The following is a 72,089-nucleotide window of genomic DNA, read 5'->3' as shown; positions in this document are numbered from 1 at the left end:
GCCGTCACTGTTGTCATCAGCGTTACGGTCTGCGATGTCAGCAATTTGTCCTCATTGGGAATGTGAGGCGAATCCAGTAAAGGGTCTGCAGATGGCTTTGAGACTTCAGAGATTTCAGGAACAATGGTGACCACCTCTGGAAAGTGTCACTTCAGATTTTCAGGGACATCATTACTGATAGCCACTCCCACCTTCCCATCTCTTGCAGTTGAGAATGAAAACCATTGTGATTTCGTGAAACTTCGGGAGATGCTGATCCGCGTGAACATGGAAGATTTGCGAGAGCAGACTCACACCCGCCATTATGAGTTGTATCGGCGCTGTAAGCTCGAGGAGATGGGCTTCAAGGACACTGACCCTGACAGCAAGCCTTTCAGGTAGGAGGCCACCTAGCAGCCAGCTGTTCCCCAGATAGTGGCTCGAGTGGTGTGTTGGTACATCATGGAAATGCTTAGCGCATTGGGGCGCATGGGTGGCTCAGTTAGTTACGCACCCAACTCTTGCTTTGGGCTCAGGTCATGATCTCAGGGTTGTGAGATCGAGCTCTACGTGGGGCCCTGTGCTCAGTGGGGAGTCTGCTTCAGGATTCTCTCTCACCCTCTGTCCTTCCCCCGGCATGGGCACATGCACACAGTCTAAGAAATACTTGTTGGATGAAGATGTCGGTGACAGAGGGACCTGGTGGGGACAGTTAGTAGCGTAGTCGCTAGGCATCGTGACTACTTTATTGGCATTGTCTCAACTAACCAATGCGGTTGATGTCATTATCCTCCTCATTTTACAGGTCAGGATGCAAAGGCACTGAAAGTGTGAACAACTTACCCAGGGTCCTATAGTAGGAAGTGAAGCCCTGCTCTGAGCCGCTCTCCTCACAGAGGCACAGAGCCCAGCCCAGGCATTTACGGAGCTGTGACCGCTCATGCCAGCGCACTGCGCTCCTGGCTGCCAGCCGGGTCTCCTTTCCCAAGGCTCTTAAAGCTCTCGGGGCTCAGGATAATGCTAGCTACTAATGAGGAGGAAAGGGAATAACTTGTAGAAAAGTTCTTGTGTATTTTCTCACATCATCAATGGATAGAGATGAAGAGGCACAACGTGAAGGGGAGACTATCAAAATTAATGTAGAATTAGTGGCCTAGCAAAGCCCAGTTGCTGTCAGAACCTGGTGGTGGGGGAGGGTCGGCAGGGGCTGAGTGCCTTGGCCATGGACTGGGGATATGAGGTGGGGCTCCCAGGCCACATTTGCCACCTCTGGGCTCAGGAGAGGGTTGCTCTGTCCCTCCTGGGCCCACACGGCATCTTGAGGGAGATTTCAGGTGAGGTGATGTGAGGTGTGTCTGGGCACGCATTAGGGGTCACGGTTGTTTGAAAAAGACTGTTTCCTCTTCTGCTGTCTGTTTTTGGCATTTAAAGCCCTTCCTGCAAGCCCAAGGTAAGTGCCCAGCAGGAGGCGGTATTGCTGGGCCGGTCTGGTGGGGCTTCTGCAAGGCCTGGCAGAGCAGGGTCCAGCTGACTGCTCTGGCCTCCCTGACTTCCGGGACTTTGGGAAGGTGGCAGATGTCATCCAGGCCTTCTGACTTGTAGACAATATGCTTTATTCACACATCTTCCACTCCCCATTTCATTCCCTTTCTTCTGGCCTAAGGTTTCCTTTTTTTGTTTTGTTTTGTTTTTACATCTCACTGTAACCTCACTATAATCTCACTACATTTATTTTTTTATTGAGATATAATTAACATACAGTATTATATTAGTTTCGGATGTACAACATAGTGATTCAGTGATTCTATACAGTACTCAGTGCTCCCCGTGATAGGTGTAGTCACCACACAACATTAGTACAGGACCATTGCCTGTATTCCCTGGGCTGTACTTTTCGTCTCCGTGACTGATTGATTTTATAACTGGTACAAACTTGATCTGTTTCTGTTTTCCTTTATTTATATCCATCTTCCTTGTTCTTTGTATTTAAGAGTCTGGTTTTTGTTTGTTACTTTGTTCGTTTTTGTTTTTTAAAGATTTATTCACCTGAGAGAGAGAGCTGGGGGAGGGGCAAGGGAGGGGAGAGAGAATCTCAAGCAGACTCTGTACTGAGCGCAGAGCCTGACTCGGAACCCAATCCTGCAAACTTGGATCACGACCCGAGCCAAAACCAAGAGTCGGATGCTTAACCAACTAAGCCACCCAGGCGCCCCTATTCATCTGTTTTGTTTTTTAGATTCCACTTGTAAGTGAGATCATATGGTATTTGTCTTTCTCTGCCTGACTTACTTCACTTAGCATAACATCCTGTAGGTCCATCCCTCTTGTCACAAACAGCAAGATCTCATTCTTTTTTTACAGCTGGATTAATACTCCATTGTGGACATATGCCACATTCTCTTTGTCCATCCACTTTTTTTTTTTTTTAAAGATTTTATTTATTTATTCGACAGAGATAGAGACAGCCAGCGAGAGAAGGAACACAAGCAGGGGGAGTGGGAGAGGAAGAAGCAGGCTCTTAGCAGAAGAGCCTGACGTGGGGCTCGATCCCATATCACCGGGATCACGCCCTGAGCCGAAGGCAGACGCTTAACCGCTGTGCCACCCAGGCGCCCCTGTCCATCCACTTCTTGATGGACGCTAGGTTGTTGTAACTAATGGCTGTTGTAACTAATGTTCAATAAACGTAAGGTGCATATATCTTTTCAAATTAATATTTTTATTTTCTTTGGGCAAATATCCAGTAGTAGAATTGTTAGATTATATGGTATTTCTATTTTTAATTTTTTGAGGAACCTCCACACTTTTCCAGAGTGGCTGCATCAGTTTGCATTCCCAGCAACAGTGTGGGAGGGTTCCCTTTTCTCCACGTCCCCGCCAACACCTGTTATTTCTTGTCTTTTCGATACTAGCCATTTGGAAAGGTGTGAGGTGATATCTCATTGTGGTTTTGATTTGCATTTCCTGAGGATGAGTGATGTTGAGCATCTTTTCATGTGTCTGTTGGCCGTCTGTATGTCTTCTTTGGAAAAATGTTCAAATCCTCTGTCCATTTTTTAATTGGATTTTTGGGGTGTTCAGTTGTGTAAATTCTTTATATAATTTGGATATTAACCCCTTACTAGCTACTTCGTTTGCAAATATCTTCTGCCACTCAATAGGTTGCCTTTAATTTTGTTAATGGTTTCCTTGGCTTTGCAAAAGCTTTTTATTTTGATGTAGTCCCAGTAGTTTATTTTTGCTTTGGCTTCCCGTGCCTGAGGAGACATATCCAGAAAGAAAAACAAAGCTGAAGGTATCACAATCCCAGATTTCAAGATATACCGCAAAGCTGTAGTAATTGAAGCAGTGTGATACTGGCATGAAAACAGACATATGGATCCAGTGGAACAGGATAGAGAGCCCAGAAATAAACTCACACTTAACATGGTCAGTCACTTTACAACAAAGGAGGCAGGAATACGCGATGGGAAAAGAGAGTCTCTTCACCAAATGGCGCTGGGAAAACTGGACAGCCACATGCAAAAGAATGAAACTGGACCGCTTTCTTACACCATACACAAAAATAAACTCAAAATGGATTAGAGGCCTAAATATGAAACCTGAAACCATGAACTCCTAGAAGAGACCACAGGCAGTTTCTCTGACATTGGCCACAGCAACATTTTGTAGATATGTCTCCTCAGGCAAGGGAAACAAAAGCAAAAATAAAGTATTAGGGGACTGAGGTTTCCTTTTTGATAATGAAAAGGGGGGTATATATTATAAATATACATCCAAAGCCTTTACTCTTTTCCCTGTATGAAAAAATAAGTAGAGAAACGTAGACCTTCTGAAATACTTGCTATCATCTGAGTTACTGGGGACACTGGGAATGGTCTGTCCTCTTAGAAATCCACTCATTTAAACTCAGGGTGTCTGTCAGGTGCAAGCAACATCAGCTGGAGCGTCTAACCTGGCTTCGAATCAACTGTCTTGGCAAATAGGAAGGTGAAATAAGCATGGTTTTCCATTTCTTGAGAACCACTACTTTAAAAAGGGCTCAGACTTCACTTCTGAGGCATTTCCAGCATCCCCAGCACTTCCTACGAGCCTGGGACCACCCTGAAGGCAGGGGGGTGGGGTGCAGTGAGGGGACCCTGCATGAAAGATGACACAATTAAAGAAAAGCAAAAGCTGCAGCTGATTTGAGTGGCTTCCCAGAATTTCATCTTCAAAGTCCTCATTGCTGGATGCTCTTAGATTTTTTTCCATGTGGATTTTGGGTGAGCCGGGAGGGGTATAAGTATATTTTCAAAGCAGAGGATTTCTGTGTGGGTGTACAATGAATTCCATCCTTCCCTTTGAGCACCCTGTGTCTACTTTTGTCCTCCAAGCTCCTCTTGTGTTTATAAAGCAGACAGTGGCCTCCACAGCCAAGGCTAGTAAGGGGCAGCCATCCCCCAAATACATTGTACAGTGTGAAACAAAAAGCAGGAGCTGAGTGAGCACAGTAACAGGCTGTGTTAAGGCCTTGGAATACATCGGAGGCTGTGAAGCTGAGGCCATCCGTGGTGGTGTCCTTGAACCTGCCTCAATTCAGAATTGTCCTGTGGCAGAATCTTTGTGTCTGTCTGCGTACATACCTACCCAGATGTCAGCTTGCTTTCTCCTGTGCACATCTTTCCCACTGCTGCACTACAGCCTTCAACCCAACCAGAGCAGCATGCTTTCTCTGGACCCCGGTCTCCCCTCCCCAGACTCAGCCGCTTCTCTGGACCCCGGTCTCCCCTCCCCAGACTCAGCCGCTTCTCTGGACCCCGGTCTCCCCTCCCCAGACTCATCGGCTTCGTGGCTGGTGTTTGGAGATGAGGGGAGGGGCTGTAGGACCCAAGTAGGGCCTGGACCGATCTTGTTCCTGCTGCTTTCTTCCTGAGACACCATTGCCCTTTTCCCAACGGTCCCTGTCCAAACTGCGCATTCCTTATCCTAGAATACCACCTTCTCCTGACTCTGTCAGGTCACAAAAAGGGCTTAGTAACCACCGTTCTCTCAAGAGAGCACAAAGTTTTCAGGTCCATGAGACCCATTTGTTTGGGGGGAACACGTAGACCTCAGTTCACCAGCTGTGCAGTGCAGTGGGTAGAACTGTCTGAGCTTCTTCATGGTCTGACCTAGACAGGTGATTAAACACTAGTGTCCACGTTTCTTCATCTATGAAATGGGAGGTAGACAGTAACACCCACCTTACTGGGGTATCGTGCGGATTGATGTATTCTCGTGTGTACATTGCTTCATAAATACTGGTGACGTGTTATTCTCTGGCATGCCCTTCACCAGGTAGTTCTTGGGGAGAGAATTATGCTGTGTAAATTACCAGAATAAAGTATGAACTGAAGTACCTCTGCTCACTTCTCCTTCCCCTTGACTTCCACAAGTGAAACCTACCTGTGCCCAGGGCTGTTAAGAAAACAAGAGGGGCGCCTGGCTGGCTCAGTCGGAGGAGCGTGCAACTCCTAATCTCAGGGTTGTGAGTTCAAGCCCCACATTGGGTGTCAAGATTACTTAAAAATAAAATCTGAATTAAAAATGTGACAAAATGAGAAGATAGAATCTGTGCTTTCAATCCAGCTTAAAACCTCATGAAAAAATTGCCTATTTCTCACTGAGAAAAGGGTGTTAATAACTACAATTAAAAATTAAGTTGAAGGGAGCTAAAAATTGCCAAAGACGTCATCCTGTTAGGTATTTGTGAGTGGATGACATAGAACCAGTTCCTCTTCAACTGGTTTTTCCCGACCGGAAGCATTAATGAGGGTTTTTGGTGTTTCCCATTTACAACTCAACTGGCAGAGGCTTCTGGGGACTATGACCCCGTGAATGTGTGGTTGTTCGAAGTCATTTCTCAGTATCTCACTGTAGGTGTGACTCCTTGGAGTAGGGTCTTAGGATTTCCTAAATGTTGCTTATCATTTCCAGTGTCAGAGTCAAAGCCTGGTTCATATCCTAGGACGCAGTGATGGCACGAGTAGCATTTGTCGAGCCCACTTTCCTGTTCTAGCCCAGATGTCAAGGCTGTGGCTGCGTCTCCTGGCCGAGGCCACCTGGCCAGTCGCAGTGTTGCTTGATAGCCTTTTTCTAGGACGTGGGCTTTCTGACTTTGGGTGAAAACCTTCGCTATAAAATGTGTGCTCTGCATCATGACCCAGTATACAAACTTTGAAGTACACATGCTCTTACTGTTTGCCGTGCACTCGGGCATTTTCTTTCCTATTCTGTTAAACTTTTTCATTTAACGTATTGGTTAAGACGCTCGCTTGGGTCATGACCCATAGTTTGAAAATCTATCTCCAGAAACTGGAGCATAAGCTAGGTTGTGGCTGGAACTAGATAAGGCAGAGTCATCATGGGGGTTCTCACATTAGAGGTAGCATTACCTAAAGTACATTGTCTCTGTGGGTTACTTTAAAAAGTTTCCATAATTAAACAAATTTGGGGAGCTCTAAGTTAATAAACAGGTTCTTGTACGTGAGGACTTTAGAGCATTTAAGACAAGCAGTGGTTGGCAGATGAGTTACGCCAAAGTGGGGGTTCTCACATTCTAGGTAGCATTACCTAAAGTACATCGTCTCTGTGGGTTACTTTAAAAAGTTTCCATAATTAAACAAATTTGGGGAGCTCTAAGTTAATAAACAGGTTCTTGTACGTAAGGACTTTAGAGCATTTAAGACAAGCAGTGGTTGGCAGATGAGTTACGTCAAATCACCCGGAAGCATTTTAAAAATGCAGATTATTTTGTCTTCGCCTGACATCCTGAATCAGCCCCTTTAAGAGTGGGGTTAGGAAACTGTTTAGAAAAGTCCACTGAGGGGCACCTGGGTGGCTCAGTTGTTAAGCATCTGCCTTTGGCTCAGGGCGTGATCCCAGCATTCTGGGATCGAGCCCCACATCAGACTCCTCTGCTGGGAGCCTGCTTCTTCCTCTCCCACTCCCCCTGCCTGTGTTCCCTCTCTCCCTCACTGGCTGTCTCTCTCGCCATCAAATAAATAAATAAAATCTAAAAAAAAAAAGGAAAAGTCCACTGAAACGCGCCCAGGTGATCCTGACATGCTGCCGGGCTGGGAGCCACTGTGCATGGTGACTCTCTGACTCTCGAACAGGAGACCTCGCAGGGCAGTCTGCCTGTACTCTCTTGCCTTGGGAACCCCTCTTTTGAAGATCTCGTGAAACCAGTGATCTCAGGAACATAGGTTGGGTAGTGTTTCTGTAAAAGGTGTTCCACTCCTTGTTAGAAAGAAGTGGGTGGTTATATTCATTATCATAAAATAAAGAAGTTTCCCTCAACATTTTGTACCAGGGACAGGTCATCTTCTGCCTTTGGCAGTTCTGATCTAAGTGAAGGTGATGAAGAGGTCATTAGAAACAAGCAAAATCAAATTCATGAATTAGTTCTGACAGTACATCTCTGTATCTCTCTGGCTATATATCTTACATTTGAAGTCCAAATACTGCTATTAATTAATATTACTGTCAACATCGGCCAGAATTGTTTTTGTTTCAAAAGATAGTATGAAAGTCTGGAAACTCAAAGTACTTGATTGCTCATTAACAGGTAGTGTTGACACTCTCGAGGGCAGAGTGCACAGGAGCGCGGTGGGGGGAGGGGGTGCAGAGCCAGAGGGAGAGAATCTTAAGCAGCCTCCACGCCCAGCGCAGAACCTGACACGGGGCTCGATGACCTGAGCCAAAGTCAAGAGTCCAGACACCCAATTGATTGAGCCACCCAGGCGCCCCCGGAGAACTTATTTTTAATCAACCAATGAAAGTGTTGATCACAGAATTATAAGCAAGCCTAATGAATACACTTTCTAATTGTTTATCTACATGCATTTGTGGTCGCACCGCCTCATGTCCTTTTTCTCCTTCTAAAATGACAAGTGTGGACGCAGGGAGTGGCTCTGTGCAGTGGCTGGGTCATCCACGGTGGTGTCCAGTTTGGAGTCAGTGCTGTGGGTGAATTCAGTCCAGGGTGAAGGTGGATAATCCTGCAGGCCCGTGTTACCGTAACAAGTCTTCTTCTAGGGAAACTGCAGGGGGGATATAGAAATAGCACCGTATCCAATGTCTGCACGTTTCTCTCTTTGTGTAGGTGTGGGTGTGGGGGTGTATTTTCTTAAGTTGTGATACCAAAAGCAATTTTTCTGTCAGTGTATTTGTTCTGACTTAGAGATAAAGCCGAGTCTGGCATTTAATTTAAAATACTGGGCTCAAAGTTCCGTAAAGAGTCAGGAGAAGGATGGGGTTTAAGATAAAAATAAAGCTCCTGCCTGCTGTATTTACAGTTGGTAATATAACTTGAAAAGCAGCCGTTTTCTATAATATCTTTAGGTATACTATTGTCTCTTTCGATGGTTCACTGAATCCGTTTTCTGAATTGGGGGCTGGAGGGAGGTAAGTGGGTATGTCGAATGCTTTCCTCCCTTTGCCCCCACGTAACTCCCAGCATCCTATCCCAGAAGGCAAGTGCTGTTGCAGCCACATCCTAGACAGAGAACACTGAGGCTTAGGGACTGTGCCCTTCCCAAGATCAGTCAGTAAGTTGCTGCGGCCAGAATCCAGACCCTGGTCTGTGTGGCTGTGGTGCCCTTGCATTCTCTCCCTACGCTGTGCTGCCTTCATTTCCTCAAACTCTCTTACTTGGTGTCTGCCTTGTTTGCTGATCTGTAAGATACGGGCCAGCCCAATGCATGCTCTCCCTGTGTGAAGACAGGCGGGATCAAGGTGGCCAGTGGAGACATGCCTGTAGTGCTATGTCGTGCTTGTTGACTCATCTCCAGTTCTCGATGTGCTTGTCTTTCTGATCACTGCATAACCAAAGAGGAGATGGTGGTGCCACTGTATGTGTCCTTTAATATAGTAAGTGGCAGCCTCGTCTATTTTTTTGGCAGCAATGAGTAGAAATTATATGAGCTGAAATTTCCTGTTCAACCTGACAACACTGTCCTTGGTTTGTGGCTTTTGAATAGTCTTCAGGAGACCTACGAAGCGAAAAGAAATGAATTTCTGGGAGAACTTCAGAAGAAAGAAGAAGAAATGAGGCAAATGTTTGTGATGAGAGTGAAGGAGAAAGAAGCTGAACTTAAGGAGGCGGAGAAAGAGGTAAGCCGTCTGTCTTCCTTCAGGGCAGAGACAGAGAAGCCGGCTGTGTCATTAATCCGCCATATTGATGGACCTTCGTGCTCTCCTACGTACTTTCTACGTACGGCTTATTACGTGAGCAGCATACCAACGTGGTGAGGAAAGCAGGTCAGGTATGCTTATCTCCATTTTACAGATGATAAACCTGAGAGGCCTAGAGGTTAATTGATTTCTGTAGTCACATACCTAGTAAGCAGCAGAGCGGAAACTAAAACTAGACCTTAGGTCTCCAGCTGTGGCCCTATGTTCTCTGTAGCTCCATATTTCCTCAATTTACAAGGCTTGCAACATAAGATTTGGGATTCTGGGACCCTTATTATTATTTTAATCAGTCAGCCAACTCGGTGAGCTAAACAGTGGAGGGGCCCTTCGGCACCACGTGGTTCGTGAGGGTCTCCACGCGCCGTGTCTGTAGGCGTGCTTCTTCCTTTGTGGACATGTACTCGCTGCTCCGGGATCCTTGTGACTCCACGTCATTGCCCGTGACCAGGCCAAATTAACTGCTTCCTAGAAGTTCACATGGATTTCTGCAATAGCACTCATCCCATTTAGACAGAGGGAGGGAGAGAGAATGATCTATTTGTCTCTGATGGTAGATAATGAGTATCTCAAGTGCTTGACCTCTAGCTGTGTACATTGCCAAATTGTCTACATAATTTCCTCATCATTCCCTTTTAATTTGTCTTTATAAAGACTACTGAAATGTAGTGGTTATTTAAATAGCTAAGCACTCAATATAGTTTTGCTGCAGAGAAAGGAAAGTTGAGCCTTATTTGTTGTTGGCTCTAAGTACAAAGTGGATGCTGGATAGAAATCTAAAATTATCTAGTAAGAGTTCTTTTCTTAATTCTTTCTGTCCTTCCTCCCTCTCTCCCTGCTTTTGTTTCTGCCTCGTGATAATTTTCTAACTTCAATTTGTCAAGAAATTTGCCAGAAATCTCCCAACAGATTCTTATTATTTGAATAGCCTATACTCTCTGTAGTCACTGTGTATGTCTGTAGGTAATTGTATATTATACATTTTGAAAAAGGACCAGAAATAAAGAACTACTCTTACTACTCAGGTAAATTGCTAATTAGGAGCATGGATAATTTTTTTCTTCTTTATGCTTCTGACAATGAATATGTATTTTATTATCAGTAAGAATGAACAGGATTCCCTTTGGCGCCAAGGCGTCCAAGTCTCAAAGGCACGTAGTAGGGCTCCAAGGGATGCTCTTTGCCAGCTCGGCCTGGCTCCCCTGGCAGCGCCAGACGGTGCATCCCTCACAGGACTAACACAGGTGCAGCAACATCATGGAGCATGTTTTGTTTTTGAGCAGATCCACATGACCTTCCGCAGTAACTTTCCACTCCTTTCACCAAGCTTGCCTCCTCTTCTCCTCCCAGCTCCACGAGAAGTTTGACCTCCTGAAGCGGACACACCAAGAAGAGAAGAAGAAAGTGGAAGACAAGAAGAAGGAGCTGGAGGAGGAGGTGAACAATTTCCAGAAGAAGAAAGCAGCCGCTCAGCTGCTACAGTCCCAGGCACAGCAGTCTGGGGCCCAGCAAACCAAGAAAGACAAGGATAAGAAAAAGTAAGCGGGTGTCCCCCCATGCTTCGGGGCCCTCTAACAATTTATTCCTCTTGCATGTTTCTACTTTTCCCATTTACAGACTGGAAACTGGTCTGTTACCAGAAAGATAAAAGCAAGTCTTTTCTCTACAGTGCAGGGAAGATGATACAGGTTTTTAAAGTATTTGTAAAGGGTACACAAACATTAAGTTCTAAAACTTGACCACACGACCAAGCAATCAGGGCTGGAGGAACCTGCCGTCTCCAGTGGCGTCTTCTGCACCAACACTAGGACTCTGGAGAAGACAGTCTGTTTCTCTTCACTACTCTCTGGAGACAATCCTCACGACTCTTGATGAAGGGCATCCTAAAATGATGATTGTTAAAATTTTTCTCTTCTGTGTTGCGAGGCTTGATAAGCCAGTCACGGAAAGTCTTGTTTCCAAAATGGAAGATTGGGACAAACTGCTAGAGTCCCCTAGTTTTCCCCTAAATTCAACAAGATGGTGAATCGTTTCATTGTGGAAATGGGATCAAAGGACCCTTCCCATTAAGACACCCCCACCCATCCTCAAAGCACACAAAAGAATATTCTAAGATACGGCCTTGATTTAATGTGCCAAAGGGTCAGATTCTGCTCTTAACTTGGTCACTTCCTATAATAACTGCAGAAGCGGCCGCCGGGCCAGCCTTGACCTTCTCTCATGATTTCAAGTTCTGCATCAGATCACCTTAATGACTAGAGAATGCAGGTCTAGGACAATCGCTGCTGGGTTAACGGGAAGCACAGTGGTCAGTACGATAGCTTCTAGGAACAGCCTTGTGGCGGCCGGAGGGCAGACCCGCAGGCGCTCCCCTCCCGCGTCTGGTCAGCGCGCAGGGCTCTCGGGGCAGCGAGACGGCAGCTCAGAGCGCGCTGCGGGACTCTTACTCTTTACCCTTAGGTGCCAGGGTTCTAGGGGAAAAGCTGACAGTTCAGTAAACGGTAAAGCTGTTGACAGTCGAATAGGCAAAGAACTCAGTCTTGCAAAGGAGAGAGATAGGAGTGGATCTGCACGGCCGCTGAGACCCGGCGCGGGGCGTGAGCACAGCGGCGGGTTCTCTGGTTCTCCGTGAGCGCGCGCTCGCCCCTCCCCGGTCTCCTTACGTTGCCTGTGGCAGGAATCACAAGGACTACTGCAGTGACGCACGAGAGTTTCACATTATACAGACTTTGACTTTCCAAGCTCTGAGGCAGCAGAAAACGTGTCAAGAGAGCAACGAAGTAAGCCCATTTTCGGAGCAACGGCAAGTGGTTGGTGTAGGTGTGGTGTGATTTTAATGGGGCTGGTACAGACCCGAGGGATCAAGGACTCCCAGGGCTGAAACTTCGGTTATGCCGGATTAAGTCTGAGCGTAACCATTGCCTGGATTATAATCCAGTTCAAGTCTGAGCGTAACAGTTGCCTGGATTATAATCCAGTTCCAGAAAGCGCTCTGTGCTGTGCATGTGGGGACAGCAGCAGTCACTCACGGGGACATTCCCCTGCGGAGATTCGGAGGTTAGTCACTCTTCAGTGAAGACGAAAGGGCAGTCATTTGGCATCACACCCTCATTGATCCTAACTAACCCAAGATAAAATGTGTGTGTGTGTGTGTGTGTGCGTGCGTGTGTGGGTCCACATCCATAGGTATGGATGAAACAGAAAAAGCTGCTGACTCACAGCTTGGGAAACCCAAAGTCAAGTTTTTCTTACCCTGAAGCACTAATGTGCATCAAGGTACATGTTTCAGAACTAAGGATGTTTATAAGAGACCAGCAACGTTCCAGGGGTGTTTCCCGTGCACTGAATGTGCCTTTAAGCAACAAGTCCCGCGAGCTCACCCGCACGGTGCCTCCGTTCCACAGAGTCTGTGTAGTGACAGACGTCCCCGTGTGGGGAGGCTTCTCCTTGCCCTTCCGGTCATTTTAGGTTATTTTCGTGCCAACCTTGGGCCGTAGTGGTGTAGAGTGCTTCTCACATTTACAAGCAGTATGTGTGAATTCTGTTGTAGCCTTATTTATACCTTCTCGTGGTACCGATAGAATTAGAGTTCATCTGGTACCCGGTAAAGACCAGCTTTTGTACCCGACAGTGGCACGGATCTTTTTGGTAGGTTCTTAACCTTTTCTACAGCGCTCCCATTTGAACCCTGAAAGCAACCGCCAGTCAGAGGCCTGGAGTGTCACAGTTAAGCCCCCCATCCCCTTAGAGTTTCGGTTAGAGAGGACCACAGAAAGACAGTCACCAGAGCCGCACTTGGAAAACGAATGGGAGACTGACGCGTGCGTCCTCCCGTGGCCGGAGGGGGTGCCAAGTCACCGTATGTGCCGCCTCGGAGCTGCCATTGTTTCACAGAGAAGATTCTTCTAAAAAGAGATGCTTATTTATTCACTTGCTATGCTTCCACCTCGAAAATTAACAGTGTTTCTGATAGTTTTAAGTTCTGTTTTTCTATGCTAATGATGCGCTCCCTTTTCAACATAGGTAAGGCTTTATGGTTCTTGACCATAGTGGCATGAGAGCCCATAACATTTCCTAAGGTGACAGGCAGAGTAGAGCCGACCTGGCACTGCTGTTAGCCGGACCCTACCTCTTGCCCTCCCTGGTTGGAGGGGCGCGGGCCTTGTTCGCGGCCGCACCACGGTGCTGGCACTGCCCGGGGTAAGTTGCTCGGTGGACAGTGTTCTCCTTTCTGAAAACTCTGCACTGTTGCCAGGAGGCATGGGTGGTGATGTTTCATCCATCCCCAAAGAAGGTTTTAAAATCCATCATTTTAAAACTGTACCCAGCATCCGATAAGTACGGTTTATACAGTCATCTGCTCATCTTTTAAAAAGAAAGCTTTTATTTTTGATCCTCGCTAAGGAATGAGGTTGCATGTTTCGGACTCGCCCGAAGTGAGGCCTGTGGATCTTGGGTTGGGTGTCGCCTTGTACCTGAACGAGGGGGACGCTCCCGGCGCTGCTGCGGCCGGAACCACGGAACGACTGTCCTGCTTCCCCTTCCCAAGTAGATTAATAGCATGTCCTCCACCCACTGTACTCCAGTCCCAAGTTACTTGTTCAAAGACACTGTTGTAGGTTTATTCTCTGACTCCAGCCACTCAGAAATGGAAAGATGCGCTCCTCTTCAGCACCGACGTGGTGACCAAATTATCTGATAACATAATGTTGTATGGTTATTTGAGAAAATGAAAATCAAATAGTAAATCCTTCCACTATCACATGTAGTGGTTTCAAGAAGTCACTCATGAAGTCTAAATTACATGCAAATGGAAACTAACCATGTGTTCTTTAATTCAATATTAAAATTTTGCTTTTGCTTGTCATGTAGAATAGCTTACTCAGATTCGTGGTTTTAATTTCTGTCAATTCCATAATCATTGCATGAGCATTCACCATCACCGAATGCTGGTGCTGGCGCTCCTAATTTTCCTTTCTTTTTTATTTATTATTATTTCTAACTTTTTTGTTTTGTTTTTTAACTTGCAGTGCAAGCTTCACATAAAGCCTGGCAAGCCAAGGATGGTCCCGCATTCACCTGCTTTTGCAGTAATATTGTATCTCTGCCATCTGTGTCCTTTTGTTTTATTTTATTTTATTTTTTTACCCTTCCCCAGACACCAATAACTATTAACTCATTTTGCTGAATGTTGTTGGGTAGTGGAAAATGATAGAACGAGAGAGTAACACCAAAAGCTATGTGCAGCTGGACTTTGTTTCTGGAAAGTAAATGATTTGCCTTTTATGCCTGTTCAGAGGGGCAGCAGGAAGCATGCCTGTTGCTTGTATGTTGCTTTGGACCGAGGGACGGAGAGCCACTGGCTCCATGTACGTCTGTCAGGAGAACTTCTCACCGCCTCAGCAGCCGAACTATCACCCCGAATACCCATGACAACAGTTTGCTTTTCTTGATTTCTCATCTCCATGGTGGCAGAAGCCCTGACCTCACTCTGCCTCTTCTCCATACCAGCCCCAAAGTAAGGTAGCTTCCTACATAGGCAGAATGGTGGGTCAGCTTTTTAGGACTTTCACAGGTGCATGGGTTTTTCATTATTATAATAGCATTATTTGGCCTGTACCATGGGTCTCTTCAGACCATCCCCTCTCATGGCTTTAAAAATGTGTCTAAATCCCCCTCCCCCCAATCCTGGCCAAGTTGGACCGTAATGAGAAAGCTGATTATGTTCCCTTTTATCAGCACAACCTTGACCCTGTCCTAGTCAGCGATCTGCTGGGTCAGGTCATGTGACATGGCCTCGTAGCAACATCCTGTGCTAATGACGACGGGCTTTCCACAGCCTCCCTACTGCTTACAGTAAGCGCTCTCTCATACTCTCTGTGGGCAATGGCTGATTCTAGCACAGCAGTACTTCTAACCGTACTTTTCAATAATCGGGAGGAGAAAATTCCAAATAGAAAATTTCTTATCAACTGCATATCATCTGCAGACCAATTCCGAGGGGACCGCGTCAGTTTCAGGTAGGAATGGGGAGGAACGTGACACAAACCCACGAGTGGGGAAGGTAGAAATTCAGCTGCGCATCCAGCTGGCCTGCATAGTCTCCTTCTCACATTGGGCAATAAAGGCAAGAGGAAATAGAGCAGCTGGTCCTTCAAATCCAGTTGTCCTGAAGGACGCTCCTCACCGTTTTCCTCACCACGACTAGTGCCACCTGCTCTTTGGGTCCGAGCCCGTCGCCCTGTCCACAAGGATTAGGGCCAACCCATAGGTCATGACACAGACTCCGTACCACATTTGTGTGGGAGGGGGCATATTTAATCTCTTTTCTGTACTATTCCTTTGTGAGGCTTATCCTTTCATCTTCTTGATTTTTCTCCCCTCTACTAACAAGAGCCTCCCGGCTTCTAACTCTGTAGTCTCCCGTTTCTTACTTGAAAGAATAATATTTCTCCTGAACTGCACCTGTCGCTTCCTCCTGGCCTTCACTACTCATACATGAGGTGAATGGGACAGAATACATTGTATCTCCCGGACAAACACACACACACACACACACACACACACACACACACACACACACACCTTTTCTTGTTGTTGTTGTTTTAAATAAGTCTCTAGTTGATTCCAATGAAGTTTTTTTTCCCCTTCTCTTCATCCTCAACCATACTTTTAGGGGAAAAAAGTTATGGTCTTCCATGAACTGATGGAGACCTAATTAGGCGAAGTAAAGATTCAGTTTCACTGAAGGCCAAACCAGGCTGGGCTAGGAACTGCAAGCTAGAAGCAGCAGTGGTGGTACAAAGACAGCCTTAGGACCTGGACCAACGTTTTTGTTTTGTTTTTTAGTGATTCTGGCCCAGAGCCAGCTGTGGAGCGTGCATACTAGATGGCATGCCGGTTCGAACCGTGGCTGCGTTTGCTCATACGCTGTGCACCAGACAGAAGCTTGAATACTTGTGTTGTATGCTTGTTCCAACCGCTGCTTGTGTGAGCATTTTTGTGCCTTGTAACAGAAAATATACTTCTAAGTTCCAAAAATGGTCACCTTAAAATGATCATTTTTAATGCATCACTAAAGCCTTTTCGAAAGTGAGCCTAGCTGTGAAAGGCATGCAGCTGACTTTTTGATTCCAAGATTGTTGATTGAGTTTTTTTTTCTCCCCATGAAAATTTTCACAACAAAATAAACCATATGGAGAGTCAGGGAATAAAAAGTCAAGAGAAAGTCCTAGAAGCTCTCTCTCTTTTTTTAATATGTTGCTTCTGAACTCCTTTTCGGCCCCCGCTCCTTGGCCCTGTTTGGTTTGTTGTTGCTGCCCTTCTCTTCTTTCTGTATCTGTGCCTTTTTTCACAGTAGTCCTTGGCTCTGCACGGAATAAATGATACCCTCAAATCTAATTGGATGTGCTTTCGCCTTTGCATGTAAGTACAGAAGTAAGAAAACTTTGAGATCTTTCTGACTTTTTAAAATTAGAGAAACAAATGGGATAGATGGATTTTCCCCCCCCTTTTTTGGAGGAAGGTAGGGAGGTAATGGTTTGAGTAGCCTTTGTTTATTAAGAAAAAAAGAAAACACTAAATATATTTAAAATAGCCACATTTGTACCTTTCCCACAATCAATATAAATTCAGCTTTTCCTTGATACCAATATGGAAGTCAGAAATGTTTGTTCCCAGGCGTGTTCTGCACAGCCTTGTGGGCGTGTTACAGATGGTCCTTGGTTCTGACCATGGAGTAAAGCTAGAATAAGAAACTACCACCTTCCTTTGGAGAAAACCAAGAGGGAAGTATTTTTTATGTTACGTTGCCTTTATGACTGCTTAATTTTTTGATGATCTTGGTTTAATGGTCTTTCCCTCCTGCTAACTGCTGGCAGTGAACATACCTTTTTTTTTTTTTTTTTTTTGCCAGACTGCTCTAGCTGGCCTCTCCCCATATCTTCTCTTCAACCATAGTGACCATTGCTTCTGGATTTTAGGTCCCTATAACGGTTGTATGTGCAGTAGAATGATGGAACAGCATTTATGAGAATTTATTGGCACTTAGAGACTATGTTTTCCCAGCTTAGGCTCCTTATTAATTGATCAAAATTTTGTCCAGAAAGGGCATCTCAACCAGGGGAACATTGAATGTCACACTGGGCACAGGTTACTTGTTCTCTTCCTTCTCTGCTCTGTAATCTCACCAGCAATAACACCTATTCTTCATATCTTGTGCACCTCAAACTATGGACTGGGTTTCTTCACTTTCTTGACATATCCATAAGTGTTTCACATACAGACTGTTGAATCTGGGTTTCAGCTGTTACCAACCCATGTCATACTGTGTCTGTGTGGTCCTTCCAAACCGTCCTTTCAGATCCCCTGCTTTGCCATTTTCAAGTGTCTGAAATTGTCAAGTCTCAGCTTCCAGAAGTCTTGGTTCCACTGACAGGATACATATGTGATGACTCTTTAGTGGAAATTATGACCTACAAAGTCTAGATTGTACGTAGGTATGAAGGGAATTTTTTAAATAAATGAAAAGCTGTGAACAGCATTAGAACTTTGTCTATTTCTTAATTTTAAAATATGCTGATATGCCTTAAACTGTAGTTGTAGATCATTGTCATTTTGCTGTTTGAAAATAACCAATGTGTTTCTAAAAGTGTTGTGTAATCTACTTTTGGTGTTAATGCAGAATTGTCATGTATGTAAGCTGCATGTTAGACACTTGTCTTTTTTAAAAACTAAAGTAATTGTATTGATATGAAGTATATCATTTTTTCAAGTAAGCAAGTAATCACTTAGCAACCACGCTCAGTAATTTGGTGTCTGTGAAGGTAGGAGAGTGGTGGACAGGTAATCTATGCATATATCACTAGTGCCAAGACACAAAGTGGGGGAAAATATATTTTTACCCAAACGATGTGTGCCCTTTTGTGAGTTCTTTTTAGTCAGTGTTTGGTATGAATATGTACACATGATGCTTGTATTGGATAAAAGAAATAGGAATGAAAGAGTCTCATGCTTTCCTGCCTTGTCTGATGGATTGCCAGCGCTCCCATCCGGCAGCAGCACCTTCTCCGAGATACTCGCTGTGTGGTGTCCTGTACTTCACATGTGGTCTCTGCCTCCCTTTCTTCCCCGTTCCATCCCCTTCTGCCCAGACTGTTGTCCCTGGTGCCCCGCTGCCCCTGGGCCCAGCAGAGGTAGCCTCTTCTTGCCCGGCCTCTGGGGTCAGCGCTGCTGGGGCTGCTCAGCCCCGGCTGTGCTCACGGAGGTCAGCCCTCGAACTGACACACTGCTGTTCTTTCCCAGTTGTTGTAGAAAAGCTCCTTTTTTTTTTTTTAAGCTTTAAGAATCAAATTTGAATCTGAATCTTTCTTTTTTCTCTTCTGTAGCTTCTTCTTTATGTAACCATCCTGTTGACAAGCCCTACTCTCTCCTAATGGACATAGAGCATTAGAAGAGCAGGAGCTGTCTGTACACACGTGTTGGGGAAGAGTTACCTCATTTCCACCATCGCCTCCTATTCTTTTAAAGTCCGGGTCAAATATTGCGTTGCTGTTTGTATTTGTCAATGTCTGTTTACAAACCACTGCCCATAGTGGTTACTAAAGTGACTTTTCACTACCAAAAACAGTAATACTTAATAATGCTTAAAAGGAAATTGAGTGAAAGACAGAACTTGGGCCAAGACCCAAGGTAGCCATGTGTTGGGATCCTCTTGCTTAGCTGTCATGTTCCTGAAGCTGCTGGTCCGCGAACTCACAGACTGAAGACAGCACGTACCATGCCCTGAGGTGGTCAGCACCTGCAGGGCCACAAACTCGATCTCATGGTAACTCCAGACCTCCCTGTCCCATGAGCGACATTCTGAACAGCCCCGCCAGGACCCTCAGCCATCAATCAGGTCATAAGATCTGGGCAACATTCTCCTTCCTTTTGTTAGTTTTATGGGTTGTTTTGGAGTTGGGGGTTGTTTTTGTTTTTTTAACTTTTGATACTGCATGAACAGAGATGGCTGCAGTTTTTTATTTGGAGTGTTCTATTGATGCAATGTTCTTATTTTTCAGCTGACCATCTGCCTCTTGAGAGAAAGAAGTGGGCATCCTTCCTTTACATTCAGGAACCACTGTTTTATTTCACTCTTTTTCTGTGACCTGCATCCCTTATATAAGTTGTTTTGGGTTTGGGATTCTGTTTTGGAAAAAAAAATTTTTTTTCCAGTTAGCTGGTTCTGTTTTATGTATTGGTTATTCAAACTTAGTTTGATATCAAAATTATGCCAGTTTTAAGTTCAAGGGGATATTTAAGTGAAATTTAAGTCACAGAATTGTTTAAGAATCTCTCATCTCAGATACAACCAAAAAAACCCCCCAAAAATCCCTCTGCTGTCACTGGGGTTTTGACCTACAAGTCTTAATCATGTTTAAAATGTGTCAGTGTTGGGTAGAGGACCTTTCTGCCTCAAGACTCAATTTATACTTAAAGGTACCTTAAAATAACTTTCTGGCCCATCCCTGCCTTTTTATTTATTTATTGGGAAGCTGTGCTTTACCTTGATCCGGACCATGGGGACGAACCCCAGGGAAGTATAGAGCCTGTCCGACAGGAGCATCATTACAGTGGTTCTGGTCCATGCTGTCCTCTCAGTCACCCAGGTGGCCTTCTCGACCATGTCTGTGAAAAAAAATCTGCTGGAATTTACTTAAAATACACCCAACACACACACACACACACTCTCTCTCTCTCTCTCTCTCTCTCTGGCAGTTGAGGCTGTGGTTTCTAATGCCAACCTGTCTGTGAGGTGCTGGATAGACACAGGGCTGTTACTTGAGGCTGTGGTTTCTAATGCCAACCTGTCTGTGAGGTGCTGGATAGACACAGGGCTGTTACTTTATTAGCAGTCCCCTCTCAGGGGCAGTGTTCGTAACCAAGGGACGACTTTCAAATCAATTCTATTTTAGAGCATGAACATGCATTTTAAGTTACCTTATAATTTCATTACTTGTCGATAGTCTTTGCTTATTGCCATCATTTTTCAGCCCCATATTAGGAAGGCCGTAAAAATACTATTGGTGGCATGGGTTGTGTTTGGTGAAGACCCTCTGGAGTGTTCCCCTCTATTTGAGAATGGTGACATAGGCTTCTGCTGAAAGGTGAAATGACACAGCTACAGTCCCTGCCTCTTGAGTCGCTTGCTTCTTAGAAAGAGGTCATTTAGAGCAACTGGGTGAGCATGCTGGCAAGAGGATTTCTTAGAAGGATACTGTAATCAAATGCAATAAAGTCAGGTTCCTCTGAGACACAAAATGCTCAAAATAGAAGCGTCAAGAGCCATCCCCTCCATATTACATTATAATCGATAAAGGTAGAAATCTGCTAGTGATGTCACAGTGGCTTGGGGGCGGATGGGTGGGTACCAACTCCTTAACTGATGCCAGAGCATGACGTGTCATTTTTGTTAAGTCAAACAGAAACACCCTTTTGTGTGAAACCACTGTAAGCACTAAGTACAATAATTGGATTTTTAGTATTTTAATATGAACTTAACCCCATCACTCATTTTAAAAGCAAATTCTGCATCAGGTTGTAAAGACATGTTTTGAGCAATACTTAAAAATCAAATCAGGCACCTTTTTTTCTATAAGTAGAGAAATGTGTAGTCTAGTGTTGCTATTCCCTTTTACTCTCCCATTTTGGCCAGGTTAGAGGAAGTGTGGGGGAACAGGTTACTCTAAGTAGGTTGGCCTCTGTTCAACTACCGAGGGAAAGCTGATCACGGACACCACTGGTCAAGTGCACCATCCTCCCCGTTGATTTGGCATTTTACTTAGAGTGGTTCCTTTTCTCGGGTGTTGATAAAACTGATCGGTTCTCAAGTTCTGGCTAACCAACCAAGAGCTGCAAAACCATCCCAGTGCTAATTATCATCAATAATAATGATTTGCTTATCCCAAGCTAGATTGTGGAAAAGCAAAGCAAGAACTGAGTCATCTGAACCATTTTCCATGGGTAATGGGCTTTTTATTTTTCATTCAGTCTTTCTTTTATAAAGTATGACTTGATTTCAGGTATATACTGCCTTATTGCTTGTGACAAGTGTAGTCTAGACGGTCTGCTTGAGATGGGCACAGCATGTATGTAAAGGACAGATCTTCTGAATCAGCATCTGCTGAGCTGGTGGAGCAGAAAAAAATCAGGTCATCTTCCCAATATGCTAGGCCAAGCTTCCCCCCATCAACTGTATCTAAACATGAAACTCCCCTCTTAGTTAATGATGGATTTTGCCTATTGGCCCAGCTTATAAGTAAACAGTTCTGGATATCTGAAAAACTCAGTACATAATTTTCACTGTATTTAAATGGTGTTTCTACACAAAACCTTTTGCTTTGCAGAGGACTGTCATCTTCCCACCCTGGAGACTGACAGTGGATGTCAGTGTGGATCACTTTGAAGATCCTTGTACTTGAGTTCTTAGGACCATGGCATTTAGTCCTTGGGATGGATACCATCTGGCTTTCAGAACGGTTTCTAACAAGTAGCTGAAACTCCCCTGGCTGGTGAAGGGATTTAATGTGTTAATTTGAAAAGACTAATTGTGAGCCTATGTATCCACTCACCTCCCTTTCCAGTCTTCCCATTCTGAGAAGTAGCTGTACACAACATCTTCCGGTGGTCAGTGGAGCACTGTATGAAGCACAAACGAAGATCTCACATCTGCCCCCAGTCAGTTACCTCTAGTGCTGAGTTGAATGGCATTTTGGCCCACTGTGGAAACTCCTTCAGAACTACAGCACTTAGATCAGAGGTAGCAGAGGCTATTATAATGAGGTTGGTCCCTGCCCTCCCCACGATCCACACACATACACAAGCAGACACATGAAATGTGCATGGGGAAGGGAGTGCAGAATAACATGCTAGAGTTTGGCTCACCCGAGCATTCTCTGTACAACGCTTTCCGAACTGTGAGGATGCCATTCCAGCTCTCCTCGCCTTTACATCCATCCATCCACCCTCCCCACTCCCTTCCTCTCTCCCTTTCCAAGTACTTCATTCTCTGTACTGTACCAGGCCTACATTAGATGCTGATGATGTAGCCAAACATTGGAATTGCACTTCATGAACATAGCAAATTTTTGGAGCAAAAGAAAAGGTAAGCCCTTTCTATGCTAAATTGCTAGACAGATTGTATTCTGAAAAGCAAAAGCCCTCTCCTCCCACCTTGCCCAAATTGCTTTTCAGTGGTTGCTTGCTTACGGTTGCCCTTCATTCTAGAGTGTCCTCTTGCCTAAGAAAACAAGCAGTTTCTGAGAAATGAGAACCAGTTCACTTGGCCTATACTTTTCTACTGCCCTACTGTTGTGTAACACAGTAAGATCAGTTCTGGCATTTGATACACTATGAAGACTGTACTTTATAGTCAAGAGAAAGGGAGAGGTTTTTCCCATTTTATCCTTAACTCAGAAGCTCCTGGAAACTAAAAATGAGATGTGAGCTTTTCCCAAATTTCTCTGGTAAGACATTCTTGGTTACCTCTTACTATGCCTTTTCAATAACCCAGAGATGGCGAGAGGGAGTCTTAGGCATAATAGTATATCGTTAAGAACAACTCCTCATTATGGTGGGTGAAAGCTTTTAATTTTTGATACAACCTATGCTGTTTAAGCCTGTACTTCATCTTTTCTGTCTTGATGAATTTGGACAAATCCAACTCAAACTGAAAGCAACAAGGTTTGGGGACTTGGAAACAAATCTTCTCAATTGCATTTCTAGGTTATTTTGCAGGACTAGGTAACTCAGAAAAATTAGGATTCATTTTGTAAAACTGCTTCTGTTTTTGTTTTTGATATGAGACCTACCTGGACACAATCCGCCCCCTACTATGACAGATCGTGCTCATTTTCCGAGTCCCAGATACACAGGCCCCCTGTACCTAAAATGATGTGAATTTGTAACTGCAAATGATGTTAACATTTGGCAACAAGAAACAAGTGTTCAACTGCTCATTCTCATGCAGTAAGCCTAAGTAACTGAATTTTCCCCCAAACTTAAAAAGATGCTTTATTTTCCTAGAAGCACCACCTAGTGGCCAAAGCTCAAAACAACACCGGGCATAGATAGGAGACCTCCTATTAACAATTTTTAAAGGCTAATTTCTAGAATTTTGAAGGCTTCAGAAGTAACAATTGTTAGACAAAACTTCATGTTAGCAAATATAAGGGGTAAAGGTTGGAGTTAGAAATGGAACCTTGTTAAAAAGTCTTAGCTATGTGGCATTAGACAATTCTCTGACCCTCGACTTGCTAATGCAGACCCGGGATGCAATCTTTCAGGATGGTTGTGAGAACAGTTGGCACAATATCTTCCCTTTCCAGTTGAAAATGTACAAACTGAGGATGAAGATAAGTTCCTCACCACATCGGCCAAGAGTCAGCAGCGTAATCGCATTCAGTGAAAGGCCACTGTGCCGCTCTGGGCAGCAGTGCTCAAGCATGACTGACTTTATTTCAGGAACCCCAGAATGAGTCCATTAGGAAGCTTGAAAATCCAGGTATGGAGAGCACAGAGGACGCACACACATGTTGTTTCTAACATAGGAGAAAAGAAATGCTGCTTCTTAGGGGGCAGACACCAATGTCTTAATTCCCTCAACGGTGGAAATGTTAAGCTCCGTCTCGTCAGCTGGGCCGAGTGAATAGCTAAGCTCTAGCTAGCTTCCTTCTAGCCAAAGGCTGTGTCAGGAACATTGCCAACAAATCGGTTTTATCTTTTTATTGGCATTGGGGAGCACTCCCCCTTCTCAGTCCCCCCCAACTAATAACTCATTTGTAGAAAAGATACTCAGTTCTCCACAGATAAGTTTATACCGTCTTGCAAACTGAATGAAAATTACTTAGCTGCTTCACTGTAGTCTGATCTTTGAGTCGGGGGATGCACTTTTTCTGTTAAATTGAAGATTAGAGAGTAATTTATGCCCGACCATAAAGTTTATTCCCTTGCCTTTGTGGAGGCTTCATGGAATGACAGGCTTTCTAAGCGTCAGGAGACACCAGACAACTACCCATAAAGCACAAGTTTCCAAATCTTGGAATAGTCGGTGATGCGATGCCAAGACTGGCCTGCTCTCACCTCACAGTGTTCCCATCAGATGAAAATTTACTATCTGGAAGGTGAGAGAGGACACAAAAGAAAAATTCTTACGTCAAAACCTACATCCCTCAGTCACACTTAAATCCCCTTTTTATGTTCTTTTCTGTGAGCATGTATTTGGGATTTTTATCATTGCTGTAGTTGCAACAGCAGTGTCTGGCAATCAGGAACTTGTACCACTCTGCAAGCAGAAAAAAGTTAAAGATACAAAGGTTAAGGACAACTTTTATTGCTACCAGAGGCTTTTCTCATCAGTACACGGTTCTGACTGCAATACCTTCTCCAGACTGCACAGTGAGCTCAGCATCCGGAAGTCACGGAGAGAAATACAGGTAGGGTGAATAACTCCCATCAAGAAAATACTAATAGCTTAACGTAAATCTTGGGTACTGAATTCAGTTATTACATGTTACAGACCCCAATCATAGAGCTGCCCCAACATCTAGACAGTCTCTCCTACTGATTATAGTGAGTGAAAACCGATCAGTTACCAAAAAAAAAAAAAAAAAAAAAAAACCATAAAAACAAAAAAACCAAAGCCTTAGTTGTTACATGTTTCTTTGGTGAGCACCTGGATATATTAACTTTATCACAAAGTCTTTTATACAAATGTCAAAAATGCTTTCAACAAATCTAAGAGTGTCCTAATTACATGCCACTTTTAAGCTCCAATTTAAGATAAACAAAAATGAAAACAGTAATTTTGTTTCCAAACTCCAGGAATTGAAATGAGACAAATACAGAATCAATGTGGTAATGCCAGTCCTTTTTCTATTACCACCTCTCATTCATATGGGGTAATTCTGAAGTACCCTTTTCAGAGTCATTTGAATCATGGATTAAACATGGCTGTCACTGAAATAATTTATTCACTAAATTGCTAAAAAATGATTTTAAGGGTTTCGTAATCAGTGGCAGTCAGGCTATAGATCCACATGCATAAAGTTCATTACGTACTCAATAAAGCAGCAAGCAAAAACGAGGAGAATTAAATCAGGATGCTGCAGACAGGGTGTGCCAGCTATGGATTTTGGAACTTGAAAAAAACAACAAATATGAATTTTTGAGATGGGTCAATCTCCATTACATTTTAGCAGAGAAAAGGATGGAACTGACAAAGACTACTAAAGTTTTTTTTTACTTTAAAAAAATTTGGATCTTTTGAATTTTACACTCTTTTTGGTCTTTAAATGGTTAGATAATGTTGATTATAATTTGCCACACAAGTAAATGGGGTATTTTTCTGGCTCACTTCAAATCGGCCTGATAGGGTAATACACCTTTATCGAGCCCTTCCCGGTTTTCCCATGTTCCCATTCCCAGAGTAGTCTACCTCAGTTTGCACTTAAAGGTAACACTTGAAGCTACATGACAGAAACTGGCTGCAAAGGTGGACAAGGGGATGCATGTCCCTCTTGCCTTGATAAATCAGTGCCACATACAGAACCCACATTTTCGGAAGCATTATCTTCATTATAGAGCCGTTTGATTCCATCATAGAAGTCATCCACTTCCATTTCCTCTACTTTGCGTTTAGCAGAGGTATGCTTGCACCCACTGGCAGCGGGGAGATGGTGGTAGAAGGCCGCTCCACCCCTGACTGGCACTTCTGGTTTGCTGTTGTCCTTGGAGAAATCTAATTCTGGGCCTGGGACAGAGGAGGGATGTAATCTGAACACTCCTTTGTCACAGGTCACCAGGGTGTGCTTGAGGGGACGGTAGACGTAAACGGAATTGAGAGGCAGGGAAGACTGCAGAGAAGAAAGGTGATGCGCCACCAGCTCCCGGCAGTGGATCAGCTGGGAACTATCCATCTGGGTCAGGAGGGGAGAAAAACCACAAAGTTGATCATGTAATTATTAATGTAGACTCCTCTGTCATTTTGCTGGCCACTTCCCCTCTCTGTGCCCTCTGTCTTCCGCAGCTTTCTTTTCTCTCCCCATACCTTCTACCTGCACCTCATCTATCCCTCCGGCCTACGCATCATCTTAGGAAATGTGTCCAAATCTGTACTTCTAATGTCAGACTCTTTGGAGCTTAAGTTCTGTATGTGCAATTATATGCTGAACATCTTCATGAAAACAAACTATTCTCTTTTGTTCATTGTATATATCCAACATCTACGTTTGTTCAGTCTATTCCCTCTATCTAGAAGACCTTTCACCTCACCCTCTTTGCCTCTTCTAATCTCTTCATGAAGACAAAGGAACAGATAAACACAAAATTCGTTAACAATTTAGGGAAAAATCTAGAGGCATGAAAAAATTGAAGGGATGGGGAAGATCATCTGGCTAAAAATTTAAAACAATTTATTTTGTTTTTAAAACAGCAAATCGGAACTTTTGATAAATTATATTTTTGTGGAAAATAGCACGCTTGAGCAATGTTAACAAATGTTTTTAATTTGGAGGTTTCACTAATTCCTTCTTATCCTTCAGGGTAGTTCAGGTATCCCATCTGAAGCTACTCTTGATTCCCCCTGGCCCCTACACCCAAGTTCCAGGGTCATCTGTTTCTATTTCAACCTGTCATCATACACCACATTGTATTAAAATAATCTAACTTAACCATTTAGATTTTCCTTTATAGACTATAAGCTCCCAAAAGGCAGGCATTATATCGTATTCATCTTTATTCCCCAAGTTTCTTTTCTCGCACAATGACTACGTAAGGAAGGCTTTCAAAATCTTACCTGTGGTAAAGAGTACAATTACTCCTTAGTCTCTGTCTCTCCTACTTGCCCTATAATTATAGCTCTAAAGTCATCTTCCTCTAGCAACATACATTTCTCCCCCATTCAAATATTTCAGTGGCACCCCGAAGCCTACCAGAAATAAGCTAACCTCTTTAGCTTGGTATAAGGCTCTCCACAATCTGACCCCAACCCTTTTCAGGCTTATTTCCCGGCACATCCCAAACTGTGCTCTCCATTTCTGCCAAACAGGCCTGCTCTCTCTGTTCGGTGCAAGTCTTGTCCTTTCTTACTCTACTCCTGCTCATCCTATTTCTACCTGTTGAAACTGTATTACCTATTCCTTCCAGGTCTGGCTAAATGCCACCATCTCCAGGAAGCCTACTTAGACTATTAACCACCAGGGATCACTTTCCAGTCTTGTGTATTTTATAAGTATTTTTGGACATTTCTTAACCACATCTTATTCATACCCTATACCACCTACACCACACCGCTTGACTGTTGGCAATACCACAGAGAAAATAAAGGAAAATAGCATGATCCCAAGAACGAACACATTTGGTCACAAGACTGTTTTTATCTCTAAAAATATTCATTACTTGTTACCCAGGAAAAGTATCAGTGGAAAGAAGAATGGAAGGCAGTTGTTATCATCACAAGTACAAATGTTAAAATGCCTAAAATTATCAGAAAAAATACATGAAAATGACCATTTTTAATTTCTACGATTTGGTTCACTGATTTTTTTCCTTACTTGAAAGATCCTAGATAACACCCTAAGGGTAAAATACTACTAGCCAGTCTTAGAATTTCTTTTTTTCCCTTAAAAGAATTCATAATACTTAAAGATAGTCCCCAACTATTAAGCTTACAACTGTAGGCGAGGGCTTATCACGTCCCAGGGATGCAGACAACCTGAGCCATGCTAGAAACAGTGGAACAAAAAACACAGTGGAGGGGATGGGGCTTTAAAGTTCTTTAGGGAGATAGGTACCCTTGTCAGTATTTCAAGAAGCCTAAAAAAGGGAGGTAAGAGAAATGAAAGAAATTGAGAAGTGAAAAAAAAGGCTACAGTATAAAAATTATTTCTGAAAAGTACCTACTTTAACAAACTGTTCCTTAGCAAATGACTAATAGAGGCATAGAAAAGTAAAAATATCATGAATTTTTTTTTTTTTTAAGATTTTATTTGGCAGAGAGAGATACAGCAAGAGAGAGAACACAAGCAGGGGGAGAGGGAGAAGCAGGCTTCCCACTGAGCAGGGAGCCTGATGCGGGGCTCGATCCCAGGAGCCTGGGATCATGACCTGGGCAGAAGGCAGACGCTTAACGACTGAGCCACCCAGGTGCCCCTATCATGACTATTCTAATGCCTTGGTCTTTGGGCATAATACCACAGCAGAATCCTACAAAGTAGAGTTCACACAGATGGTAATGGTTTGAAAAAAGACATACATTTCAAGTAAGAGGAAGACTGAACTACTACAATCTTTCTCTGTGCAAAAGTTAACAGAAAGTTATACAGTTGGCCCCTGAACAACATAGGGTAGGGGCACCAACTCCCACAGTTGAAAATCTGCATCTAATTTTCAACTCCCCAAAAACTTTACTAATAACCTACTGTTGACCTTATAAACAGTCGAGTAACACATACTTTGTATGTTATATGTATTATATACTTAGAGTAAAGCTGAAGAAAAGAGAATGTTAAGGAAATCATAAGGAAGAGTAAACCCACTTACAGCAGGGTACTATACAGTGCAGTTCAAACCTGTGCTGTTCAAGAGTCAACTCTATGTTAGAAAATAACAGAGCAAGAAAATCAACACCATCTATATGAACTCTATTTCCATCCAGCTAAATCCTTTGTCCAAAATAAAACTTCAAAAGAAAATTCCTTCTATTACCTGAAGTTGTTAAGTAAACAAATCGAGTACGACCCTTGTTGAGATCCAGTGGAGGAAACAAAATAAGCACATAAACTGGAATTACCACAACCTCAGACACCAGACAACAAGTCCTCTAATGAAACTAAATGAACTCATTCTAACTGCGGGATGTTAAGACTATCTCCCCAAATTTCAAATAATGGTAACCATTTTTAAGTAACACTTGCTAGAAAAACAAACACAACTGTAATGTAGCTCGCCAAGGAAGGCGGGGCAGAAAGCACAGGAAGTTTGCAGGGCAGACATCCAGATGGGTTACTGACAGGCAGGGGGCACAGAAGAGCAGGACATACACGACAGGTTCCGATGGCCCCAGGTAAGACAAACAGCACAAAGCACTGAACACACCTGCTGCAGCAGTCTGACCTTCGGCACCCTCAAGAACTGGGGGACCCTGGTGGGGGAAGACCTGCTTCTCTAAGTCCCCACTCTAGTTGGAAACTACGCTACAGCTGAGAACATCTACTTTGACAATTGTCTAGCTAGGGATTCGGGAAACCACCACATTCAGTCAGTAGAATTAACATCCTGAGGTTCTCGAAGTGGGTCACACTAGTCAGAAAGAGGAGGATGTGAGTATAGCTACAGAGGTAGAGAAGGAAAGAAGGGATAAGAGAAAGAGGGGTGGCCATCCCAGAACAGTGACCAACAGGCAGCGCAGGAGCGAAGAGGAGCAGGGGTGCGCAACTAGGAGCGAAGTCTGCCTTTCAAACCAGGAACACTCACTGTACTTGGTCTGCAGTCCGGGGGGAACAAAGGCAGAGCCAGTGATAGTGGCCCCCTCGCAGCATGCAATATCCGTGATGGACACTGGTAGTCCTCTCAAACCAGGACACTAGGGAACACGTCAGAAGTAATTCTGGCATGATCTCACCAATAATGTTGCAAAAATTTCCTGAACTAAAACCAAGAATCCAGGAGGAATATCTGATATTATATGACCTTATCACACATCTAATTACAAAGACATTAGACCTGGTATTCCTACTAAACACAGGTGAACTGAGCGGAGATGGCACTGAGCCTTAAAGAATCAGGATCTATCAGGCTTGGGTCACGTACGTCGGCGATCAGTCCCAGGTGGTTTTGGGGAACTGTTAAGACCAAGTCCCAAAGTCTGTGATACTGTTTTTAACTACCTTCTCCATTATAATTTGAATACTACATGGGGCAGAGGCCTTTTTCCATTTTTTACAATCACTGTACCCCAGTGCCTAGATCATAGATTTTTCAATAAATTTTCAATAAATGTTTCTCTCATATAAGAGAACTGAACACTGGTTTTCAAACTATGTCCAAACAGCTTGCAGAAGGGAAGAGGCCATGTGGATTAAGACTGTGCCCAATAGGTCTCTGCCCCAAATATATTAGAAAGTATTACTTTCCTAACTTTGAATTCTGGGATTGTGTGTGTACAAGATTTTGCTGGAGTCAAGGGAAGGATTCTAGTTCTAAAAGAAACTCTGAAAACCACCAAACTAAATCTTTAAGGTGTGTATGGGAAAGCACTGGTTCTCTACTAAGCAGTCCAGTGTGTCTGAGAAAGTCCCAAGTTCCCTGAGCTGCAGTTTTAAAATAAAGAGGAGTTGAATGAAATGATTTCTAAGGAGATTCCTTCAAATTTGAAGTCTGTAATACTCCTTCAATAAGAAGGGAACAAATTTCAGTGAACATTCTTCTTACAGCACCAAAACACCAGAAGACTAATGAAAGAGAATAAGCATATTCTCCGGTATTTTTTTTAGTAGAGAACAAGCTCTCAAAGCTACCGAATACAAATGCTATTTACAACAGTCGTTATTTATGCTTCAAAGTCTGTCCTTTCTTTGTGAGAGGAACCCTTCATATAGAAAATTTTCTCCGTACTGGCTTTGGGAATAGACACAGAGACCAAGTCAGAGCATTTAAACAGGTCAGTTGTTCCAATAAAATAATGCAAAATGAAATGTAGAGGTTTTCTCTTAATATCCCTTCCCCCACTTCCACAGTCTCATGTAAATGATTAATATTCAACTTCACTTAACAACACTATAGGTAGGAATGTAAATTTCCTGTGCCACACTATTGTTATATGGTGGTTTATGATAATTTCTAAAAATTCTCACTAAATAGCAACTATCTCCTAGAATTTATTTTCACTATAGCATTTATTTCAGTGGAAGTACTTCTCAATTATAACAATCTAAGATATGCTATTAAAAAAAAGTATCTCCCTTGTAAAGGAGAAACAGCCTGTGTTACAACCAACATCCTAAGCCTGTCCCGGGGATGTACAACAAGCCGAGCCACGCTAAAAACAGGGGAACAAAGCACACAGAAGAGGAATGGGCCTCTAGCTAATATATTGCTCTGATCATATCAGCCTTTTTATGAAAAAGACCCTCAATCCTTCTCTGCTCACAGACTAGGGTCTGAAATTCTCAGAGCTGAGAGGCAGTACTGAGGTACTTACATGTCTGCTAACTTGTACAGTTCGTATCTATGAGATATCTTATAACACACCAAATTTAAGTATTATTCGATTTTTCTTTTATAGTACTCTAATTTTTTAAGTTCAGTAACTGCAGCTCTTTGCCAAAATTAGTTCTTTATTTTATTATAAAATGTAATTACTTAAGCTCAGAATTTAAGTCTTTTCTCTAAATAAAATCCGATAAAATAAATCAGAATAACTGTTACCAAATAATAAATAGGGATGTATAAAAGGTAAGTACATTCATAAGTCTTTTACAGACTCAGTTGCAGAGGAGTATGTATGGTCTGCAGCAGATGTAAACTTTTAATTTCTATTTGGTGACATGATTAGAACCAAAAAGCTTATTCAAAGTAGTTGCTAACATACAGCACATTTACTAACTTTCCATTTGAGTGAGAATTTTCTCCATTAAAACTCCTGCATTTTATATAGATAGTTGATAAAAAAATTTAACTGGCCTATAACATTTTATGCCAATTTGCAGATAGAAGTAATGGAATAATCTTAGGCAATAATAGGAACTACCAGGACAAAACCTCTTTCAAAAAGACAGCTTCTACCTGCCAAAGTCTAGTACAAATACTTCACTTTCTAGCCAACAATAAATTCTTTGCTTGTCTAAAAAGCAACTTCTTGCCATTTACGTTTTAAATTTATCTTTTAGAAAATAAGTGAAACATAGAAAGAAGTACTATGATGAAACCTACAAATGTAGCTAGGAAGGTTCTTCGTACAAAACTAAAGGACAATGTATTATATACAGAATCTTGTTAATTCTTCAAGATTCTTTAAGAAAGATTTTAAGTAACCTAGAAGAAGGGCTGAAAAGCAAGAAAATACTATCTAAGCTTCAGAAGAGAAAAAAGTTCACCTAACCCGTAAGTTTAAAGTGTGTATTACTTCACTCTTGTCTCCTCTTCAAAGTGGTTTGCCATTACAAGATTAGATGTCTCTTAGTTTTATAATCATCTAATAACCCCCAGTAAGAGATGAACTTAAAATGAACACTTGCTTTGACACCTACCTGTGCTTTCTGAAGCAGTTCAATTGTAAGAGGAAGCCAATCAGGAATAAGTTTCTCCATTTCCAAACTAACCATGGCCAGAGCAAGCATGGATCCTTTGAATTGTAGAAATTGGTTGCAGGCCATACAGTGAAGGAGTTGCTTGGTAAGGACTGCCAAATGTTGAGATGGGCTCAGTTTGGGCAAACTGAAAAGTAACTGAGGCCTAGTTGACACTGCAATGGCATGGAACTGAAAAAAAAAAAAAATCACAAGAACATCATACTAGTTTTACTTAAAGTTTTAGGTAAATTATGTACAGAAATTGATGTAACCTCAGGTATTGCTCAATTTCTTAAGTTTTTAATTTTAGCTTCATGAAATTTGATATAGTATAATATCCTAATTTCTAATTTTTCTTTTTCTAAAAATCACAACAAAACAAATGAGTAGGCAGTCTACTTTTCTAAGTTACTAAGACTACATATTCCAATAGGAAACTAAGAGACATTAGGTATATTTACAATGTGAAGAAAATCCAATGGTGTAGCTGTGTGAAGATCCCAATTCAACTTATCCAGAATAATTCTCTCCATCCTCAGAATTTCAGATGAAGAACATCCACAGAAACTGTCTCTTGCCAACACCTTCAGTACTGGAATTCTCTGTCCAAAGCAAAGCGCAATGGGGCAGAGTGAAGAGGAGAGAAAAAAAATAAACTAATTTTCAATTTTTGTTCTGGTAAACAGAAAGCAAGTTAATAAATGGAGAGAAATTTTCAAGAAAGAGACATAACTAATTTTTAAAGGAAAATATTTACCTCATCCTCCTCAACAGTCTTGGCAGCTAGGAAAAAGCAGCTGATTGCAATACAACTCAAGTATTTTGGATGGGCCTAAAATTTTGAAGAGGGAAAAAAGCAACTTCAGTGTTTTTCAAACAGTTAAAAGAGTTTATTTTTAAAAACTAGATATGCACGTGAGACAAGTATGCACAAAATTCTAAGGAATAATTAATATGATTCCCACCTACTGCTTTCTAAGACCAGGGCTAACTTTTAACTTCGCAACCTTAGCCATAATTATATTCTATGAAAATACTAAGATATTACGTTGTTAAAAGTTCAACCAATGCTAGTTAGCCAAAGCTAAATGTCTATCTAGCAGAGAAGAACTTAATTTTAGAAGATAATTTATTTAATAAATAAAATTCCAAAAATTAAAAATATATTTGTACTTGTGTGTATTCTGTAAGCTAGTTTTACTCTCTTTACCTCTTATATCAGTAATATTAACATACTAGATGTTAGGGGAATTAAAGAGAAAGAAGACAATATTAAAAAAAAAAGACTATAAACCTATCCCAGATGCTTTAAAAAAAAAAACTAAACTAAAGGGTATTAATGGGGAAGCAGAAGTTTTCTAATTGTATAACAAGTATATATTCAAGTTCCATGGTGAGAATGAAAGGCTCCTACATTCATACAGAATCAATTAGTAGGGGGAAAAAACTTTCTAAAGGGTTTGACATGCATAGGAGAGGGCTTGAATTTGCCTGTTTTCCTTGTCTATGGTAAGGTAGAACGACTTTCTACCTTATTAACAAAATAAGGGTTTGCCAAACCCAGCATCAGAATCCAGTTTTAAATAACCAGAACGATTAAGTCCAATTACATTGAATGATACAGAGGTAAGTTACATAACACAAAGAAAACCTGTTTTGATATTTATTTTATATTTAAATATTACATTCCTGTGAAATTGGGGAAACCTTCTGATGATGGCCTGATGTGGCCTTGATTAGCTAACTTATTTAATAAACACACCAGTGACATTGCCTCAGTGTAAGTGGCATACTGTCTAGGAACCTCTAGTTCTCTGCCTACATGAAAAATAAATGCTGGTTCAAAACTATCAATATTTTTATTTAATCATTATTATTAATCAGACATTATGGGTCAGAAAGCACTTCCAAAAATACCGTCATGTCTATTATGTCTCAGAAGTTAGGGACAACACAAGTGATACAGGAAGTGAAGGCAGATCTTGTAGCTAAGACAGTTTTCCAGGATCCCTTATTTCCCCAAGTGTACAACAGGTCAAATCCTTGAGATAATCAGAGTTCACTACAAAGAAGAGCCCAACAGTTAACAGCTCAAGGTAGGTAATGCAACTCCTAAATCAAAGGCACCAATAAATTTTATAGTAAAAAGAATCCCAATAGCAAGTGTGATTTTTTTTTTAAACAAAGAGTGGTTCTAATTCCTGGATGTACATCAGAGTCGCCTGTGCAGTTTGTTTTTGCTTCTTTAAATACAGACATCCAGCTCTTACCAACTAGAGATTCAGATTCAGTAGCTCTGGGATGGGGCTCAGGGTCCATACTTCTAAAGAGCTACATAGCACTTTCTTCTGCACACTTAGGATTGAGGCTCTATTCACTGCTGCAGCCTTGTATGGTCTGCTTTAAGTTCCTTTATTTAAACTATGAATACATTTTAGGTTAATTGTTTCAGTATAGATTAACCAACCATCTAAGTGAGAGAATCTGATGCTAATAACATGACAGGACTCATTAAATAGAAAATATGAAAAAAATGAGATACTTGGCATTCTCTAACTGATCCAGAAACTTCCCCAAATCTGTTTAAAATGTTTAATAATAAGGTAAGAATCTTTTCTATGACAGAAGCTACAATAAGGTCATTAATAATTTGTGAGGAACATAAAAACCAAGAAAGGACACTAAGCTTAAACTCATCTTTCTCTGCAAAAGGGAGGTTAGCTATAGTAGGAGGATGGAAGAAGGGACTTGATAGTGAGATAAAAGTAGACATGTCAGTGAATTAAGAAGTTGTGGTCCATATATACAATGGAATATTACTCAGCTATCAGAAAGAACGAATTCTCAACATTTGCTGCAACATGGACGACACTGGAGGAGATAATGCTAAGTGAAATAAGTCAAGCAGAGAAAGACAATTATATGATTTCTCTCATCTATGGAACATAAGAACTAGGAAGATCGGTAGGGGAAGAAAGGGACAAAGAAAGGGGGGTAATCAGAAGGGGGAATGAAGCATGAGAGACTATGGACTATGAGAAACAAACTGAGGGCCTCAGAGGGGAGAGGGGTGGGGGAATGGGATAGGCTGGTGATGGGTAGTAAGGAGGGCACGTATTGCATGGTGCACTGGGTGTTATAGACAACTAATGAATCATCGAACTTTACATCGGAAACCGGGGATGTACTGTATGGTGACTAACATAATATAATAAAAAAACATTAAAAAAAAAAAGTAGACATGTCAGATAACCTAAATTACAGGCAATTAGTATCACTATAATTAAGGGTTCTTTAAGTCTTTTAAGAATACAAGTATGAAACATAAAAAGATAACTGAGTGGCCATCCAAATTCTTCCACACCATAATTCTTTGACTTCTATTTATCGTACTTAATAAAAAAGAGTACAGTATCCTTAGCATTGAATTCACAGTTTCCCCAGCTTACATATTCCTAGGCGTACAAATGACAGCAAATGAACTGCTTTTCTACTTCTTCATGCCTTGCCATTAAATAAATGCTAACTTTCTGATTTAAATCCATTCAGGGCCTACTATGACTAATTTCACATAATACAACCAATGATATATCATACCAACTGAGACAATATAAAACTTATTCATGTATTTTTGCATGCTTTCATTCAACAAAAATATACCAAACTTATTTTATGCTCGGTTCATCTTATTATACTCCAAATGTATGCCTCTATAAAGTATTTATATATTTTCAAAACACAACACAGTATAGTCAATAAGTAGTGACAGAAAAAAATGTGTAACAGGCTTATACTTTTCTAGTCTAGTTCACCAATAGCATCTCGTACACCAATGTGTTAAAAGATGACTAAACATTCTGTTGGTGATATACGGTTTGTATTAAAATCAGGAAATCAAAAACTTCATAGGTTAAGTATAATTATGTTATGAATATCGGTAGCAAAAAGAAAATGACAGAATACAATTTCTAAAAATTTACAGCAATAATAGAAAACATCATGCCTTCTTATAGAGACATTGATCATGTCCAAGTTTTTTCACTCCTTCTCACTTTCTAGAATGTTTACTAATTGCCCCTGCTTTAGCATAAAAACACTCAAATGCTCAAACAAGAGGTTGTGTGTAAGTGGATCCTAAAATATTTACCTTTACAGTAGCTAAAAACCTGTCCAAAAGACTGCTAGCCAGAGCAAATGTTTCTGGGTAAAGGTTGAACTGGTACTTGAGTTTGGCCAGCCACTGAATCACTTCATCTCTCTGGGATGGAGAAACATTCTACAAGGGAACAATTAAAATAAAAATAAAAATAAACAAGTGAAGTTCCAAGTTATCATCAAGAATGAATGCTCTCTTAAAAGGTTAGCATATGCTATGGAATACGTTTATATGTTAAAATATGTTCTTAAGTTTACTTAAAATCTATCAAACTTAAGATGAATGAAGTTTTATAAAACATTATGTACTGGTCACAGCAATTTATCAATATCCAATATTCCCTTACTGTTTATGAAATAAAATCTTCACAATGTCATCTCACCATATACCTATATTTTAATTAAACTAAGGTGTTCAGGGAATGTAACACTTTAAAAGTTAGGTAACACTTATCAACTGACAGTAGTTTTGGAATTAAGTTTTCCAATTCTAGAGAATAAGAAAAAATAGTGAATTTCTTTCTAAGGCAGCAAATAGCCATTAAACCATCTTAGGAAATGTAAATGGAGTATGGTAATAGAATGACTGCCCATTAAAAACAAAATTAAAGTCAACAGGAATAAGTTAAAGATATCAGGGACAACAGATGAATTACACATTTAAAGATAATGGAAGAATACTGAAGGGGAAATTCACCTAATTTACCAATGGAGATATTATTATACAAACATATAACATTATTGCTTCCTACATATTAAACTGCTGAGTACAGGCTTAATTTTCAGAAGGTACACACTTTAAAGCAATAATGATTTAGCTATCTTTACTCTTGAGTTTTGCAGGCACCTTAAAAAAATACAAAATAAAACTAACCTAATAATAATCTACACTTACAATAAATGAAACAGATTCATGAGAACTACTTTCACCAGGTAAACACAACAGAGTACAGAAATGACTCTGTGATTAGTGGAAAAAAGTATTTTCAATAAAAGGGTTCCAGACAAATAAAGGTTTAATCTAAGCACTGCATCTTTGTAATTACAATCATTTTAGACAGAAATCCTTTAAAAAATATTTTTTATCTCATTCCTCAGAAAGTAGAGAGACCATAGCTTAAACCTCTCTCCTGATTACTCTGGGTCAATTTTATGAAATTAATTCTTGTATCACAGAGAGATACATTAAGAGCTATGAAAGCAGGGTGGGCCGTATATCTTAATAATGTATCCCCTCAAAGAGATATTTCAGTTGGAATTTCTTCTCTCATTCCTCTTGGCTTTCTTTAGTGTTGTGAGAAATACATGATTTAGTGCTCATTCTAATCTCTGCCATTGCACTGGCAAGCTAATTCCGCATTTTTTTGTCCAATTCCTCTGTCACATTTCACTTTGGCACAACATACTTAGGTGTTTCTTAGTGTTGGCCAAACCAACTAATCACACATATCATTTTTACATCGAGATCTAAACTCAGTTATAACTGGTATTTCAGAAGGTTAACTGCCACATATCCACATTATAGTCAATTCCTTTTGTCAAATACTGACCCTAGACGACTGCGCAAGAAATACTGACAAGAAATTGAGATAAAAATGGCTTACAACCTCTCACATTAACATCTCACCACCAAGCTGGTGTTAAAACTATGAATAAACTGAAAACATCTGACAATCAAAAGATTTAATTCAGTTCATATTAATAATAAATATTCAGTGTCCATCATAGGATAGGTCCTGGGAATACAAAGATGAATAAAAAACTCCGTTTAAACTTCTAAAGTCTCAAGATGAGGCAAACGATCAGAAAATGTCAATCAACTATGTTTAGTGTAAAAGAGAGGTATGCACAGGGTGCTAAGGGAACACACTGAAAAGGCACTTGGTCCCACGTGGAAGTAGAATGAAAGCTTCTTATAAGAGATAGCAACGAACTTGTATCTTAAAAGTTAAAAAGTGAGAAGAGGATGTGATCATTTTAAAGACATGAAAAAGAGCGTTTTTTAAGCCTGTGAACTTTAATGCATAGGAATGATGTCAACCTGGAGGAAATAACTTATTGTCAAGCTCTTCTGACTTGCAAATAAAATCAAGGTGGGTAAAAAAGAATGCTAGAAACAGATACTCGGAGAATCAGTGGTGTAATTCCATTGACCAAAAAGAAACACAGGCAGTTCACAAAACTGAAGCTGTGCGCTTGATAGGTTCTGGGTGCAGAGAGTAGCAAGGGAATTTATGTCCTGCACAGACTACTGTCCAACATGACAGAGGAAATTGGAGTTAGGCTATTAGAGCCAGGAGCTGAATTCTCTCTCTCACAAATAGCCGGGAAAAGGTGGCAAAACATTATCGTCTGGAGCTCCGGCTTCTTGAGAAAGATGAGAGGAAGCAGACACAAACTGACGACTAGATCCTAAGTCAGAGCTGTTAGCATGGTCATTGGTTCTACAATACATCATTTCCCACAGAGCCCTGAACTGCTACCTTAAAATCTAGTTCTGGACTAGGGGCTCCTAAAGGTGCCTGGGAATGAAGTGAAGGCAGTTACAATACTTCTTAATGGAGAGGGTTAAGACAAATTAAGAGAAATTATATTCCTACCAACACGAGCTTTTATCTAAAATGCCAAACAAATAGAAAAGTAATGTTAAGCAAGCCTTCCAAACAACTCAATGATAAGGAAATACATTTGCACAAGGAGAAATAGATGGTGATAGAATCTGATGAAACTGGGGAGGCTTGAGGGAGGTGAAAGAAAAATGATCCAGAGTACCAATGAGGAACAAAAACACCATTAATTCCACCTTCAGCTCAGAGATCCATACAATGGGGATAGAGGAGAAAAAGATCGCTAAATGACAAATTATATATAATGTGCCTATTTGGTGTTTCACACTAAACAGATAACAAACATATACTTGTAAGAAGTGCCACAAAAGGGGCGCCTGGGTAGCGCAGTCGTTAAAGCGTCTGCCTTCGGCTCAGGGCGTGATCCCGGGGTTCCGGGATCGAGTCCCACATCGGGCTCCTCCGCTAGGAGCCTGCTTCTTCCTCTCTCACTCGCCTGTTGTGTTCCCTCTCTCGCTGGCTGTCTCTCTGTCACATAAATAAATAAAATCTTAAAAAAAAAAAAAAAAAAAGAAGTGCCACAAAAGATGGACATAATATGCTATAAGAGTACGTAACACAGAGAACACAGATACACAGAGATTTCCATATCATGGTTATAACTAAATGATCCATCTTATAGAAATCACATAGAATGCAAAAGGCACTCAACTACTAGTTTTGTTCTTTCCCACTTCTAAAAATACCTGATGCTCTAATGATGCCAGAAAAAAACAAATTTACAAAATACTACATACAAATAATTATTTTAAACCAATTATAATACAACTAGTTATGAAAGAGATCATGACAAATCTTTGGACTTTATACCTTATATTAAAATATGGGAATAGGACCAAGAAAGCATTCCTGCATGGATAGTATTATCATCACTCGTCAAAATTAATAACAGCAGCAGCAGCAACAAAAAACCCCCCACAAAAGGTTAACAGTTTAAGACTCACTCTTAGGGAAGTCATACTAAGATCACTTTTTCAAATCAATTCAAACATGTACTAAACAGTAATATTATCAGGATAGCTTTACAAAAGTTAAGTTCCCTGTCTTAAGTGATCCGTTTCAGAAGGAAGGTCAGGAGGAAGAAAAGAAAGCAGAACTGCCTGGCCCCCCTAGACAGTACTTCCTGGTCAAGGAATCTGTTTTCTTTTACATGGATTCCTCAAATAGGGTTAAGCCAGCTCAGTAAGTTGAACAACTAACTAATCCTTAAGAGAATTTAGAATGGATTGATCCAACCTGGTAAAACACAGGGTTTTATATTCCACACACCACTATTCTGATCATTAAAAAACAAATCCTCTCCAGCTTTAAATTCTAAAAGGCTCACCATTACCTAAAAGAACATCCCCCAGGCGCGGCATACAAATCCCTATGACCTACCTCTCCAGCCTCACTCACTTTCCATCACTTTCTGCCTTAAAATTCATACTGTAAGAGTAGTACTTGTATTTATGGTCCTTCCTTGCTCCTGCTATGCTATTTTATTGCATCACTTCTCCTCTGTTCACACTGTTCCCTCTGGTCGGTACACACCCCCCTCTCTTTTACCTACCTTATTATTTATCCTTCAAGAGCTATTTCAATGGTCACTCCTCACCACACTTTTCCTAATAACTCTAGTTGGGCTAAGTACCTTCCTGTGCTCCCACAGCCTCTCTTGTCACACCTGTAAAGTTCAACATTTTAAAAGAAATTACATTTCTGCTTTCGGCTATGATAGAGTAGGTAGCAACCTACACTCCAGCTGAGAACTAGAAAAGCTATTTATTAACCACCACCACCACCACCACCACCACCACCACCATCACCACCATCACCTGTTCTGAAGTATTCAAATCTACCTAGGACAACCAGGCTTTGCAGAACCAAGATTCTGGAAAAGAGGTACAAGTATCCCGATTTCAAAAGTCCGTGTTTGTCACTTAGCTTTTACTAAAAACCTACCTTAGTACCTGAAAAAATCCAAAGGTTTTCATTTTTACGAAAAAAGGCAAAAAGTAAAAGTAGCATTCAGCATTCATTTTGCAGCAGGCTGTTACAGAGACAGCGGCACACCCAGAGCAGCAAACTGGTACTCCCCCATCTCCTTCCCCCAGCCCATACTCAGCGCCTCAGCCATCAAGCTTTGAACTGTGTCTGTGAGCACCAGGGCTTTATCTTGACTTATTCTGCCCATCTGTTAGCAAGATATGTCCTAAGGTATCAGAAAAACCAGGGGCACCTGGGTGGCACAGTGGTTAAGCGTCCGCCTTCGGCTCAGGGCGTGATCCCGGCGTTATGGGATCGAGCCCCACATCAGGCTCCTCCGCTATGAGCCTGCTTCTTCCTCTCCCACTCCCCCTGCTTGTGTTCCCTCTCTCACTGGCTGTCTCTATCTCTGTCAAATAAATAAATAAAATCTTAAAAAAAAAGAAGAAGAAAAACCAAAGAGAGGGTCTGGGAACACTCAGAAAATTTCCCTTATAAATTAATGGTAATTGCTTCTTTGCTTTACACCATTTCAGCTTACAAAAGTTTTCACAGGAATGCTCTACTTTCAAATACTGGGGGAAACCTGTAACAAGAGGAGTCAATATTCTGTAGTAGCTTTTCCTTCAGGGCATCTGCCCATCCTCTTGAGTATGGCAAGAGGCTGAGAGTATGGGCAAAGAAACCAACAGAGCTTCTGAGACTTTATAGGGCTAGAGACAAAATTCTGAGACTTGAGGAGCCAAGTGAGGAGAGGAAGGGTCAGAGAACTGAATGTGACACTCAGCTTAATCTCGGAATGGAATTTTCTGAATGAAATTCTGAAGTTGGAAAGGACAGGGATGTAAGAAGCTAAGCAAAAGCCCCTGAAAAGCAAGAATGAATTCAGCACCCTTCAGCAGCCTCCCAAGTTCTCAGGTGGAATCCTTGACTACACTCTAGGAGGTGGGGCACACCAGAGGCAGATGAAGCCGTACCCACCTGCAGCCCAGACTTCAATCAGCACCATCCCTCACTGGGTTAAAGTGATTAATCTTCTACTCAGTCACCCACCAAAGGGAAGACTGAACCCTTCCGCAGCATGATAACATCTAGAACCTTTATAATTTTTCATAATGTTCAGCATTCAATTAACAATTACTGGGCATGTTAGATTAGTATAATGCTAAGAAAATAAGCCAGTCAGAGAAAGAGAAATACCATGTGATTTCACTCATGTGGAATTTAAGAAACAAAACAAATGAACAAAGGGGGAAAAAATCAGACACAAACCAAGAAACAAGACTCTTAATATAGAGAACCGATGGTCACCAGGGGGAGGCTGGTGGGGAGATGGGTAAAACAGGTGACGGGGATTAAGAGCACACTTATGATGAGCAGTAAGGAACAGAATTGCTGGGGCGCCTGGGTGGCACAGCGGTTAAGCGTCTGCCTTCGGCTCAGGGCGTGATCCTGGCGTTCCAGGATCGAGTCCCACGTCAGGCTCCTCGGCTGGGAGCCTGCTTCTTCCTCTCCCACTCCCCCTGCTTGTGTTCCCTCCTCGCTGGCTGTCTCTCTGTCGTATAAATAAATAAAATCTTTAAAAAAAAAAAAAAAAAAAAAAAAAATAAGGAACAGAATTGCTGAATCGCTATATTGTACACCTGAATCTAATACTGTAAATTACCTATACTGGAATTAAAATTAACCTATTAAAAATATTAACCAGGCATGACAAAAGAACTAAGTAACCAAAAATGAAGAGAAAAAAGAAAGGGATAGCAACAAAAAGACCTAGATCTTTGAATTACCAGAAAAGGACTTAATATACAATAGAGGAAAAGTAGGAAAAGAGATGAAAAGATGAAGAATTTCACTAGAGAAATGATACCTATTAAAAAAATCTAAGAGGAAATTCTAGAACCGAAAAATATAGTAACTGAAATTAAGAACACAATATGTGGCTCCAACAACAAATCAGACACGGTTGGACAACTATGCTTTGAGGAAAACTTAGTTTTAAATTTGTATATTAAAATATAAGAATGGGGCGCTTGCGTGGCTCAGTCGGTTAAGCATCTGCCTTTGGCTCAGGTCATGATCCCAGGGTCCTGGGACTGAGCCCCAGGTCAGGGTCTCTGCTCAGTGGGGAACCTGCTTCTCCTTCTCTCTCTTCCTCTGCCTCTCCTTCCCCCCGCCCCCAGCTTGTGCTCTCACTCACTCTCTCGATAAATAAATAAAATCTTAAAAAAATAAAATAAAATACAAGAACAAGTGGAAAATCAATTATTTAAGCATCGACCTCAAAATAAAAAACAGCAAATTACACAAAGTAAACAGAGGCAGATAATGAAAATATGAACAAAACTTAAAAAGAAAACAAATGTACAATAGGGAAAATCAACAGAACTAAAAGACTAATCGACAGACCTATAGAAAGACTGAAAGAAAGCACAAATCACCAACTAAGAAAATGAAAAACGCAACATCACTATGAACCTTCTTGATGTTAAAAAGGTATTATAAATAACTTTACACAAATAATTTGACAATTTAGATGAAATAAATTCCTTGAAAAACACAATTTACCAAAACTGAAATAAGATTTAAATGAAGATCTGATTAATCTCACATTTACCAAAGAAAATGAATTATTAAAATACTTTCCCACAAATAAATCTGCAGGCTCCCAGTGGAACCTTCCTACACTTAAGAAAGAAATGACAACCCAAACAAACTGAGAGTATTTTTAAAAAAGCAGGAACATTACCTAATTCATTTTACAAAGCCAGCATACTTTATTATGAAAACCCGACAATCTCACCCATGAACATAAATGCAAAAATCCTAAGCAAAATGTTAACAAAATCCAATGATGTAAAAAAAATTTAACACCTATTTATAAAAAAATCTCTTGACAAACTAAGGCAGATAATCTTCTTAATCTGATAAAGATGATCTAAGAAATATATAAAAAATATTATACTTAATGGTGACATACTGAAAACTTTCCCCTCAAACTAAAACTGAGACAAGTTACCATCATTTATATTCAATGGGGTTCTGGAGGACCTAGCTAATTCTGTAAAACAAGAAAAATAAAAAGTATTAAGAACTGGATAGGAAGAAATAAAACCATGATTATTCACAGTTAACATGTCTATGTATAATATACAGAAAATCCAAAAGACTCTGGAAGTGAATTTAATATAGTCAATATATAAAAATCTATTTTATTTCCATATACCAGTTTACAGGAACAACATATTAAAAAAAAGAAAAATCTAAAATACCATTTGTAATAGCCTCAACAAAACTCAAATATCTAGGAATAAGCCTAAACTGCCAAATATTATTAAATGAAACTGAAGACTGGGGCTCCTAGGTGGCTCAGTTAAGTGTCTGACTTGATTTTGGCTCAGGTCTCGATCTTGGGGTTGTGGGATCAAGCCCCACATTGGGCTCCAAACTCAGTGGGGAGACTGCTTGTCCCTCTCCCTCTCCCCTTCCTCTCTCTAATAAATAAATAAAAATCTTACAAAAACAAAAAAAAGACACTGAAGACCAACTTTGAAGAGAATGGAGAAATATTCGATGTTCACGAATTGGAAAACTCCTATTATAAACATGTCAATTCTCCCCAAATTGACAGATTCAATAATCCCATTTTTTTTAATTGACAAGTATATTTTAAAATATATATGGAAGAGCAAAGGGCTAAGAATAGCAAAGACAATCTCAAAAAAAAAAAAAAAACACGAAGCTTACACCACCAAACACTTATTATAATGCTGTAATAATTATGGCAGTGCAGTATTTATAGAGCAGCAAATGGGCCAATGACAAAAGAGGCAAGAAAGAGATGCACAAATACATTCACAGGTTTACAGTAGTCACTTGATTTATAACAAAAGTGCAGGGAAGTGGGGAAAAGTGTCTTTTTAATAAATGGTGCTGGTTCTCTATATGGAATAAAATGATTGGTCTCCTACTTCACAACATACCCCCCCCCCCAAAAAAATCCCAACTGGAATGTAGATCTAAATGTGAAGGGTAAAACAACTCTCCAGAAGAAAACGCAAGAGAATATCTCCATTACATTGGAATAGACAAACATTTCTTTAAAAAAGGGAAAAAATTTTGATAACTTGGTCATTAAAAATAAAGAGCTTCTATTAATCAAAGGTCAACACAAAGAGAGTTGAAGACATCTGTAATACATAGTCTGCAAAAGGAAGAACTCTAATAAAACAATAAACAACAAAAAAAGACAACTCAGTAGAAACCCAGATGAAAATCTGAATAGACATTTCACCAAAAAGTAAATCTAATGGCCAAAAAACACATGAAAAGCTGAACTTCATTAGTTATTAAAGAAAAGCAAATTAAACCCAATGTGATACTATAATACACTTACCAGAATAAGTAAAATGAAAAGACAAGACAATCCCAAGGGGTGACAAGGATGTTGAGCAATTTAGGATTCTCATACTCTGCTAGAAGGGGTAAAAAAACAAAACAAAACAAAAAACCCCACAAAAAACATGACATAATAGTGGTATAACAACTCTGGAACAATTGGCGGTTAACTACTAAAACTGATCTACACATTATTCTAGCTTCTAGCAATTCCATCCCTAAAAATATATTCCAAAAAACATGCACATATGTTCACTGAGATGTGCATGAGAAGGTGACACTAATGACCATCAACAGAAGAGATAAATTCAAAGAATTATACATGGCAATGAGAATAAATTAATTACAGCTGTACACTTACGATCTTTGTACTTTCCTGTAAATTATACTTCAAGAAACTGTTTAAGGAAAAGAAAAAAGAGAAACCAATCTGCAGGGTAAATAGATTTATTTATTTACCAAATCCACAGATTATACGAGAATGACAGAGAGTCAACAATCATAATTTTAAAGCTAGAAAACAGGTCAGAATCAACAATTTTAAATTTAATAAGAATAAATAACACCATACCTAGGTCAAAAACTAAAAAGTACATCTAGCACAAAGGAAACTTTGCTTAAAACTAGAGAAAACAAGGTTTTAAAAACAAGTTCAGTAAGCCAATATGACACTGCTGCCAAAACAATAATAAAATTTAGGGCTACTTTAACAAAATTATTAAGCCAAAATAAAGTGAGGTAATAATTTCATTTCACTGCTCATTAACGACTACAAATGAAATGTCACAACTTGAGAAACACACTAAAAGCGCATATCTAGAAAAAGAAAATCTGGGGTAGTAAAAGAGAAATCTTGTCAAATAACGGTTAAAAAACAAGGGATGTTCAATCAGGAAAAGAGAGGACTTTGTGGGCTTACCACATCTTTGAGTAGATAAAGGGCTACCATCTAAAAGAAGAAATAGATTTATTCTGTATTGCTCCAGTGGACAAAACTAGAACTATTAAGTGGCCACTAGAAAGAAGCAGTTTTCAGGTTCGATTTAGGAAAATCTTTCCAATAATTTATAGTTTTCCCACAGTAGAATGGACAAAGTATCCAAACCAGAGAATCACTTACCAGAGATGTTAGAAAGAGAACTTTTCTACTGTGTGGTTAGAGTAAATCAGTGTCTCCCAAACCTAATGCATATTAATAAAACTATGAAGCTTTTCAAAATACAAATTTCCACAACTGCTACCACAAGCCCAACAGGTCCGGATGAGGCCTGGAATCTCTGTAAGGAGCCTCCTGGGTGATTCTGATGCACTTAGCAGCCCAGTGGCTCGAGATCCTATATTCAGAAATTACGTAATTACATGGCCTTTAAGATTCCTTGGAGTTTCAAAATTCTAATGAAAACCATTTTAACAGCTTGAAGTAGTTTTATCTTTTCATACCAAAAGCACTTTAGCAAAATAGAGAATATCTGAAAATGCATGTCACTTTGTCCAGTCTTCAATTTTTTCTCCCAAACTGATGTAACAAAATTATTGTGTACTTCAAAGTACTATTATTATATAAAAGAACTTCTCTAACCTGGACTAATTATAAAGAAATGATAATGTTCATTTAACTGATATTTACTGGAAGCCTATCATATGCCAGTAAACAAAAATGACACAACCCAACCCCAAGGGAACTCACAATCGAACCGTCAGGAAATTATAATATTGTGTGCTATCATACAGGAAGTACAGAGTGCTGTGGGAGCGCACAGAGGGGAGTGATTGGTATGTAATATTCTTGTATGACCACTCTGTCCTAAACCTAAGGATAGGGGATGCAAATTAAAAGAGAACTGTGAGAGAACGATGCAGAGGTAGAGCTTAGGTGGAGAAAGAAAAAGAAACTGAAGGAAAGCAGCCTAACAGAAACCTTTAAAATATTTTATTTTTCCATTTTTACCAGCATTTTAAAAAATATTGGAAAAGCTGGAAAAGTACGTTTATGGCTTAACGACAAGACTGTGTTTTTTTCTGCAAGGAATTAAGGAGGGAAATCATGGTAAGAAGCAATAGTAGAAAGAAAAATAGAAAAGCCAGTCTCTGAGACTGGCAGAAGGAAATAAAGAAATTAGGACTAGACAAGCGTCCTTGGGGGTTACTTTAGCAAGCAGCTTGAGCTCCTACAGCTCTTTACGCTCATCCCAGTCTTATCCCCTATGAAGTATCCCCATCAGAACAAGCCCACCCACATTTATAAGAATTAACTTTGGCTTTTACTTGATATTACTAAAGGCAAATCCTTAAGTAGTTCCCTAAGAGAAGTCCTAATACTGTTCTATTCTCTGGTATTACCTCAGTAATACTTATTAAATCACCTACAGAAATAGGCCAGATTAAGTGATAATATAGCAATATACTACAATCTGGGTAGAATATCACCTTCAAAGACCATGCTGTAAAGGAATACCATCACTGGTTACGTGCTGACTCAAGGAGACAGCGGAAGAGAGAAACGGTTCTAAAGCCAGCTGTATTAAAGCTTTGAGGCTTACCAGAATGTCAGAACATAAGGGTAGGAATTTCTGTTTTTCTCACTGATGTATCCCCCATGCTTAGAAGTGCTAAGAATGTAGCAGATACTTAATGAACATTTACTGAATGACTGAATTCCCAAATAATCTAAAAAAATCACACAAACACACAAAAATAAAAATTGAAAAAGTATAATGGAAAGAGAACCACCTCAAGTTCAAATTATACCTCTACTACTTATTAAAGTCTTAACAAAGTGGGACTATTACCTACTTCAAAGGATATAATAGGATAATAAACGTGATAGCATATGTAAATGCTCCTAGCTTAAAAGATATTCACTCAGGTTAACTAATTTTCAGTCTGCTAAATGACAAATAAGTAATAGTAAATGCAAAACATATCTCTTCAGCTTGTGAGAAAGAATGACAGAAGTAGGTTAGTAGGAAATGCACACAGATTTCAATAACCTATGAACAAAAGTTAACCTAAACCAAAAGAGGAACTTAGATAATTTGCTATTCATTTACCTACAAATCAAAAATCAAAATTTTCTTGGCCACTATTCTTTATCCCAAGCACAGTGCTAGGTACCAGGGATAAAAAGAGCATATACAATAAGCTTTGGGAGTGCATGAACTTCATAGTTATTTGTCAAAAATAACACTGATAGGATTATATGATAGAAGCATAAAAATTTCGAAAGGAAAGGCATATAGCTAACAGTAACTTGAGAGGTAAGCTGCCTATCCCCCCAGAAATGTCCAACATTAGCATTACCTTAGTAGCTTACTTGAACTCCTTATAAATAGTCAAGAAAGACAAAACAATTTTTCGTCTTCTAAAGATAAGTTCAGCTTCCCTAGCTAACTATATACCTAGAAATAAAGAAAGCTTACTACTGTTAGTACTGGACTACAAAGAGAATATATTTATCCTTCCTAAAGCTGTAACTCAGATAACAAAATAAGCAAAAAAACCCAAAAAATTCATTTTTGTTCTGTTGCAGAATAAATCAAGGAGAGGTTTCTCAAAGAAAAGAACATATCCTTTAATGGTAGATATCTCTCCAATGCAGCGTCAAGATACCACTATATGACAGCACACGTATTTCTAAAAGAAGTCATCTATCTAGAGTGACGAGAAAAATCATTACCTGATTTGTAGGCATTTTCGGCACATTCACCTTCCACATCTGGGCTTCCCTAGAGATTGCCTTTTCCAACAGGAAAGACAGTCTCTGGTTTTCCAAAGGCCCTGGAAACTTCATGATATCCTTTGGATCTGCGTGCCTCCCAGCTTGATGTAGCTACCTATAAAATCAAATATAAAACAATGCTTCTTCTCTAATTATAAAATACGCCTAGCACTGTATAAATATGTTGGTTCTTATTAAGCAATTCATAAAACAAAATAAAAATGTTATGAGGCAGTATAGATTTTATAGCTCTTTAAAACATCACATATTAAAATGTTACAATAATCAGTTACCTAAACATATTCACTTTAAATTTGAAACTCAGTTGTAAAGAGAATAAAAATATGGCCATATAATTGATAGAACATACAGACTCTGATGAAAATATATTATTGCATTCCAAATTGTGTCAACAAATTTTAAATCGTGGCCCTTTTATACTAGTAATTCTTAATAGTTGTCTCAAATATTCTCCTTAAAAATCTAATCAGATAAGGGTTACTAACCTTTTTCTTCATTAAAGAATTACATCCAGTATATTAAATCCCATCCATTCCCATATAATCAGTATGAAACCATTCCCCTTAAGTATAAAATCATCTTTGTGTTTCCACTATATAGTGTACACTGGCTACACATATGGCTATTTATATTAGAATTGAATAAAGTTAAAATGTAATTCCTCAGTCACACTAGCTCCATTTCAAATGCTCAATAGCCACATGTGGTTAGTGGATAGTGCATCAGATAGAAATGTTCTATCGCTACAGAAAGTTCTACTGGAGAGTGTTGATCTAGAAAACTCAACAATCAGGTGATTGGCCCTCTAAAATGAACAAGCCTAAGAGCAACAGCAGATCAGTGCAGTGCAACTGAAGGTCCAAGAGAGATGTCTTAAGGTTTGAAAAAAAAAGGAAAGAAAAGAAACTAGAGATTTGAGAGATACAACCATGTGTAGAAGTTGAAGATCTGACAAGACTCAACTAGATGTGACGAAAGCTAAGGAACTGAAAAGGTAATTAACTTCAGAAAAAAAGATTAGGCAAGAAGGTAAATGTAATAATATGCCACAACATTTACATAGCAATAATAATGAAAACACTGAATAGGGACTTTAACAGATAAAACTGGACTGGGAAGATGGGAGATGTTAGAAGGTAGAATGAGCACTACATCTTTACATGTCACAGTAGGCAAACCATAAATAACATCTAAAACTGAAATATCAAAAAACAGTAGGGCAAGTTATTTGAACGTATGATCTTAATAAGAGAAACAAATAAGCATGCAGAGGTTAACCTGTGAGAAAAGGTTACAAAATCCAACAACAGGAGAATGCTGTTCATTATAAACCTCATATAACTATTTCATTTTTCAACTATGTACCTGTATTATGTATGTGCTTCAGATTCGTGGGATTTTTCAAAAAATATAAATATCTAGAATAAACATATGAAAAGTTCTGATTTTTTAAGTAAAATTTAAAATTAATTAAAAAAAAACAAAAATCAAATAATGAACTTCAATTTCCATACCCCCTTCACCCCCAACTCCAGGTACTATCCCTTTCTTATTCATCACTTCACATATTTCACCTACTTGCTATAAAATCTATTGCAGACTACCTCTGGTTAATAACTGGATTATTTTTTTCATTTTGCTTCCTTAAACTTCAGAGTTTTTGCAAATTTCCTATAATGAGCATTAAGTATCTTTTCACACCAAGAAAAAACAGTAAATAACAGAGGGGAAAGAAATAATACCTAATCCAAAAGGCCCATTTCAAAGGTAACTTCTAAGAACTCTTGATTCTCTAATCTGGTGTGATTTTTCCCCCTTCTGAAAGCAGCTTCCTACTATTTCCCCTATGAAATTATAAACATTATGATACTGAAATGATATCTACCAATATTATTTTTCTATCATTCATAGAATCCTGATGAAACAGAACTCAACCAAAGATTGGTTTTATCCTTGGGGCCAAAAACAAAACAAACCCAAGTCTAAACTCTCTTTCATAAGCAAATTCTTCAAATGTCTGAAGGTGGCTAGCATGCCTACCAATCCATCTTTTTCACAGCTGAAGAACTGTTCAAGATTTCCTCACATGACATGACTTTTCCTCTTCTAAATGCAGTCTAAGATCATTAGCTACTTTTTTTAGTCCATACCACACTATCAACTCTTAAGACTTTCTAAGGTACACTTAGGCAAATTCCCTCTCCATCTGCCCCACCTCATTGTGCACATAGTTTTGGAGCCCCCTTTTTTGGGGGGAAGGGGGGACACCTTGTTCAGGACTGTAAACATATTTTCTTTTTAAAAAAGGTCATCTTGTTATATTCCATCTACTGTGATATTCTGCTGAGATGTTCTGAGATTCCAATTTTGTTGCCTTGGTACTTTTCTCAGATTTTCCATAACTAGATAAATAAACTCACTATAATTTCATCCAAAGCAGATATAAATATTAACCTTAGAAATGGAGTGTAAACTAGATGACCATCTTTCAAAAGGTCTTTAGAAAAAACACCTATATTGGATGGAGATTAAACTTGGTTTATTTATTGGTTCTAAGGTTTCTTCTATACCTAATTTTAGTCTGTAATTTATTAACTCTTGTCAAAACTTACCAAACTACTTCATTCCATTAGCTACACCCAACAGGGTGGCTCACCAGGATGCCCCAGCCTTAACACACCCCAATGGCTGGCTGCCCCTGTGATTACTCTTCCCTCCAAATGTTTCCTCTGAAGATTATTTTTATGAGGGATAGATGGGAAACAGAGAAGGATACACAGGACAGAATCATGTAAAGAATAAGAAGATTCAAGAGATTCCTGTTCTTCAATTTCCTACCATTAAGGCCCTAAGTAAGATTTTCAAATACTTAGATGCTTTAACAATTTTTTTTTTTTAAACAAAGGAATCTGGGTCAAAGAAGAAATTACAAGGAAAATTAGAAAATACTCTGAGGTAATGAAAAAGAAAACATAACATACCAAAACTTATGGCATGCAAGTAGAGCAAACTATACCTAAAGCAAACCAGAAGAAAAATTAGAGTGGAAATTAATGAAGGAAAAAAAAATAGAGAAAACCAATGAAACCAAAAGTTGGTTCAGGGGCGCCTGGGTAGCACAGTCGTTAAGCGTCTGCCTTCAGCTCAGGGCGTGATCCCGGCATTCTGGGATCAAGCCCCACATCAGGCTCCTCTGCTGGGAGCCTGCTTCTTCCTCTTCCACTCCCCCCGCTTGTGATCCCTCTCTCACTGGCTGTCTTTCTCTGTCAATTAAATAAATAAAATCTTTAAAAAAAAAAATCAAGTACATAAAACATAATAGCATGGTTGGCTATTAATACATTACAAAAAAAAAGTTGGCTCTTTGAAAAGATCAACAAAATTGGCAAACCTCTAGCTACACTGACTAAATAAAAACAAAGGATTAAGTACGAAAATCGGGAGTAAAAAGAGACATTACTACCTACGTTGTAGAAATAAAAGGTGTTATAAAGGAATTTTATGAACAATGGGTTGCAAATAAATTGGACAACTTTGCATGAAATGGACAAATACCAGGAACCACAAATTATCAAAACTGACTTTAAAAAGAAATAGAAAAGCTGAAGAGCCATATAACAAGAAATTGAATTAGTAAACAAACAATTGTCAAAGAAAAGCCTATGTCCCAGTAGTTTCACTAATGAATTCTACCAAGCATCTGCAGAAAAATTTTTTAAATTCTTCATAAACTCCTCCAAAAGGTAGAGACGTCTCAACTCATTTTATGAGGCCACTTAAGCAAACAAAGACAACAGCATTAGAAAACTACCAAGAACATCTCTTCTAAATATAGATGCAGAATTCCTCAACAAAATACTAGCAAACAGAATGTGGCAACATAAAAAAAGGATTACATACCATAATTGAGTGGGATTTACCCCAGGAATGCAAAGTTGGTTTAACATTCAGGAAATCAATTGATGTAATACACCATATAAATACTAGAAAATAAAGAAATCATTCTTTGCTCACACTAGGGGAATGTAACAAAGGATAATGAGTTCAAATTTCCTTTATCTTTTAAAAATAAGATATAAATAATCCAAGTGAAAGAAAAAGAAGAGGAAGAAATATTCCAGATTAAATGAGACTACAAAAAAATGAAAGTTCAATATCTAACCCTAGATTCAATCCTATACTGGGAAGACAAAATGCTATAAAGGTCATTACTGGGCCAACTGATATAATGGGAACACAGACCAGTTAAAGTAAACGTAACAATGTTAAATTTACTGAAGTTGATAACTTTACTGTGATTCTGTAAGAACATCCCTATTGTTGGAAATACACACTAAAATACTTAGGAGTAAAGGGCCATAATATATGCTATATATCTATTGCATATATGCATATCCATATGCATATATATATGGGACGGAGAGAGGACAAATGATAAAGCAAATGGGGTGAAATGTTAATGATAGACGAAGCGGTAAGAGTTTTTTTAAATTATTTACACGTTAACAATGTGGACACACCCCCACGTGCCCCCCCTCCCCGGGCCAAAGACATTATTTATGGAAGTGCTTATATTAGCAGGATACCTTTTACATTCCTTTTTTGAGATTCTAGTAAGACAGGGTGCCTGGGTGGCTCAGTTGGTTGAGTGTCTGCCTTCCACCTGGGGCATGATCTCAGGGTGCTGGGATTGTCATTGTCAGGCTCCCTGCTCCGTGGGAGTCTCCTTCTCCCTCTGCGCCACCACCCACCCCCAACCCCTCCACCCCAGCTCTTTCTCAAATAAATAAACAAAATCTCAAAAAAAACCCAAAACCTATTCTAGTAAGACAGATAATGATACAGTGAAGAAAGTATTAGCTTGAGTTTTACTTTTCTTACTGATAATGCACAAGCCTCTTTTCTAATGTGTAAAATAGACTGAATAATGAACACTGCTGAATAAAATACACACACTTAAAATATAATTTTACTGTTTTAAATACTAGAACTTTATAGTTATATCTTACTATTTTATGCCATTACTCATATCCAGAACTTTAAATGCTCAGAAGTCTCTAGGAACTAAGAAACAACAAGACTGTTTTGGTTGGCATATTCCACACACTTCTAACTTTATGAAAGTTTAACATTTCTCCTGTCAATCTTTCAATTACTTCTGCTTCTTTCTCCAGGTTTACTGAATAGCTTAGTGTATGAGTGAATAGTTTATAAAGTTATTGTATGGCATAAACTATATTATAGATCTACATACAGGGCCTCCTGCTATTCTAAGGAAAAGTACAGCATGGTGCTGGGTAAACACAGAAACAACTTTATTAATACAGCATTATTATATTTAATATCACCGTAACACCAACTTCATTTATAATTTTGTACTGATGCAGACTTCTGGATGTTAGTTCATACTCTATGTGACTGACCATCTCCTTGACTTCCTTCATGGCCCTAACCTAATAATGAACTACAGGTACTTGTAATTCCAGAACAGTCCGCTGTTTGTTTCCCTAGCTCCATGCCTTTCCACACAGTTCTCTGAACCTGAATTGTCCTTCTCCAGCTGCCACTCCCCTTCCTACAGAGCTGTCATTTGCAAAGGTCTGTGACTAGTACCCTGCCTTCTTACACCTGTACTTATACATAATTCTACTTTTGCACTTAATTGCTGTGATAATTATTTGTAGACCTGTCTCTCCTACTAACCGTGAGTTCTTTGATAGCAAACACTCTTCCAGAGTTTAGCACTAACAAATAGCTTACACTTAAATTCTTAATAAGCCAAAGCAATGAGTGCTTACTACTTGGCCAGATACTGTTCAAAGTACTATGCCATATTAACTCATTTATTTCTTACGCAACCTCATAAAGTTGGTATTATTAAGCCCATTTTGAAGATGAAGAAACATGCACAGAAAGGCGAGTACCTTTCATATTTAAAGTATTATACAATCAGAATAAATATATATACACACTCTCAGCTTCCAATCTTGACCAAGAAACATTATAGAGTTCCATTCTAACCTACTCGGAGTCAAACTGCCACATAAACTCAGTCATCTGTAACTGAAAATCATCTCTACCATGCCTTCCTAACACACGACGATTCTAACTAGTCTGCTCTTCATCAGTATTAAGAAATTTATCCTAGTCTAGAAGTTCAGAATCTCTCATCTTCCTGGTCCCAGATTAGCAAATCTAAACCCTATTCATTCTTTCTTAATCTATTTGTCCACTCCCTTCTATTTCATCTACCACAAATGATGTGCGAAAGCTGGAAGCAAGTAACACTATCTTTAATGTTTTCAACAGACTCATTTTCGGGATACAGACTATATAGCATAGTCAGACTGCTCGGGTTCGAATTCTCCCCACCGGGCTCTAGCTGTGTCACCCACGCGGTAAATTAATCTTGTGGACCCTGTTTTCCTCCTCTGTAAAATGAGGCTCCTGAACTACCTGCCTCACAACGAGTCCTTGTTGAGGATTCAAAGCGCTTTGAACAATGCCTGTCAGATAAAAAGCTTCAACAAGTGTTAACAGCACACTCCACTCCTCAAACGCAGAGCCGCTCACCACTGACAGAATAAAAGCTAAATACTTAAGCTTGACATTCAAAGATCTTCAGAATGATTCCATTCTACCTCCCGAGGCATACTTTCCACTATTTTGCTACCAATTCTCAACTCTTGCCCAAATGACCTGCAATGGCTCAAGAGGACCGTTCTGCCCTCTTTTCAAAATTTCGGTACTTTTCTACCTGCCCTTCAGGTTGCAACTCAAATCTCACCTTCTCTCCAATCTCCCCCACCCACCCAAACCTTGGGTAACGTTCCCCTCCCCCGAATTCCCGCAGCACTGGCCGTTCAACGGCTCGTCTCGCATTCGCTCCACTTTGCAATGTAAATTATATTCCTTTGGCTCCCGCGGTAGCGTTGAAGTCTAAGGTGGGGGTGTGTCCCTTTGTGTACTAGACCCGCCTGCGGTGCCTAGAATGTGCACGAGTAGGCAATTTGCTGCTCCAACAAAAAAGTTACTCGCTGACCGAAAAACCCGCCCGAAAGGGAACAAGGCAAAGCAGTTTACAAACTGGGCAGGTGCCAAACTGTTCGGGCGCGGAGAGGGCGGAGTGGGGGTGGTCCCGAAGGTTTCCTTTGGAGGGGGGAGGCGGGGGCCGGGTCTTAGCTAAGGAGCGCGCGGCTCCGGGAGCTTCCCCTCGGGCAGCGCGGGGGGTGGGGGGGTGATGGGGAGGCGCGCGAGCGCGGGGCGCGGAGACGCAGAGAGTCCCCCCGCCCCCTCACCTTCTCCTCCTCTTCCTCCTCCTCCTCCTCCTCCCCGGCGGAGCTGTAGGCCTCACAGTGGTGACGCGGGGTCATCCGGGGGCCCGTTACCACCCCATTTTCCTCAGCGCGCGGCGGCGGGGCGCGCGGGACAAGGACAGGACCGACTGAGGAGGGAGAAGAGGGGGAACCGGGCCGGGGGGGGGGCGCGGGCGCTGGCGATCGAGCGGGACGCACGGCTGCGGCCGGTGGGTCAGCGAATTAGTTCCATGACTCTCCCGGACCTGAGGCTGCCGCGGCCACCGCCGGTCCCACTCCTCCAACCGCCGCCGCTAGTGCCCGGGTGGGGAGGGGGTTCCCTCTCGCCATAGGGCGGCGGGGGCCGGGGAGAGGCGGGGGGTGAGACCGGCTCTGCCCCTGCCCGGGGGAAGCGTCTCCGAGGGGAAATGGTGAAAAGGGGGGAAGGGGGGGAAAAAAGGAAAAAAAAGAAGGGGAAAAGGGGGAAAATAAGAAAAAGCGAGACAGAGGCGCTGCCGCGTCCGCTCGCGGGGAAGGCTGGGGAGGGAGGGGAGGAAAAGAAGAAGTGCCGGCTTCCTCGGCTCCGCCCTCGCGGACCGATTCCTAGACTCGCTTACTCTCTGTAAACAACGCTGAACTGGCCTTTCTCCCTCCCCTTTTTTTCCTTTCCGTGGCCTTCACCGTCAACGAACGTCCAGAGGAGACCGGCAAAAAGCTGGGCTGTTGGAGACGGGCGGGAGAAGTCTTTAGTACTGGGGTGGAAGAAGGGAAGCTATTTCCTACAGGTAAATGAAAGTCAAAGGTGTGCGGACTCCTTTTCCTAGGAGAGGCGGAAGAGCATACCATCAGTTTACGGTGACGTAAGCTCCCTGCGAGCTGACAGAGGCGTGCGGCGGCTGGAGAGTGCGCTGCGCATGCGCCCCGGGGAAGAAAGAAGCGGCTGAAAGCTCCGCTTGGGGGTGGGGTTCTGTCTGGATGCTCTTTTGGTCCACCGCAAAGCTACCTGATGTTTTCCAACCTGATAAGTGTCTAGGACTTATAAGAAGGATTTATGGGGAAGGGGCTGGTGTTCTGTTGTGTAAAGATTTTGCATTCTTTGTTGACCGCGCAAAAAATTACCTATTGTATAAGGAGAATTGAGGTTTTTTCCGGTGGCACACAGTGGATGGAGGTAGACTGTCAAGCGCTTTAGAAATCTGGCAGTTTGGAGGATCATATCCTTAAGCACCGTCTTGGGTGTTAAAGGCCTTTTAAAACGGTAAATTATACTATTGATGGCGGGGAACCTGCTTGGTGATGCGCCAAGGGAATTCTATTCACTGAACCGACACTTTTGAGTATTTGAGTAGGTTTTATTACCAGGTGTTTAATGAGTGTGTGGTGACGTATAAATGTGTTTTATTTGAGGTTCTTTTACTCACCTATGGTAATTTTTGGCTCATCTTTTAATTGTTTTAATTAGAGAAAGAATATGTGGAATTACAGAAAGTTTTGAAAGAGGAAAGGGGAAAAAAATCTCAAACTCACCCATTTACAGGAGTGCTCTCCTTTGTGTTTTCCATTTCTGTTTTTTTATATGGCTATTTTACCAGTCATTGAAAAAATTTGTATTGAGCTTATTCAGTGGGCCAGACTCAGTGGTAAGCTCTAGCAAACTGGGAGTAACCAAGACAGAAATAGCTCCTGCCTTCATGGAGTGTACAATCCAAACAGGATAAATATTAAGCTAATTATCACTATCTAAAATTACCCGGTACGTATTTACCCAAAGAATATGAAACACTAATTTGAAGGGATATATGCACCCATAAGTTTATTGCAGCATCATTTACAATAGCCAAACTATGGAAGCAGTGCAGGTATCCATCGATAGATGAATTGATAATGAAGGATGAAATCTTGCCATTTGCAACAAAGCTGAATCTAGAGAGTATAATGCTAAGTGAAATAAGCTGATCAGAGAAAGACAAATATATTATTTCACTCATTGTGGAATTTAAGACACAAAATAGCTAATAAAGGAAAAGAGAGAGAGACAAACCAAAAAAATCAGACTCCACTGTAGAGAACAGATGGTTACCAGAAAGGAGATAGGTGGGGTGATGGGTGAAATAGATGAAGGGAGTGAATTGTACACTTAACTGATGAGCACTGAGTAATATATGGAATTGTTGAATCACTATATTGTACACCAGAAACTAATATAACACTGCATGTTAACTACACTGGAATAAAATGAAATAAAAAATAAAATTACCCAGTACATTGATTTGTATATGTGCACATGAGTTCCCTCCCTAGGGGGGTAAACATAAGGGGGAATGAACCATGAGAGACTATGGACTCTGGGAAACAAACTGAGGGCTCCCGGGGGGGGGGGGGGGGGGGGGGGGGCGGGGNTAAGGAGGGCATGTATTGCGTGGTGCACTGGGTGTTATACGCAAGTAATGAATCATGGAACTTTACTTCAAAAACTAGGGATGTACTGTATGGTGACTAACATAATATAATAAAAAATATTATTATTAAAAAAATGAGTTCCCTCCCTAGAATATAAGGTCTAGGATGGCAGGGATCTTGTATGTTTTGTTTCACTCTGTATCCCTGCATGTAATAACCTCTCAGTATTTGATTACTAACTGAATAAACAATTACCAGTATCAAAAGTACTAAGATGGAAAATTGCAGACTACTGTGGAAATACTTAACCTTAGACTAGGTATGGACATCACAGAAGGTTTCTCTGAGGAAGTGACATTTAAGATGAGACTTGAAACCACTGGGCAAAGAAGTAGAGGAAAAAATGATACAGGCAGGGGAAGCAACATGTACAAAGGTTCTGAAGCTGAGAGGTTGTAAAAAATCTTTGAAAGGTAATGTATATATAGCTGGTCCTGAAAATTGGGGGAGAGAATTGTGGTCCTCAGGTCCATAGGACAGAGCAGGGGATGGGAAGCCCGGGAAGGATTTTAAGTGGATTTTATCCTTTTTTCACTTCATGTAGCATTTTTCCATATTATCATGTGGTTTTCCTTCTACATGGCCAACATTTTTCTGCAGAGTACTTTTGAGACTGTAGCATTTCTGCATAATACCTTTGGGAGTGCAGCATAATTACATTGTTGGACCATGATTTTCCCTCCTGTAAGAATCATATAAATTCTACCTTTAGGTAGGTAGCCAAGAAAAATGAGAGCATGTCCAAGCGAAAACTTGTCCATGTAGGGCACCTGGCTGGCTCAGTCGATAGAGCATGCAACTCTTGATCTCAAGGTTGTAAGTTTAAGCTCCATGTTGGGTGTAGAGATTACTTAAAAAAGAAAAATTTTTTAAATTAAAAAAAAAAAAAAAACTTGTCCATGAATGTTCATAATAGCATTATTCTTACAAGCCAACAGGTGAAACAACACAAATGTCCACCAACTGATGAACAGATAATTGTGGTATGTCTAAACAACGGAATATTTGGCCATAGAAAAGAGGTATTGATATATGGTGTAACATGGATGATCCTCAAAAACATATATAGTCTTTTGTGACTGGTCTCTTTCACTTAGTGTAATGACTCCATTTATATGAAATGTCCAGAATAGGCAAATCCACAGAGACAGAAAGGATTAGTGGTTGCTTAGCCCTGGGTGCAGAGATGGAATTAGGGGTTGATAGCCAAAGGATGTTGGGTTTCTTTTTAAGGCAAATGTTCTAAAATTGATTGTGGTGATGATTGCACAACTCTGAATATACTAAAAACCATTGAATTGTACACTTAATTAGATTGAATGAAATGTGAATTATATATCAATAATGCTATTATCGAAAAAATGAAGGAAAGAAAAAGAATCCAGTTGATTGTCATTCATAACCTTTTTTGGATTATTCCTGGGTCCAATGGTATTTACAGTTTTATGGATTTTGTTAAATACCAATTTGCCAAGTTGTTTGGCAGAGGAGTTAAACCAATTAAAATGTAACTGGGAACATTTAAGAGCTTCTATTTCATTATATATATACTTAACCTTTTTGAAGTTTAGGTTTATTAAAACTATCTTACTGTCTGTGAGAGTGCCAGGGACAATTTAGCCTACAGTACTATAAATGTAATTTCAAGTAATTAATAGGTGGTAAGGAACAAGTTCTAGTTGTCCTAACAAAAACTATCGGCATTCTTCTACACTATTCACTCATAAGAACTTACTTTTCATCAATGTCTCTTTTTTTCTTAATAACTGTGACATTGCTTTTACGATGGTTGTAAGAAAAAATGGAAAGCCTTTGAAATTCCCTGAGAAAATAAATAAGGCATATGAAGAAAATGTGTTAATATCCATGTATCGGTAAGAAATTCATATTTTTTTTCATTTTTTTTTTCAATCTTTTTAGAAATGTTTCCCTTTTGTCCTAATAGTAAAATAAATAAATAAATCTCTTTCTACACGGCGCTCGCAAATAATAACAACTAAAATGTATGGATTACTTACAATATACCAGGCATTGCACTTTTAGTGCATTCTCTCATTTTTATCCCCACAGCACTCCTCTGTTGTAGGGGTTTTTTTTGTTGTCCCCATTTTACAGAAGATGAAGAGGTCAAGTAAATCTGCAAGGTTGGTCACACAGCTTGGAGAAGTGCAGTCAGGGTGCAAACCTAGCTTGTCTGACTCCAGAGTCTGCTGTGCTTTCAATTACTACCCTTTCCTGCCTCACCCTGTGGGTGTTTCTGGCTTGCATTAAATCTTTGAATAAAAATACCCTCTGGTTATTTTCGTCTTGCCTTTAATCTTAGAACACATTTTTTTTTTAAGTTTTTAGTTAACAGTTTATATTTGTGTTTCTAGAGAGTTGATTTTTGCTTAAAAAGGGGTTATTTTGTTAGACTTGTTTTATTTCATGACTGGAATATTGAATCTTGAAATAAACATGGCTTGCTTCAAAGGCAGAGTGGTAGAGTAAGGAAACACCTGAGAAACAGTGTTACTGTCATAAGAAAGGATCTGCTCTGAAATGCAAAATGGTGTCAAGTGAGACCCCCTTGGAAAGTCCAGGACAACTAAAGGGAATCAAGTTGAGCACAAAGTGGTTTGCCATTCTTATTCTTTCAAGAAAAATAATTAGAAGTGCACTGCATACATTTTTATGAGTATAGAGGACAAGGCTATTAAATCTTTAATGAGGAAATTTCTGGTCTCCTTTGTCTTAAATGAAACTTGTAGGCTAATGTTCCCAGCAGACAATTTATGAAGGTACTGTCTTGGAGGAGAAATACAGAGCCCTACAGGAACAAAGGAAATGATTTGTTGTCACTATAATCACTTATCTTTAGCATCTGCTTGCACTTAAGGATCCTTTTTACAGCTTCCAAAATATGTTTTCATTAATCCCTAGAGTGACAGAATATAAGAGGAGTAAACCTCCCAAACAGACATCAAGAGGAAAAGATTCCCCATTCATCAAATAGTAGAAAGACCTCCTACTTACTATTAGGTGGGGAGAAAGTGCTCAGGCAAAACAAGTCAAAAATTCTAAAATAGGAAACCACAAGCTGCTTTCCAGACTTTACCCTGAATGTAAGCTGACTTTAGGTTTCTCATATTTAGGTGCTTATTTAGAAAGCCCTCACCTGAAAGAATCATTGGTTGCATGCTTCATTAAGAGGGCCCTCTGAAGTCAAATAGCAGCCACCTATTTGAAATTTGTAAACCAAAAGGTCTTCAATAGAAACATTTTATTCTTTTGTTGTTGGTTGGAAGAAAAATACACCATTTAAATAACACTACTTTACTCTTTCACAAACTGTTTTGAATTCCTGAACCACCAAATTTAGTAAATTCAGAAAAAAATTATTAAAAAAAATCTTTGAGATTTTATTTATTTGAGAGAGAAAGAGCTTGAGAGTAAGAGAGCACAAGCGGGGGGGGGGGGGGGGGGGGGGAACAGAGGGAAAAGTAGAAGCAGGCTCCCTGCCGAGCAGGGTCATGACCCGAGCCAAAGGAAACACCCAACGGACTGAGCCACCCAGGCGCTCTAAATATATAATCAAACTACCAATACACTTTGTTTCTTCTCAAACATTTATGGGGGGGGTGTATGGAGGGAAAGGTAAACATCTTCCAAAGTGTATTTTTAGTCTCATCCCAACATGTTTACTGCAATATTTATTACTTCTGAGTAAAGGAAAAGAACTGTTTGGGGAATCAATTTAAATTATCCACAATCAGGGTTTCCAAGACTTCTTTCTCACATAACTAAGATACTTTTATTACCAGACAGTGATTTAGTAAATACTGAGTCCCAGCTGCGTCCTGGGCTCGGCACCGTTAAGAGATTGGAAGGTGAGTTATATATAGTCCTGTTTGTAAGACATTCATTCATTCATTCATTCTGTAATTCAGCAACATTTACTAGCTGTTTGCCAGTGAGCAAGTTAATCAGCTTTTCTATAACTTGACCTCAGTTTCATCATCTGTAAAATGAGGGTGATAAAATATCTCCTAGGTTTTTGTGAGAATTAAATGAGACAATATTTGCAAAAGACTTTGAACAACGTATGACACAGGAAACACTAATTGTTAGCCTAACTTTAGAGTCCTTTATGTGCCAGGCTTAAGTTTGATTTTTTTTTTTTCCCACTTAATACAGTTAAAGACGGCCCGCCCTCAAGCAGCTCTCAGCCTTGCAGGGGAGACACACATGTTAATGAACATTATTAATATAACATGAGAAGTTTTATAATAGCTACATGCAGAATGCGATGGGGAAACAGAAAGGGGAAAGCATGTTGGTTAGAGGGTGCTTCTATAGACTTGCATGGGCCATTCATTATTTGCTGTGTGTCAAATTTACAAAATTAGTTGTGCAAAACAAGTATTTGGTGTCTCACACAGTTTCTGAGGCTCAGGAACCAGGAGTATCCTAGCTGGGTAGTTCTGATTCAGGGTCTCTAATGAGGCTACAATGAAGTCCTTGGCTGGAGCTGAAGTCATGAAGAATGTGCTTCTAAGTTCAGTAAAGTGGCTGTAGGCAGGAGGCTTCATTAAGTTCTTGCCACTGGGCCTCTCCAAAGGGCTGCTCATGAAAGGGCAGCCGGCTCCCCCATAACAAGTGATGGGAGAGACAGAGACAAACAGAAACAGAGAGACAGAATGCCAAGGCTGCAGCCATTTTATGACCTAATCTGGGAAATGATGTATTATCACTTCTGCCATATTCTACTTGCTAGAAGCAACTCACCAGGTCCAAGCTATACTGAAGGAGAGGCGGATTACACTTGAAGGGCATTGTATCAAAGAATTTATGGACATCTTTTTAAAACCACCACAGGTATGAAAGGAAAAGGTTTAGCTAAGTAGGTGGGAACAAACTTATGACAAGCAATGAAATTGCAGAAACAAAAGAACAGAGAATCGAGGGGAAGTTGTTATTCCCATTTTAAAGATGAGGAAACAGACTTAGGTAAAGTAGCTTTCCCGACCTGTGTTAAATGGTTAGTAAATGGCAGAGCCAGGATCCGAACCTGTATTTCTGGTTATAGAATCCAGAGCTGATCACTACCTATATTAGGCAAGATTCTTCAGAGAAACAGAACCAAAGGATGCATCTGTGTCTATATCTACATCTTTATCTGTATGGAGACAGAGAAAGGGTATTTATTCTAAGGAGTTAGCTCACGTAATCATGGAGGCTTGGTAAGTCCAAGATCTGCAGAGTAGGCTGGCAGACTAGAGACGCAGGGAAGAATTGCAGTTCAAGTCCAAAGGCAGTCTGCTGACAGAATTCCTTCTTGCTCAGGAGAGGTTAGACTTTGTTCGATTAAGGCCTTCAACTGATTAGATGAGGCCCATGCACATTGTAGAGGGTAATCTGCTTTACTCGAAGTCCAATTTAAATCTTATATCTCATCCAAAAAAACACCTTCACAGAAACATCTAAAATAATTGTTGACCAAATATCTGGACACTACAGCCCGGCCAAGGTGACAGATAAAATCAATCATCATACTATCCCATACGATAGAGATAATTTGGGATTCAGATTGCAAAGGGCCCCAAATGCCATACTAAGCAGTTGGTTGAATTTACAATTAACCAGTAGCTCTCTCATGGCTCTGTCATGTCTAACCAGACATGACCCTGAACATGTATTAGTGGAGTATTCCCATAGAATATTATAGTTCTCTTAGAGAATGTATATTGGAATATTTGTCTATCAGGCTTCATCTTCAGTATGTTTTGACGAATGAAAAATTTGGTTTTATTGACATTATACTTTTTCCTTTCAATATTTCCCTTTCCAGTCCGCATAGTTTTAGTAATTAGCCTTTCACATATTTCAAAATTTTTACTCATTGCAGGAATATTTTTCTCTTTTATTTATTCTCCCCATTTGGACTTTTTTCTCTTAACTTTTTCTTTTGTTTTTGTGCCTTATTTCAAGGATTCTTTTTAGCCATGCCTCCTACCAGAGTGAAATGTGAAATTAGGAAGGAAGACAAAAATGTAGGTGGGAAAAAAAGAACCCAGTTTGTATACCAGCTGGACTTGGTAGTTCTAAAAGTATAAATATTGTTGAAGCATCATTTCTTTGCAGAGGGTGCATAAAGCTAAAGAGCTGTTTTATCCTTGCTGCTGGAGAGATTTCTCTTTGTAGCTAACAGAGAGCAGGGAACTCTTTACATTTTTCTTTTAGCCTCAGAATTTAAAGTCATGATGGTCCCAGCCTGTTCTTTTGGCCCACTCCATTCTGGGTCCTCATCGAGGACAAGACACGTATGGGGTGGGCGGGGAGTCTTGTGAAGACACTCGAGCGTGATCTGAATTATAGGTCTATGGTTACATCCTGCCAGAGCAGGAGAGAACAGGAAGCAAAGTCAAGAAAAGCAGCAGAATAAAAGACACAAGAAGCTAGAAGGGAAGCAGAGCTGGACTTGCACAATAAATGGGGGCAGAGACCTTGTGGTAAAGCATAAAAGAAGGCAAGAGAGTTTGGGAGTTAGTTCCATGGATATAGCCCACTTTTCACTTTCCCTCTTGAACACAGTGTTATATAATTTACAAGCTTCAGAGCACCCATGGGTGGATAACACCGCTAGGTGGTTTGGTGAATTCCATTAAATGAGCAGATTTTGTGGGTGAGTGAAGAAGACATCAGCATCATTTGAAGGAGATGCTAGTTTCCTAAAAAAGAAACATTTAATGCATCAGTGCTGCTCTGTGTTCCTTTCTTTCCCCCACCGTCCCCTTGTTGCTACCGATCACCCTACAAGCCCAACCAAGTGTGATTTCCATCTTTAGTGCTATAGGAAAAGGGCTTCCTTAATAGCATGAAGAAACAAAGGTTTTACCCAAATCAGTTTCTTTTGTTTTTGAACATATCAACACAAATATTATGTCAGTGAATAAAGGAGATTTTCATAGTTTATCTTTCTGTCTTTAATGAAATTAAATCTAAACCAACTTGGAAAAATAGTTTTCCTATTTTACCTTGAAAGATTGCCACTGGAGGTATTCCACAAATTCTCTAAGTAATCCATCCACAGGCATATTCTCCACCTTTTAATTGTGTTCCTTTGCATATTTCAGGAAGCTATTCTTAATATGTTACTCATTTGAACCGTGTGATAGCAGAAATTAAGACCCCAAACTCTAACAAAAATACTATTTGGATCAACCCATGTAGAAAATGATCAGCTAATTTTGACTTAAATCTTATTTATATTTATAACCACTTGCATTTTAAAGCAAAAAAAAAAAAAAGTACCCCAAATTCACTACTCTACAAGATAATTTCCATTCCTGAATCCATAATGTCTTCTGAATGCTTGAGGATAAGGTTGGGTAAGGATGAAAAATAATGCCGCAGAAATATGGTGAGAGGAAACAACCTTTGTGTGAAAGAAACCAGTATTCTATGGGACCTTCCCTTCCTCCTACAATATCAGATATTCTCTGTCATGCCTCTCAGAGAGGGCCACTGATCAATTTTTATAGGCCCATTGAAACTTGGCCTCCTAACCACTATCAGGAATTTACAACATACATATAAATAGATAATGAATATTAAAAGACTGATTTGAATGCCAACTCAGGGTTTTTTTTCACCCAGAGAATTGTTGAATAGAACAGACTTCCTTTGACAGCTACTCCCACATACGTTATAATATATGCACCATATTCCTTACTGTAGAAAGTTACCGTTAAGGCCACAGAAGCTAGATCTTGCCTATATGAAAAAAACAAGGCTATATATGTTACTAATGATACTGCTTTGATGTTTATACATAGTATCTTGCAATTTGCCTTTGCCTTTAATATATATTTGTACTTTAGTTTCTAAAACTATTCAAAAGCCAAGTAGTTATTCGCTAAATTCTCATTAGTCACTGAATCCAATTTATAAAACTTTTACTGTCAAGTAGTAGCTGTTGACTTTTGTAAGTTTGATACACATTAAACAAAGGAACCAAGACAAAATATAATTTCTATGCTAACAAAGCCAGGATCCTTTATCATAATATTAAAATTACCCCTAATGTTAGGAGTTAAATTAGAGTAAAAGCCAACATTAGAAAAGATTTTCAGAAGGTTTTTTTGAGTAGAGGGCTTTTTTTTTTTTTTCTTTTTTTGGTATTAAGAGTCAACCATTTTACATTAAAAAATTCATTAAAGTTTGTTGCAATCAAGACATAGTCTCATCTTCCACAGCAGCTTGAGGAGGTCTAACCCAAGGGGTAGATATCATACAACAGCAGTTTCTGGCTCTGAGCATCCCCTGTGTAAATGCTGGTACCCCAATCCTCCTAGCCCTCAAACTCTCTCCTTTTCCTTGGCAGGTCCTAGAAGAGTAAACTTGATCTGCTTGACAGCTGTTGAAAGAATTTCATCTCTGTTCTCTGCCTGATTGCCTGGGCACAGCTGCCCTGCTGGCACTCTTCAGATGGGTAATGACCTTGGTCTGACACCTAGGGGTCATTGCTTCACAGTTTGTGCTTAACCAACCATCACCGTCCTCATTGCTGATACTGGATTAGGTCCCTTGTAGTCACTGTCTATGTTATTCTAGGTGGTGAGGGAGTGGAGTGAACTGGGGGACTCTCTGTCTCTGCTGGTGTTATAATCCTTTCAGTGAATTTCTAAATGGGGTGGTCTTGCTTTCCATTTTTATAACGCTCACAGTATCAAATTTTACGTTGACACATTTCTCTATGGTTCTTGGCTCTTGTGCTCTGTCTCTGTCATCAACTTCCGTGGCAGTGGCTCAGGTAACATTTAAAGTGATACTACTTGACTACTGAAGTGTCTGGACACTTTGACTCCCAAATATTCAGAGTGAGTTCCCTGCCTACTTTAGGTCATCCCCAAAGAAATTAGGGGGCAGCCTGTCTCGCCGGATCCCATTCTAGGGAGACTACTGTGAGTTCCGAAGTATTCTCTCTCTCTCCCTCTCCCTGTCTCTGACCCTCTCTCCATCTGTTTCTCAAGATCCAGAAGAGCCTCTGGTGGCCTACTTTTTGAAGTGCCTAAGTAAGGAAAGTCCCCATGTTAAATGTAACTTTCACTTTTTAAGAGAAAAATTCACTTTCTGTCAACAAAGGAGTGGAAACATAAAATTCTATTTATAATAGACTTATAATTACTCATTCATAGAATGTTAATATAAATAATAATATGACTTTTTATTTAATATTATGGTTACTTCAGAAAGAGATAAGGAGAAAGCATTGCACCTGAAGATTATATTTAAAATCAGTCTTTACTATTCAGTTTTCTAAGTTTTATTTTTCTTATCAGAAACCGTTTTGTATTTAGTTAGACAACCATCTCAGTTCTTCAGAGTTAACTGGGTTTTTATAAACTGTTACTCACGATCATTCAATAGTGTTTTGTTTTGTTTTGTTTGTCAAGCCTCTTTTCTGAGCAGGCCCCTCAGAGAAGCTGCTGGGAAGACTTATTTCCTGGGATGAAATATCCTGGCCAGAGCGACACACTCCATGTTGTATTTGCCATGAAGTTGATGAAATTATGCCTTTTCAGGAGAGGGCTCCACTTCTCCTTCTTTCAAGAGTAGGCACTTTCTTTTCGTTTTTTCTTTAAAGATTTTATTTATTTGAGAGAGAGAGAGGGAGCAAGAAAGAGGGTGGGAAGTTCAGAGGGAGAGGGAGAAGCAGGTTTTCCACTGAGCAGGGAGCCCCACATGGGGCTCGATCCCAGGACCCCAGATCATGACCTTAGCAGAAGGCAGATGCTTAACCAGCTGAGCCACCCAGGCACCCCAAGTGCAATAAACTCTTGAAGGCATATTGAAACACAACCTGGTACGTTGTGTGGTACAGGCTGATGCTGATGTCAGTTGATTTGGCAAGCCACATTTACTAGTAAAAGCTGTGGTTATATGGCACCCTATCTGACTCAATAAACAGATATCCACATGTTTATTGAGCATCAACTATGTACAAGACCTTGGGCTGAGTTAAAATAATAAACCGAGCATAAGCTGACCACGAAAGCAGGAGAAAATGGTACAAACACAAGTGTGCTTACTGGGAAATATGCAGTGATCATAATTTTAAGGGAAAACTGGGAACAGCTACGCAAATATTTTGTGGAACTTTTCTATGTGTTCTTAGGAAATACTTAAGAGTTTCCACTTTCCTTGGGGCACCTGGGTGGCGCAGTCGTTAAAGCATCTGCCTTCGGCTCAGGGCGTGATCCTGGCGATCCGGGATCGAGTCCCACATCAGGCTCTTCCGCTGTGAGCCTGCTTCTTCCTCTCCCACTCCCCCTGCTGTGTTCCCTCTCTCGCTGGCTGTCTCTCTGTCACATAAATAAAATCTTTAAAAAAAAAAAAAAAAGAGTTTCCACTTTCCTAAGTATTCTTTTATTCTAAGATCCTGGTAAAATCTTAGTGGCTTGATCTCCTCTCCCGGGGCTGTTTATTACCCCTGCTGTAGGTTTACTGTTCAGTGGTACAAACACCATCTCTCCAAACATGTTCTGTGCTCTTCCCTTAGATTTATGTCAGGTTCCAGTATATGGGGAGAGAATCATCTGAAGGGTCTGCACGATGATGGCCTTATTTAGGATAGTGCCTGTGTTGTTGAAACAAAAGACGGAAAAATATAGATATCAAAGTGGTGGGTCTATAATATGGAGAGCCCAGTTCTGTCCATCTTGTTGCTTTTCCATCCTTAGGGAGTTGGCTTCATTTTTGTGCCTGAAAACAGCTCCCACCACATCCCGATTCCAGCTCACTTGAAGGAGTAAGAGTGAAGGAAGCACCTGCCGCAGAAGTTGCATTTATCCTTTGGCTTACATTCCATGTACTCTGCAGTCGTTAGCTGTATTTGGGTCTAGCTTAACCCAGCAGTAGTATGGAAGACGAAGGATATTGAGAGGACAGTTAGCAAACTCTGCCACATCCTAAAATGATCTGGATCTCTTAAAAACCTGTCTTTAAAAACCAACAAGTGCTCTAGCTGATACATCACTTCCATCCTAGTTCCCTTGAGACTCTTACTAGTATTTAGAGTATGGGGGTGGAGGTAGTAAGAAAACAGTAAAGAAGAACTTAGGTCCGATCTCAGCCCACCAGCAGCAGTATACCTATGCTGACCGTCACTGCAAAAAAGTGTCACCTCTCCACTGAGTGTAACAAAGAGCCAGATTCGATTATGGCTCTGATCACCGCACTTTGAACATGTACTAACACTATAATATGCTAAAGATAGAACTAATACAAGTAAGATTATGAAGCTGAACGTAACCCTTTCCTATGTAGCTAAAATCTCCACTTTCCAGTGCCCTTCACTTTACTTTTTTTTTTTTTTTAAGATTTTATTTATTTATTTGACAGAGAGAGAGAGCCAGCGAGAGAGGGAACACAGCAGGGGGAGCAGGAGAGGAAGAAGCAGGCTCCTAGTGGAGAAGCCTGATGTGGGGCTCGATCCTAGAACTCTGGGATCACGCCCTGAGCCGAAGGCAGACGCTTAACGACTGCGCCCCCTAGGCGCCCCTTCACTTTACTTTAAGGAGTCTTGCTGTTTGGCATCCTCATCACTCTAGCTTCCCGCCCTGTTGATCTGCTTCTGCTGGTCTCCTGCTTCCTCGATGCCCATCAGGCTGAGCTTCAACACTCGACGTGTATCCTACAGGAAGCCCTGCAGTCTTTAGCACGTTCCACAGGACGTGCGCTTCCTTCCTTAACTACTCTGAAAACTGTGGCTGATAAGTCCACATTGTCTTGATCAGGGATCTCTGCTGATGGGAACAGAAACCCCCTCCACTCAACCCTATCAGTGTGGGTGGGAAGGTTGTTTATTGAAGGGATTCAGGGATATCAGGGAATCTAATTTCAGAAGGTAGAGTCCTATTTCACAGGAAGTACATAGCCATCCACAAACTAGTTTTCTGGTGTCACCTGATCTCTCATCTCTGCTCCTCTGGGTATGTCCATCTCCTCTACCCCTCCATTTCTGATCTTTCTAAGGCTTTTGAGATTTGCTCCCCTACATTTCTTATCTGAGACTTTGATTTGCCATGGTATCATGTTTGCCCCAATCCTCCCATGGCCAAGAGCTCCTCTGCACATTTTGAATAGCCTCAGTCTCTGTGCTTTGGTTCAGCTTCTGAAATGAGAACATCTAATTGGCTTAGGCTGAATCTGACGTCTACCTCTGGTTCAATCAGCTGTAGCCAGGAAAGCAGAGTCAACCTGAGACAAGTATGACCAAAGGCTAGAAGGTAGATTCTCTTAGAATATGCTGTGAGTCAGAAGATGACTGATATATTGAATACAGACATAATCTTTTAAATATTTTTAACCCCAGTCCAAATTGGGCTGAGCAGAGTTAGTCCTGGAATAGTGTTAAACCTCTGGTTAGTTACAAAATACCATCTGACCAAAGACCATAACTGGTACCAGGGGTGATCCCCCAAAGGCACTATAGATCAGCTACCCCAACCCCGGATAACATGCTGCCCCTTGCCTTCATCCATTTACGCTCAAGAATTGGCAGCTTCAGTCTCTTCCACAGTGATCTCAAAGGAAATGTGGTGCATTTAAACACCAGGATTCTTTCTTACTTTGGATAGGACTTATTCATATCTCCTTTTGAAATCTTTCATGATTTCCATCATGTTCCTATGAATTACATGATCTGTGGGTATCATTTAGAAACACAAAAGTATACATTATGAATTTACCTACAGCAGGAGTACATTGAGGTTTCTGTGGGTATTGAAACTTATACAGTTTTAGAGACATTTTTAAAGAAAAAAGAATATAAAATTATCAAGACAAAATTAGGCATGAAATCGATCCTCTATTTCAAATGAAATAGGAAACACCAGAGATATCTTTTTAACAAATGGTTCTTAAATTTCACTGGGAATAA

General features: G+C 40.3%; 2 protein-coding genes across 5 annotated transcripts in view; one reads left to right on the top strand and one right to left on the bottom strand.

The window, feature by feature from the left end:
• The window catches only part of SEPTIN11 (septin 11), an 88,676-nt gene extending 68,987 nt beyond the window's left edge, over positions 1-19,689 (top strand). Inside the window, exons 7-10 of one of the 3 annotated variants that reach the window (XM_040624858.1) lie at positions 209-377; positions 8,985-9,117; positions 10,546-10,733; positions 19,257-19,689. In XM_040624858.1, the coding sequence (XP_040480792.1) occupies positions 209-377; positions 8,985-9,117; positions 10,546-10,733; positions 19,257-19,260 (494 nt within the window). In that variant the 3' untranslated portion in view covers positions 19,261-19,689. Of the gene's footprint in view, positions 1-208; positions 378-8,984; positions 9,118-10,545; positions 10,734-14,225; positions 18,107-18,581 lie in introns of those variants that run through there. The other 2 variants (XM_040624857.1, XM_040624856.1) reach the window with 2 other exon arrangements.
• Positions 19,690-24,549: 4,860 nt separating this feature from the next.
• On the bottom strand, positions 24,550-57,212 carry CCNI (cyclin I). 2 transcript variants are annotated; one of them, XM_040624859.1, is made up of 7 exons: positions 56,708-57,209; positions 49,347-49,503; positions 36,670-36,798; positions 33,280-33,354; positions 32,984-33,124; positions 32,481-32,711; positions 24,550-26,150 (listed from the first exon to the last, which is right to left on the bottom strand). In XM_040624859.1, exons 2-7 carry the CDS (start codon positions 49,458-49,460, stop codon positions 25,701-25,703), a joined length of 1,140 nt encoding a protein of 379 aa, XP_040480793.1. In that variant the 5' UTR covers positions 49,461-49,503; positions 56,708-57,209; the 3' UTR covers positions 24,550-25,700. The 2 variants fall into 2 exon arrangements, with proteins under 2 accessions (XP_040480793.1, XP_040480794.1); XM_040624860.1 differs by lacking the exon at positions 49,347-49,503 and having other exon boundaries at positions 56,708-57,212.
• Between the last annotated feature and the right edge of the window lie 14,877 nt (positions 57,213-72,089).

Source organism: Ursus maritimus, unplaced genomic scaffold, assembly GCF_017311325.1.
Source record: "Ursus maritimus isolate PB19 unplaced genomic scaffold, ASM1731132v1 scaffold_8, whole genome shotgun sequence".
Lineage (NCBI taxonomy): Eukaryota > Metazoa > Chordata > Mammalia > Carnivora > Ursidae > Ursus > Ursus maritimus.
The sequence above is the reverse complement of the archived record's forward strand: the minus strand, read 5'-3'. Positions and strand labels throughout refer to the sequence as shown.

Excerpts from the sequence above, each read along its gene's own strand:
- CCNI (XM_040624859.1), bottom strand. The coding sequence starts at position 49,460 with ATGAAGTTTCCAGGGCCTTTGGAAAACCAGAGACTGTCTTTCCTGTTG. Across the intron at positions 32,712-32,983 it reads CATTGGATTTTCTTCACATT|TTCCATGCCATTGCAGTGTC; the intron begins GTAAATATACCT and ends TTTTTTTTTCAG. Across the intron at positions 26,151-32,480 it reads AACTGCTTCAGAAAGCACAG|ATGGATAGTTCCCAGCTGAT; the intron begins GTAGGTGTCAAA and ends CTCCTGACCCAG.